The following is a 62585-nucleotide window of genomic DNA, read 5'->3' as shown; positions in this document are numbered from 1 at the left end:
TAAGGGCATATGTTAGCAAAACCTATTTTTTATTTGTAAGGCAAAGATTTACGTAGGTCATGCTTCCTTTTAGCAGCAGCATTAAAACTTTAAAAAAAAAAAAAATCATATTTTCATACATCAAAAAATTATTTTATCTATTTTAACATACCACTTAACAATACACCATATATCTCATCTTCTATTTTAACATTCAATACATTAAATAATACTAGCCTCTAAGCATGCACTCACGCACTTGCTCGGAGGCTCATCTATTTTTTGGGTAAATTTTAATAATTTGCATCTATTATAATTTGGGATTACTATATTTTCCAAACACAAAAAAAAAACTTAGGGGTGTGATGAGTCCTATAATAGTATAATGTACACATTCATAACAAAAATTTCAATGCCTAAAAAACCAAAAAAAAAATGCAATTAAATAGGAAAATCTCTCACGTTATTTTGTTTTGTTATCAAGTTTTTTTTTTAATTTTTATTTAAATGAGAGATATTAAGTTTTTTTTTAATCCTAAAAGATAGCTACTTAGTCCTATAATGTAGCCACTAAATACACACAAATAACAAAAAAAATTCAAATACCTAAAATCCAAAATAAATAAATTAAATAGGAAAGGCTCTCACAGTCTCAACTCTCACATTGTTTTTTTTTTTTTTTAATGATAGTTATGAAGTTATATTTAATCCTTAAAAGAAAAAATTATAAGAAAGACTACCAGCATTAGCAGGTACTATTAATCACCAATAATATCATTTAATTTAAAAAATGTATTTTCTTGAAAAAAAAAAAGATAAGTTGTAGTAAAAAGGCACAACAATTGTTAGGGATAATTTCATATAAAAGAGATAAGATTGAGAAAAATGGAACAATTATCACAAATAACAAAAAAATTATTACGTTAAGAGTATACGTATGACGAAATCAATAAAACCTAGGCACTAATATATGCAATCCAACAACTTTCTACAAACAACCAAGGCAAAAAAACTTGGGCACTTTGTATATTGATTAGCAATCTTTCCAATTAGGAAATATAAAATTGGAAAAAAAAATCTAAACAAAAGCCGCCCCATAAATAATCTCTGTTTTATTAAAAAAAACATAAAACATGTGTAAGTGCTAAGAAAATCATGTCCCAAGCCCACTTAGAATAGTGGTGTCATGTCCTTCAAACTAAGCCCAAACAATAGAATTTGTAATTTTGGATTAAGTTCTGATCTAAGGCCGAAGAATCAAAAGTAAAAAGAGAAGAACAGTTCAAGTTGTAATTGAGAATAATGCTATCCTCGGGCAAGTCCGAGGATTGGATCTTGTACAAATTTGTTACAAGTTTTAACTCAGGTCATGCCTTGTTCATTGTCTTCTTTTTTCTTTTCTTAAGGAATCCAAAAGTCCCCCATAAATGGGAGGTTTCCCTCCCTTATATACTCTCCTTTTTTGCATGCTAACCATCCACTTATAGGATTCAGGACTTTTCTTAGGACACTTGTCCCATCAAAGTTCTACTAAATGTGGTAGAAGGGGCTGCTTAGCTATGCAACTACTGTTCCGATGTCATTTCCTCATTAATGCAGCTGATAAGGTTGTTGCAGTGCATTCAATATGGAGGGGGAAGGTATACCTTTACAGGAAGCTCTCTCCCATCGCCCTGGCCTCTTTCCATAGTACTTTTACCACTAAGTGGGTCCTCATACAACACTATCTCTCATCTCCATCCCTTCTCGGATTGATGAAGTCCTCAAGTTGGATATGCTTTTGCGGGTGGAATCATGTGTGCTACTTCATATTCAATCCTCCTTGGTCCTCAGACACCCTATAATATGTTTCAAGTTTCAACTAGCTTGTATACCCTACACCAAACATGGTTGTTGTACCTTTGTGCTTCAAAAAATTTGTTTCCAGTTGATTACGGAGTAGAGAGAACCGGAGAAGTAGCCTCTTTTGCCTATTTTCCAGTACAAAAAAATATGTCCATACTAAAGCCCAATGATCCAATCAAAGGCCCTTTTTTTTTTTTTTTACAAATATATTAGTAATATGGTTGTATATAATGGTCAATCATGCTCCTTTACGTATATATTTTATGCTTTGAAATAGAGTTAAGTGCAATATAATTAATTAATACATTCAAAGTTTTATTGATTAATAGTAGAGTAACATAGTTTGATACTTATCCAAATTGCACAATTTGTGTTTCTTTTACACAATTCGATAATTATCCAAATTGCATAGTTTGTGTCCTACTATAATATTGTAATCAAAGAAAATCACCGTAATATTGTAATTAAAGAAAAGAAAAGCAATGAGTAAGCCTTAACCCACAGATGCATAGTAAAAATAAAATAAAAAAGAGGATAAAAATAAGGAAATAAGAACATGAAGAAGACCTAAAGCCCAAATAATTAGAAGGCCATTGATTTCTTTATAATTTAAAAAAAAAAAAAAAATAGAATAGAGCAATGTACATTGACAAACCTGTTGAACCGGAATAATTAGAACTGCACTTTTGTTTTTGTAAGTAAAGTTTTTCCTTTTTTGGATTTTGAATTTAGAAAAAAAAAAATGATGATGATGGTGTAGAGAAAAAGAAAATAGAACTGAGAGGAATCAAGGAAGAAATAATTTGAAGAAGTTGAGATTTAAAATCAACGTGACTGTTGTCCTATTTTGTAGGTAGTGTTTTACATAGGAGTTGGAGATTATTTTTAGCATGTTATCCTCAAGTTTTATCTCTACTTTTTTTTTCCCCCCAAATTCAAAACAAAGATTTTTTTTTTTGGGGGAGGGGGGGGGGGAACATGAGATAAGATTAAGGAGCAAGGGAAACTTGATATTTTAAAAAAAATTAAGTCTTTTTCTTATGAAAAAAAAGTTAAGTCTTGATAAAGAAAAAAGGAAAAAAGAAGAAGAAAAGGGTAAACATGGATTGATTGAAGGAACATATGAATTAAAATGTCTGAATGCTCATTTTGAAAACCAACTAGAGAGTGTTCCTATTTTGTGGGCAATGTTATACTTGGGAGTTAAAAATGTATTTTTACTATGTTATTCTCAAGTTGTATCTCTATTTAAACTTAGGATGTAAGGGTTTTTTCAAACCAAAGAAATGTCCATTCCAAACAGGGAAGCCCCTTAAATAGTAGTTGATAGGCTAAGATTGTATTGACCCCTTGTGATGAATTAACAAATTAATTAGCCAAGTTAATTAATTAATTCAATTAGCATGCAACACGCGTGATAGCACAAACAAATCACCAATTAACTAAATGCAGCAGAAATTAAATTGACACGGTGATTTGTTTACGAATGGGGAAAACCTACATGGCAAAAACCCCACCGAATGATTTTAAGGTCACCACTCCTGAGAATTCACTATTATCACAACAAACGGTTGCAAGTAAAGGCATCCCTGTACCTTATACCAACCTACAGTTGAACCCTTACCCCAATACCCAATTGGACTTGTTCTGTAGTAACGATCTCTCCTTTTCAATGCACGGCTCCCAATACGTGACTAACCAATTCGATGCACGAATCCCAGTACGCGGCTTACTCACCAACTTGAGAAAGATGTTGGCTAAAAAATTCTTCAATTCATCACACGATAAAGATCACGAAACTCCTTGGTTATAAAATGCTACGGTGTACAAACATAGCAGCTTCTTCAAGAGAAAGATGAACTAGGGCAAATTCTGTCTCCAGTCACAATTTGCGTGAACACAACTTTGCTTCACACTCGCACAACCTTTGATGGCCCTTAAAATAATCCATATATATATTTAGGGTTGTGAGAAAAGAAAGCCTAAACATATACACACGGATTGGATGAAAATCAAAGCTAAAAATCTATTTTTCATAAACCTCAATAGATAGTCAGTCGAGATAGCTGTCGAGCATCAGGCTTCAACAGCTTTTTAAATCTCAATAGATACTAGCTATCGAGTTTTAAAATCTAGCATTTCTTCACTTGTTTCTTAGACAGATTTGCATGGCTTTAACACTTGATTTTGAAACCTTGTTTCTTGAAGCATTAAACACATCTTAGATCTATCCAATTACAAGTAAAATGCGTTTTGACAAAGAATTAGCTAATTCTAATTTGACATATGTTCCTAACATTAAATCACATATGTCCTAATAATCTCCCCCTTTGGCAATCCGTAACAAAACCACAACAAACAAATGAACATATGAGAGGAGTCATAAATCACTCAACTCATACTCACTTGTTGAATACAATAAAATCTATCCTAACACAAACTCTTGAAAAACTTTGCAAAAAGAGAGTTTATGGCAAGAAGACTTTGACAACTTGTATTTCTAAAACACTTTAAACAAAAATCATCATGGCATCTTAGTGTGAAACAGAAATAATAGATTGCATACAGTATATAAGAATCATGTGCATAAAGAGAGAAAAGAAACAACACATGTAAAAATAGGTGAAAGAAAGTAATAACAACCTCAATATATATATATATATATATATATATATATATATATCAACATAAGTACAAGGTTTGCTATCACTAAGTGGTCACAAGACCGATGTACAAAAACAATGTATCTAAAAGAGAGAGAAAAGAAAAGATACAAAAAGTCCTCACTACATCCCTCATCAACACTCCCCCTATCACAAAAATCTCCTATGCTAACCCTCCCCCTATGTATATGACTATTCTCATATCAAAACTACTCCCCCTTTTTGTCATGAGTGACAAAGGGTAAGTACATCAAGTAGACATCTCATCATCACTGGGCGAGTTAGCACCATCATCCTCATCTGCATCATCACTGCTGGAGCCATCAGCACTCTCATCCTCCAAAACCGATGGAGATGGACAAGAAGCAACAATGAAACCACCCATGATAGCTTATCATCATGTGATACGACCAACATGGGTGTTCACTTGACACAACTCATCACTGAGTGTGTCAAGGCAAGCATCCATGTGCACAAGTTGTGCCATGATGACCTCAAGAATCACTCCATTCACAGAAGACAAAGGAGCAAAGGTGGATGGAGCGGTAGAAGCTGAAGGAGTCGTCGTCTCTGTCCGGGGCCACCTTGGTCTAAGCTGTGCCTCACTCCATCAAACGATAGCAGCATCTATGGCACTCATAATCATGAAGTGAGGAGACTCGGGAAAGGAGACAAAAAAGTTGCGTAGGATCCGCGTTATAGACATCTATAAGGGATAGAAGGAAGTGAGAAGGGAAATCGATAGAAATATCCTCTAAGAGGGATAACAAAAATCTAGCACGAGGCTCTATAATGGATGAAGAATGAATGTCATCACCATGTTAAGGAATCTCGAACCTTTTACAAAGCCCGAGCAAGGGATGTTTTGACGATCACCCCAAGATGAAGGTGTCTCACAAAAGAGAGACAAGAGTTCGTCTTTGGACATATTCCTCAAACGATCGTAGCCAGGGTAGTCAGGATGCGCTACCCTAGGAACGTGTAGTACCTCGGATACAATATCTGGAGTAACTACGATGCGCGTACCTCGAACGCGAGAGAAGAAATGAGGTACAGAAGTATCAAATTAGTGCATATTGGAGTAAAACTCATGTATGATCACGAAAGGACAAGTGACCGGGATGTCACACAATGACCCCCAACCCCTACTGTAGATGACAGTGGGTAGGTCAATATTGGAAAAATCCAATAAGATGACTTGGCATTCCGAATGAATGCCTCGTCAAGAAAAGTTCTCCGAAAAGACCTTTCGGGCTTTATCATCATGAAACCGTACATGAGAAGGTGTAGGGTCAGAAGAAGAAGTGGATGCCCCAGAACAAAGAGGGTTCTGGGATGAAGTGGATTTGCGTTTGGGTGCCATAGAGCAAACTAACACATGAAAGAGAGAGAGAGAGGGAGAGAAAGAGACAATCAGAAAAGCACCAACAAGACAATATATAAGAATATAAAAACTTGAAGGTACGTATGTATGAAAAATACATGAACATGTGACATGCAAGCTTAAATTCATCATGGGCTCAGCCCAATCCAAACCTACCAGCACACAATCATTGTAACAAAGTAAACACACATCTAAAATGCATGGAACATTGTTGTAATACAAATGAGATGCAATGCACGATGATTTAAAAACATTTTCACAAAAAACAAGCTAAAAATTTTGTGAAAAACCCAACAATTTTGAAAAACCCCAAGTTTTCAACAAAAACCCAAAAGTTAGGTCAAGAACGTGAAATGCATGATGAATGAGTGAAAAAGAGACATACCAAAAGTAGAAAATGCACACTAAGACCGAAGAACACTTAGGTTGGAGGTTTGGAGTGTGAGAGAGAGGTTTGGGAAGATGAGAAGATGAAAACTATCGTGAGAGATCGAGGAGAAATGAAGAAAAAATCCTGTAGATCCTTTAAATAGAAAAGTCATAAAGCTCAACAGATCGAGAGGTGTCGAGATCTAAAACGTGTGAAAAAGCCGTCGAAGAGCTGTCCAGGATCTATCGAGAGGTGTCCACAACTAGATGATCTTGATGGATTGAGAAGCTATTGAGAATCTATCGAGTATCCAGAAAGTTTCTCGATGGATCAAGCAGCTATCGAGAATGCGATAAAAAGCAGTTGAAGGGGCTCAATAGATAGCCTAGCTGTCGAGAGGTGTCCAGAAGCTGTCGAGATTGCTTAAAAATAGTTTTTCAAGAAGAGGAAAACACAGATCTGAATGCAATCACGCATGCTATACAACCAAAAATCCAAACAACATTTTAAGCTCTCAAAATCATCTCTCAATAAGAAAAATGTCAAGCACATAGATCCAAAACACACATACACACACACTAAACAAGTCTAACCAATTTTATATTTCAAAAACAAGTTAAGACAGTTTAGTGAGCATACATTTACACAAGTAGTGATGGTCAAATCACATTGTACCTGCACGTATATCAAAAGTAGCAAAGAATTTTGCATGTTATGTGTGAAAAACATCACAAGATTGCATAAGTGTCTACATGTAATGACAATTTGAGATATAAGAAAATCACTTTAACTCACATACAATTATAACTGTTTGATGGGGACTATCACCTTCGAGGTACATTCTATAACTCCCACATCTCTTAGAATACAAGCTTGCAATCATATGTAAAGCATTTTAATTCTTTTTGCTTTTTATTTTTCTTTTAAGTAAATCATGCATGGGCATATAAGAGATAGAAAAGAAATACCCAATGATGGGGACACAAGTAATGCAAAAACAAAAACAAGAAGGGGAGAGAGAGAAAAAGTGATAGAATCATTTGGAGCCTTTTTCCTTCCACACCTTGGAAGAACATTTTTGTTTAGCAAACCCTTGATCCGGTGGTGAAGGGGAAGAATTGAAATCGTTCAAATTCGAAAGGAACATGAGCGCTTTGAAAAGATCTTCAAGAGGAGCAAAGGAGGATGGAAACTAATTCTGGTTTCCTGACGAGATCATGTTGTTGCTCTATTAAGTGGCTAACCACTTATAGCAATTAGGTCGAGTATGTCTAACTGCTCCACAGTGATGACAAAAATGCTGCTTTTTCTGCTTGGGCTTTTGAGTATTTCCCTTCTTAGCCCTAGGGTTCTTAATATCTTTCTTATCAAGCTTAAGGGGTGCTCCTAAGATAGATTTACCATTGTCTATGTTCTCACTAGCTAATTCATTTTTAACATCATTGTTCTCAGTTTCAACAATATTAGCAGGAGGAACAAAAACAATAGTACTAGAAGTAGCAATACTAGGAGAAGAAAAATCATACCCTAAAAACCGATTTGATCGAAAGCAAATTTCTGAAGATTGAGCACCTCATCGAGCGTTGCACTTTATGTCCTTTCCAACTAGGCTCTAACTTGGAATAATTCTGCCTCAAGCTTCTTAGTCTTCTCAGCCAAGAAATTATTCTCAAATCTCAGTGCTCCAATGGTCTGACTGACTTCATTAAACTTTGTGGAAATTTCTTCTCGTTCAAGCTCCACTTCACTAAGCTTCTTGGTGGCCAACTTAAACAACTTCTCATGCTTTTTCAAGACCTTGTATAATTTTGCATAGGCTGTGTAGATGTCATCTTGCTCATCCATCTTTTCAAATTTAGACTCCACCAATTCCTCTTCTTCATCCACATCTTCAACAATCCCTTCAGTAGGATTTACAGTGGCAGTGAAGGTATTCAGGATTCCATCATCCTCATTGTCAGAAACATCTTCAGGCTCGGTGTCGCTCAAGGTAGCAGCAAGTGCCTTGCTTTTCCCAACAGTCTTGAAATATGTAGGGCACTCTTGTTTCATGTATCCAAAGCTTTGACATCCAAAGTATTTTGGTCCTGAGAGAACAGTGTACTAACTGCCATTCCTAGCGTCCTTCTTTCCTTTGTCCTAGTTCTTGAACTGAGATAAGCTGGACTGCTTGAGGTCTTTATCAAATCTTTTAGCATTGGCATTCTTCATAAACTTTTTGAATTGTTGGGTGATATAGGATTTTATCTTAGAATCATCATCGTCTGAAGACTTATCTGTGTCGCTGCTCTTGGCCTTCAATACCATACTCTTGCTCTTACTTGATTTCCCTATCCTTGTCAAACCCAACTTATAGGTTTGCAGATTACCAACCAGCTCTATCAAAGGAATTTTGTCAATATTCTTCGATTCCTCAATTGCAGTGATCTTGGCATGAAATCTCTTGGGTAGAGATCTAAGCACCTTTCTAACAATCTTGGGTTCGGGAATGGTTTCCCCAAGATTAAAAACTGAGTTCACTATGTTCTTGAGCTTGGCATAGAACTCATCGAATGACTCATCCTCCGCCATCTTAATCTCTTCAAAGGTCAAAGTAAGCCTCTAAAGCTTTGAATCCTTGACAACCTTGGTTCCTTCATAGGTTGTCTGGAGAATGGTTCATGCTTCCTTAGCAGTTTCAGTAGAGAAAATCTTTTTAAATTCCTCATTCGTGACTGCACTGAATAACACATTCAATGCCCTGCTGTTGAAGTTTGTCGCCTTGATCTTGGCATCATCCCAGTCGGCCGGCACTTCCATAGGCTTGGTCCAGCCTATCTCCACAACTTCCCACACCTTTTAATCTAATGACTGCAAGAAAGCGCTCATGAGTACTTTTCAGTATGTATAGTTAGTGCCATCAAATAAAGAAGATATAATAAGAGACTGTCCTCTATCCATGATAAACAAGAGTCAATGGATCACACAGCAAAAATTAAAACCTAATTAGAGTGTGCTTGCTCTGATACTACTTGATAGGCCAAGAATGTATTGACCCCTTGTGATGAATTAACAAATTAATTAGCCATGTTAATTAATTAATTCAATTAGCATGCAACACGTGTGGTAGCACAAACAAATCACCAATTAACTAAATGTAGTGGAAATTAAATTGACACGGTGATTTGTTTACGAATGAGGAAAACCTACACGGCAAAAACCCCACCAAGTAATTTTAAGGTCACCACTCCCGAGAATTCACTATTATCACAACAAGCGGTTACAAGTAAAGGAATCCCAGTACCTTATACCAACCTACAGTTGAACCCTTACCTTAATACCAAATTGGACTTATTCTGTAGTGACAATCTCTCCTTTTCAATGCACGGCTCTCAGCACATGACTAACCAATTCGATGCGCGGATCCCAATACGTGGCTTACTCACCAACTTAAGAAAGATGTTGGCTGCAAAGTTCTTCATTTCATCACATGATGAAGATTACGAAGCTCCTTCGTTACAAAACCCTACAGTGCACAAACACAATAACTTCTTCAAGAGAAAGATGAACTAGGGCTAATTTTATCTCCGGTCACAATTTGCATGAACTTTGTTTCACACTCGCGCAACCTTTGACGACCCTTAAAATAATCCTTATATATGTTTAGGGTTGTGAGAGAAGAAAGCTCAAACATATACACACGGATTGGATGAAAATCACAGCTGAAAATCTATTTTTCATAAACCTCAATAGATAGCTTGTTTGTCGAGATAACTGTCCAACATCGGGCTTCAGCAACTTTTTAACCTCAATAAATACTAGCTGTCGAGTTTTAAAATCCAGCACTTTTTCACTTGTTTCTTGAACAGATTTGCATGGCTTTATCACTTGATCTTGAAATCTTATTTCTTGAAGTATTAAATATATTCTAGATCTACCCAATTACAAAATAAAGTGCGTTTTGTCAAAGTGGTAGCCAATTCTAATTTGACATATGTTCCTAACATTTAATCACATATATCCTAACAGTAGTATATATAACCAACCAATCCATTAAAATAATATAAACAACAACAACAACAACAAAAACCCAATTTTTCATTCATTTCACTCTCTCTCTCTCTCTCTCTCTCTCTCTCTGTGAAGCTCTCTCTTCCTCCCTAATTCACTTTTCTCTTCTTCTCAAAACCCAAATCAACTAAACCCAATGTTTTTCTTCATCTCATTGCTCCATCTCTCCATCAATCCCATATCAACCAAACCAAATCCAACATCAAACCCAAATAGATTAAACACAAATCAACTGAAAATCAACCAAGTAAAGCCAATCCACAATTACCACACACATCCCAATAATCAAACCTAAACACACCCACAACCCAAGCCCACCACCACCAAAAATCAATTGAAAATGAAGGAATAAAAAATCAGCCTAGCACCACCACCACCATTAAATCCAACGATTTGCTTTTCATGGAAGCCTAGCCACCACGATACACCACCACCATTGGAATCCTTAGGGATCACAACCACCAAACTACCATTAGAGAGAGTAGTGAGGAGAGAAAAGAGAGAGAAGAAACATTTGATATGAGAGAAAGAAGAGAGAGAAGAGAAAAAGAGGAATAAAAAAAATTAAAAATCAACTATAGTGTCCAACTAGTAGAAGGGTGCTATAGCTCCATGATAAATTATTTTAAGTTTAGAACATCCAATGGAGCATGCTTTTTGGTGTTTGGTGTGCTAAATGCTAGTGCTCAACTTTATGTTTATCCATTTGTACAAGGATAATATTTATATGGTACCCATCTCAAAAGAGGAGAATGTCATTTCATCCATAATTTAGGTCCTTTTTTTTATAGATAAAATATTTTGTTAAGAAAATCTAGGTGTGAAAATTTCTGTAACATTTATAAATGCTTAAGGGAAAGGATCACTTGTACAAATATTTAGTGAGAGGTCATTACAATAATTCTCAGAGGTGATTGGTGTAATTTACCTTTGATTTTTGAAAAATATTTCAACCTTTGCTTGCCCTTCTACCCCATAAAATGTGATCCAAAGACCATTGATCAAAGTTATCAAAACCATATCGTACAATGTTTCGGTTTGGTTAAAAAAATAAAATGTCTCATTTATCGTTTCACAATTATTGAAGCCAAAATACATTATTAGTCCCTAAACTTTTTAGCCCATGAGCACGTTTAGTTTTAGTCACTAAAAATTAAAGTGATCACTTTTACACTTGATGTACAAGAGTAAAAGTGATCAATATAAAATGAGAGAGAGAGAGGTGCACACATATATATTTGTACATTCATGAACTTATATGTTTATTCAAAGCTTTCATAATTTATTTCGAATTTCTAAAGGTATGTTTATGTCTCGACTTAAATGTTGGCTCTATAGAAAGTCTACATTTTGTTAACCAAAAAAATTATTACTAATCTAAGTAGTTTTGGCTCAACTGGCATTACGTGAGTTCATGTATTTTTTTCTTATATTTTAATACAAAGGGTAACATGCTAATGTGTTAGCTAGTTTTCAGGGAATTGGATGGGTGGACAAAACAATAAATTAAGAAACATACTTACACAAATGATAAAAGACAATTATACAAGAAATTTTCATATGTGTCAGGCTTATACGCCCTCTTTCTCACTAACACGTGGGATCCACAAGTTAGTTGGAAAGAGAGTGCATAAGCCTAGCATAGGAGATACCTTCCCCAAATATACACCCACTCACCCACCACAAATTTTCTTATAAGCCCGTTCTATGGAGCCAACCTCTCACAAGCTTGTAGGTCTTGTAGGCATGGGACCCACATACTTGTGAAGCCTGCCCCATTGAGCTTGCATAGGAGATACTTTTTCCCCACCCGCAATCACCATTTAATTCACTCTAAAACTCATTTACTCACTAACTAACATGCAAGAAGGCAAAAAAAATAAAAATAAAAATTAGAACACAAGTACACAAAAGACATAAATTTTGGACAAAGTAAGAAAAGATGAGAAATTAAGGTGAGCAGGAAAGCAATCGAGAAAAAAGAAGAAAAGTGGAGTGTAGAAAAAAGAAGAGGAAGTGGTGACGGGTTGTGGCATAGGTGACATGGAAGAAGAAAAATTAGTGGCATGTTTACTGACACTACTATTCCTACAAGTTCTACCACCGGTGACATTTGTCATTTTTTTTTTAAGTAAAGAAAATATGTATTCTTTTTTTGTACTGGTCTGATCGAAATCTTTTTACCACCCAAAATAGCTAACACAAACCAAAACAACTAGGTACTTAAAAGTTAATACCTAAAACCGATATGTTTTAATAGGGATAAATGTATCAGAGTTGTGGTCAATATGCGTAGACACCCTATTTTGCAACATCTTTTAACCTCACACTAAAGAAAAAAAATCATCATTTATGACATATGAGCAAAATCATAATATTGACCGTTTGATTGTTAAATACTTATGACATAGGCTCTCCCACTTGGGGAGACCTTAGAAAAACACCCCTCCAAAGTGCAATGGAGATCATTTTCCTAGGCCATGGACCTTCTTGATCAACCACTGACCCTATCCAGGTAAGTATGATTGTTAAATACTTAATTGGGAAAAAAAAATCTAGAAGTTCCAACCATTAAATATCATGTGTCTAAATCAGACCACTGAATTAAAAATTATAGCTAAATCAGGATTTAATGGTTAATATGCATTCTTATGATTAGGACTAGACACATGTGATTATAATTAATTAATTGTGATTGATCCTCTAAACTAACAGTTATGATTGATGAAATGTCATAATCTCATTGGATTGAGTTTAGGACAAGGTTGCACCATTAAGCATAGAATTATTTAATACTAATAGAAAAATGGTCTTTGTATTTTATTAAATATTTAGAAATAAGTGTTTTAATTGAAATCCAAGACTTTCTAAATATCCACTAGTGTTATTTGACCCTAAAAGGACTAATTTTTAGGTCCCAAAGTTGGATTATACTCAAAAATCAATAAATAAATAAACATCGCAAAAAATCGAAGGTGGATTACATTAAGTAGACACCCCATTTTTTAATTGAGAATTTCTCAAGGACAAACTTGTAATTTTAAACCATGAAAGGGTAGGAATGTCATTTGAACCATTGGATGAAAATGAGAGTTGTCCCAAAATACAATAGAGCTCACTACAATAAAATGAAATGCAAGATTCAATGATCGAACCATCTGATCAAAAGATTAAGCCACATCAAGATTTAGCAGTTAATATGTAGTCTTGTGATTTTCTTTTTTCTTTTTTTTTTTTGACTGAGAAAGGTAGAATCATTTTATTCAAATAAATAGATTTATACAAGTGTAAGTAAAAGGGGGGTCCATGGGCTAGCTGTGCTGAATTAGCTAGTCTGAACCTATGGACAAGACATACAACAATGACAACAACATGAAAAAAATAAAAACATTAGCTACTGAGTCCTTTGGTCTGCCACTAGCTTCTGGTACTCTTCAAGAAAAGACATTGCCTGACGCAAGATAGCCTCGAGGTGTACTTGAGTGTCCTCAAAATAAAACTTATTTCTTGCATTCCATATTGCCCACGTTGTAATGGCCCATCTCTCCAACTCCTTCTTTGTCAGTCTTGCCATAAGGGTACGTACCAAGAAGAAAAAATCTGGGGTTTGTGCATGGCATTTCTAAACCTTTCCTCGAAACAATGACCACACATTTGTCGCAAATGGACATTCCCAGAGTATGGTTGATCGTTTGTTCATGATGTCGGCATATTGCGCAGTGATGAGAATGCAAAATGTCATACTTTTCTCCCTTAATGTTTAGTCTTTTATACTTATTTGGTGTCTAAATGTACTCATTATTCTTATTGTAATGTTGAATTTATTCAATCATGTGTTGGCTTTATTCTGTGCCAAATTTGCTTGTAATTTAGCAATTAGATACCCTGTATTTAGGTGGGAATTATGTACAGGCAGTGTGTGAGAGAGTGTGAAGAAATCTCAAGAAGTGTGCAATTTAAAGGAGTTTCGTGACTGGATCTCGCAACTGGCAAGTCGCCAAAATGGCACATGTGTGAAGCATGCAGGGGGAGCTGAAGGGTCACACCAACTGTAGCACTACAGGACAAAACTTTCAGTCTAGCCAGGCAATTAGCTCGCCACTCAAACTCGCAACTCGTTCCAGTTGCGAGGTCAAGTTGCCAGAATGCCATGTTTGTTGAAAACTAACCTTTCGCATTCCTCATACACCTTACTATAAATAACCTTATACCCACAAAATGTAGAGAGCTTCCAAAGAGAATTTTGAGAGAGAAACCCTAGAGAAAAACAAAATTGACTCATTCATAATCTTCATCATTTGATTCTCCAAATTCCTCTACTCTCACCCTCTCCATTGACATATCCTTGAGAGGTACATTAGCCAAATCCTTATCTCACCATACCTATATCAGTGAGGAGGTATTTTGGTGCTTGGGAAGCAATTCAGAAGGGACCAATTCATTTTGGTTGATGCAATGGGCTATTGTAGGATCCGATAAGCTAGAGAAGACAAGGTTCGGCATAACCCTGTTGGAGCAAGAAGCTTAGAGGGCTTAGGTGCACTAGATAGATTAGGCTTAGAGGGTCTTCTACTATTCATGTATCCCAACTTCATTCTCTAGTGGATTATTGACCGCTTGGAGGGCAGCAGAGAGGGTTTTCGCCGAGTACTTCGGTTTCCTCTTCAATAACACATCACCGTGTTATCTTTTTATTTGCATCTTTCTTTCCTTTCTCTTTACCTTTTAATTACTGTTGTGATTATGATTAATTATGGTTTATAGTGTGTTACAATTTGGTTATAGCTTATATTTCATATTCCGCACATATATTGTTTGATTATAAGCTTGTGTTGATATTTTTGTATTTGGGGGTCTAAACATTCATAGGTGTTTTACACACTATTTAAAATTTTACTTATATTTTGATTTAGGATGCAAATGGAGGCATTAAGTGCAAAACGTAGTTAATTGGGCGATTTTGGATAGTTTCTACATCACTTCGTAATCTAGGCATAACTCTCTCATCAGAGCTCCAATTGAGATGATTCAAGATGCTATGGAACGCCAAGAAATATCTCTACAACTTTCATATTTTGGGTTGAGAGATACTGGCTGCATCAAGGTCGAAATTGGGTTTGAAGTTGCTGCACCTGCACTGCTGACATTTTGGAATGTTCCTTTGCCTGAAATTCTAATACCTGATGCGGTTCATTTTCAGAAGCTTCCAGATCTGGTGCACGAAAATTCCAGCTGAAAAAAAACCACTTTCCTAGTTATATTAGGACTTTGTTTTATTTTTAATATTTTTCTTAATTAGTCAAATTTGGATATTATTATTTAGAATATTTTTAGGAGATTTAGTAGGCTTGTGAAAGGGGGAATTAACATGTAAAAGGGGAGGAAAAATCAGACTACACATGCCTCTCTCTCCCCTATTCTCTAACTTCTCCTTTGAGTTTTCATCATGACCTTACTTGTCTAAACTTTTATACTTGGTCGAAGGAAATTGAAGCCTCGGAATCAATAAAACTATGAGATCTAATTTGTTTTTATTGTTCAATTTATGCTTTGAATATCATATGTTCTTCTGTGCCTATTTTCATGATTGTCTCGTTTAATTACTAGGAGGCCTACTAGTTTATTATTCGTTGCAATCTACTGGTAGGTTAGATATCAAATCCATAATTGTTTAATCTCTCTAATTTGTGAAGCAACCAAAATTTAATGATTTGCTGCGTCAAAAATTATTAAAACTTAGGAAGAACACTCGGCTAAATTAAATGCAACCGCCTATGTTTGTGTTGTTTAGCTTCATCAATCTCTCTAGTTCTTAAGGCTACTACTAAATTAAACCTTTAGCGCTTGTCTTGGGTTGTTTAGTAGTTAGGGTTAATTAGATCGCTTGTTTTCTAATTAACTGCGACTAAGGAGAATAGGAAAATAGTTCCAACAATGAATATTGACTTAGACCAAGGTTTGTTCTTTTGATTGATTTTGATATTTTAATTTGAATTGTTCCTTAGTTGTTTTTCTTAAAATTGTTTTCGTTATACTCAAACCCCCCCCCTTGTTCATGTAGCATAAAACTAGACTAGACACTCTCGGTGGGAGCGATCCTTACTCACACCACTACAAGTATTTTTAGGAGTATAGGTTTTATTTTTGGTTGCCTGCGATAGCACACCACGTAGTGAGCATCCACATTCACCTTGCGTCTCTGCAGATTGGCTCGGGTAGGGAGAATATTTGCACAAGCTCTCCATAGAAAATTCTAATCCTTCTGTGGGGTATTAAGAGCCCAAATAGATCTCCACACTCTTCCATCCTGCCTCGCTAGGGAGTGGTCACCCGATGATGGGTGTTGAAGTCTCATCGCCACCTTATACGCTGTTTTAACGAAGAAAGACCTACCTCTGTTTTCATTCCATGTCAAGGTGTCCTTTTCATGCATGTTGTTTAAGGGGATACATAAAATATCCCTGCATGTGAGTGGCTCAAACCAGTGGGCAATCTTATCATGGTCCCATTGCTTTGTACCTTCATCCACCAACTCCTTCACTAAAAGTGGTCTAGCTCCCACCCTTCGAAAGTATGGGGTTCTTGGCAGCCAACAATGATTCTCAATTTCCACTGTGGTACTGTCTCCAATCTTCCATACCGACCCTTCTAGTATGACATCTCTGGCCTCTAGCAAGCTTCTCCATACGTGAGACGGGTTATTCCCCAAGTTTGACTTTAAGAAAGAGCATGTAGGGAAGTAGCGTGCTTTGTAAACCCTGTACATCAAAGAGTGATGGTGATGTATCAAGCGCCATGCCTGTTTTGCAAGCAACACCATGTTAAAGGCAGTAATATCTCGGAAGCCCACTCCACCCTTTGCCTTTGGCTTACACAGTTTGCTCCACCTTATCCAATGAATTTTTTTCTCATTACTCAATTGTCCCCACCAGTATTTGGCTAGGATAGAGTTTATATCATCACAATCTTGTGATTTAAAACTTAAACCATGCAATTTGGGTTAATTGATTTTGAGTGGACTTTAAAAAATCAATTACATGTCAAAGTTGCTTTGGTTTAAATTTAAAGTTAATAATGTAATTAAAAGAATTGGATAAATCTTAGAGATAACTATGAGTTTTGAATTTTAATTAGTTATCTTGTACAAAAGATGATTAGTTTAAATAAAGTCCTAAATTTGTGTTAAAGCCCACAATTATCCTCAAAATAATATAAAAATCAAGTAAAAATCACTCCAGATTCAAGGTTGAAGACAAGCAATCAAATGTTCAAAGTCCCTAACTGGCACTTTGTCATAGAATAGTAAGTGTCCACTGGTACTTTTTCTTAGTAACTTTAGAATTTCGAATTTTAGCGCTCATTTTCAAATCAAAATTAAATTTAAACTTACAAAGAATAAACATGAGTTCAAAAATCCCTAGATGATAGATGTGAGGAAATTCAAGTTTCCAATTCATTCTCTTCTACAAATATAAGCATCCACCATACTGTTATATATATATATATATATATATATATATATATTTAACAACTTTTCTAAGGTTGGGGACAAACTCCAATTTTGAAAATTCCAACATAAACAAATTATGTAAAAATTTTGAGGGAACCTTTTTGAGAGATACTTTAAGTTGCTTATTATGAGAAACTACGCCCCAGCCCAAACCTAAAAGAATTAGGGTTTTGGCCATATCCCACACAAATGGGGCGGAGACGTGTTATTTCCTCTTGAGTGACAATGGAGAAGTGTTGTTAACATCCTGCCTAGGTCAAAAGTTTTACAATGAGTCACCACTTATTTAATTGGAAAAATAAGAAAACTAAATTGAAAAATGCATCATTTCTATTGATGAATTGAAAATGTACATCTCTTTTACGATAACTAGAAAATTACATGGCTTTTATCCTAGATACAATCTAAAACAAAAGTACATCATTTTGATTCCTAGTTACAATCTAGAAAGAGAAACTTAAAAGGATAAGTCTAATCTACTAATGTAGACACCGCATTCTGTACTTCTTACGACTCGGGGCCCAGTTCCCAATGATGTTTGAACTTTAACGTTCAAGGTTAGTTTAGAGCCCAATCATATGAAAATTGACTTGAGGAATGTGTTTGTGGAAAATTTAACTTTTTTTTGGAGGAAATAAACTATTTTTGGAAAAGAAAGGTCACGAAAACCCTAGGGGGTGCATATGCACTCTCGAGCTCTGCCTACACATGCTTCATGCATGCATACACATATACGTGCATGCGTACACATGCTAGGATTCCAGAAACTATGAAAGACAAGTTTTCTGCATTTAAACTTAACTTGGAATGAATCCCACATCGTTTGGGAGCCGCCCCAAGCCCCCGTTTTTAGACTATATAAAGCCATAGAAGGTACTTTTTCAAAGAGGATGGATTCCAGTGGTAAAATACAAAAGATTCACTAGAAAATAGTGAATCAAAGAGGGAGTTTTTCACAAAACATCCTCAAGTCAAATTTTGCTTGATTAGGACCTTTTTTGGCCTTGATCTTTGAGTTCTAAATTTATTAACTCATCTTTGATTTGGTTATGAATAAATTGATAGAAGGGAACGGTCAAAATCAAACTCTAGAGTTTTCTAGAACTTTGGCTTTTCACTTTTCTTTGCTTTCATTTTGTTTTTATGTTTATATATGTGTTTTAAATGCTTTAATATGTTTGTTTAGTTAGGGTTTATCTTGTGTTTATGTTAGAAGCATGCTAGGTTGTTAGTTTTCTTGTTTCTTTTGTGTTTTCTTTGCTTTTTGTTCTAGTTTTCTAGGTTTAGGGTTTCAAGTGTGTATGCGTATGCGTATGCATGCAAGCATGTATGTGTATGCGTATGCATGCAGCTTGCATGCATACGCATACTCAAAATATGCGTACGCATGCCCTATGTATGCGCACGCATACTCTTGCCCAGGAACCTTAAATTCATTTTTGTTTGCCTTTCCTTTGTTTTATTCACATGCTTAGCCTCTATTTAACCTAGCCTTCATGTCTACATATATCTATTTACTCTGTTTTGTTTCGCTTTGTTTTGTTTTTATCTCTTTTATGCTTATTAGGGTTTTAATTTGTTTAAATGTCATGAACATGCATTGATGCATAGATGCTGTGATGCAATGAGGTAAGTCATGCATAATCACATGAACATGCATTTTTTCTTATTTGATGAGTTTGATAATTGATGAACATGATATGCTTGGTTTGAATCCCATGTTTTTTATGTTTAGATATCTTGACATGTTTGTTTGAATCTGTCTTGTGATGTTTATGTCCTTAATGATATATACTTAAATGCCAGGATAGATGAATGTTTGGTTTGGGGATGATTATGTCATATTTGTTTACTTTAGATGCATGCTAGAGTGTGTATGAGTTAGAATAAAATATTAAATTTACCTTTAACAGGATTAAGACTTGGAACACATTGAGTGGAAGCTGACTCATAGGTCGGGTGAGGTTAAGTGCCTAACACCTTCCCATCCCCATACCTAAACTCCGGATATGTGCTTTGGTAAAGATCAGTCATTCCACGAAGGACGCTATATTTATGGTTCCTAGACCTAAACTAGGTGGTGACTTCATTTACGCCCTTTGTCATGGTCCACCCTAGGCCAAGGAATACTCCCCCAAAAACGCGAGGATGACCCGTTGCAGGCACTTGCGTCCACAACTAACCCTTGATCTAAGTTTGAAAGTTAGTTTATAAGATTAGGAAGGTGTTAGGCACCCAACTTGCCTTATGAAACTAGCCTTCTAGACTATGGTGGAAAATTATCATATTGCATCATTCAAACAATTTATATCATCCAAGAACTGGTGATTGTAGATATTGAAACAAGCATTGATAAGCATGGTTAATATGTGTATGATGTGTGTAGACACTGCATTTTGTACCTCTTATTACTCAGGCCCCCATACCCCAATGGTGTTGGAATTCTAAAAGCCCAAGGTTAGTTCAGGGCCCGATCAAATTGAAATTGACTTAAGGAAAGTATTTTTGGAAAAAATATATCTCTTTTGTGAACTAAATAAGCTATTTTTTGGAAAAAAAATGCCACAAAAACCTTAGGGTATGCGTATGCATACATGCATATGCACACGCATGCTCATGCTCTGCGTGCGCATGCTTCATGTATGCATACGCATACACGGGCATGCGTACACATGCTAGGGTCCTAAAACTATGAAATGCAAGTTTTTAGCGTTTAAAACTTGGTTTTGGAACGAATCCCACATCGTCTGGGAGCCGTTTCAAACCCTTATTTTCTAACTATAAAAAGCCATATATGGTACCTTTTCAAAACACACAAAAATTTTTACAGGAAAACACAAGAGTCACTAGAAATAATGAATCAAAGAGGGAGTTTTTCACTAAACACCCTCAAGTCAATTCTTTTTTAATTGAGTTCTTTTCTAGTCTTGATCTTCCAGTTTCAAAATTACTAATCACTTTTTATTTGACTGTGAATAGATTGACTGAGGGGAACGATCAAAATCAAGCTAAGGAGCTTTGTGTTTTAAAGTATAATGTTCTAGTTCCTTTTCTTTTTCCTTTTCCTTGTTTTGATCTTCATTTCCTTGTTTTTCTTGTTTGTTTATTTTATCATATGCCTGCTTAGTTTAGGTTTTCTTTGTTTTCTGTTTTTAAGCATGATAAGTTGTTAGTTTTAAGATTTTGTTCCACTATGTTCTTGTTTTCTGGGTTAGGGTCTAGGGTGTGTGTGCGTACACATGCTTTCTACATGCGCACGCATGCTCAAAGTAAGCGTATGCATACAACTGGGTTGCATACACAGGCCCTATCTATGCGCACATATGCTCATGCACAGAAACCCTAATCCAACCATTTTTTCTTCTGCTACTTTATTTTACTTATATAATATGCCATTACCTTGTCTTGTTTTATGCTTATAAGTCTCTGCCTCCATGTTTGTTGCTTTGTTTGTTCTTTGTATGCTAGTTTAGGGTTTAATCTTTTAGTTTTGTCATGAACATGCATATAACATGATCACGCATTGATGCATAGGTGCTGTGATGCGGTGAGATAAGGCATGCATTCACATGAACATACATTTGTTTATGGATGTGATATTGTCTTATCTTGATGAATATGATGTGAGTTTTTATGAACATGAATATGCAAATTTATATGTCATGCCTTGGATATGATAATATGCTTATTTGATTGCTACCATGTCTACATTTCTGCCTTACATATGATATAATGCCATGTATGATAGACGTATGCTAGAGTTTGAGATATGATGAGATGCATGATAGATGTATGCTAGGGTTTGGGATGATATGATGTCATGTTGTTTGCTAGATGTATTCTAGTGTGTATGAGTCAAGAGTGCAAATGTTGAATGTGCCTTTAATGAGATTAAGACGTAAGACATAATGAGTGGAAGCTGACCCACAAGTCGAATGGGGTTGGGTGCCTAACACCTTCCCTTCCCCATACCTAAACTCTAGACACGTGCTCTGGTAATAGACTAGTCCTTCCATGAAGGATGCTATATTTATCGTTCCAAGACCTAATCTAGGTGGCAACTCCATTTCTTTCTCTGTTCCGATCCACTCGACCGAGGCGCACTCCCCCCATTGCGCCCACAATGTATAATAAACCCTAATCTAAGAGCATATGAACATGTTATTTAGAATGTCAAACCTTAATTCTAAGAGTATGTGAACATGTTATTGCAATTGACAAAATGCTAATTCTAAGAGTATGTGAACATGTTATTGAAATTGAAAAACTCTAATTCATACAAGGTTATGAACATCCTAGATCAAACATGCTAACAAACAAGGACATGTGAAAAACCTAGAAACTAAACATGTTTGAATCTAAAAACCTAGGGCATAAAAATAAAGAGAAGGTTTAGAAACCTTACCTTCATGTGCAACACTCCAAGCACTTCTAACACTCCAAGCTAGGCAACATCTCAAGAGGAAGAGAAATCTCAATTTTCCCTAAGCTCTAAGATTTTGGGGTCCTTGAATAGTTGATGAATAGAGGTATTTATGCTAGATGCAGGAGGGTTTAAAACGAGTTTCAGTCGATGTTGGACTAAGGGAAATTCATATTTTACGAAGGAAAATTGATTGGCACTTGGTTTAGAGATCTTCAGATTTCTTTTTTTTTTTTTTGGTCTGGTTCTTTCCCAATTCAATTGACATTTGATTCCTTTCAAATTTTAACTTATTTTTTAGACTTCTTTGGTCCTCAAGCTCAACAAATCAATTTCAAATATTTCAAATTAATCAATTAATTATTTAATTGATTGATTTTTGCCAATTTTTCAAGGATTCAACTAATGTATTGTCTTTGGATTAAATTTGGTGCATGCAACCTTACCATAAACCCTATCCTCAACCAATAGTGTTATGACATATCATTTAATTTAAATTGGACTAAAATTAGTCCAATTAGAATTAAAAGTTCATAATTACATGTTGTCAAGACTTAGTCCATACAGGTGCACATTACCATTAAAACTTATTTTTAGGATATCTTTTAATCCGGTTGTCCGATTGAGACCCATGAACTGTTGTTTTAATCGTTATGACCTCAAGATTTATTTCATGAAATGTATTTAAAGATCAAATGAACAAACTTTCAATTTTGCCCTTGTGAAATGCTATGGTGATGAAAATCCACCATTAAATCACTTGAAAGAGGCAGTGAATAAAAGTATATCTTTAAACCCAATTTAATTTTTATTATAGTCAATTACATGAAATCACGATATTTTTTTAAATGGGTTGATTAGAATGTCCATGCATATTATATTATGAGTGTGCACATTAAAATAGATTTTAATTTTTTGAAAAAATCACAAGATGAGCACATTTAATCCTTTGCAATGTATAGTATGATAACTTGATTGGACTAGTGCATATCATGATATGAACTTTTATTTCACAAAGACTGATCTTTAGGTCCAGTGGAGTGGGTGGCTAACACATTCTCATTTCATAACCCGACCTCCGAACTTAGACTTTGGCTTTGTAGACTAATTCCTTATTAATATAATTTTACATTGTCTCTAGATTGTAGCTACAAATCAAACTAATGTACTTTTTTTAAATTTTAGTTTGTAACTAGAAACCAAAGTAATGTGCTTTTCAATTCTTAGATTGTATCTAGGATCAAAGCGATATACTTTTTTTTTCTAGAGTGCAACTAGGATCAAAGCCATGTAATTTTTCTTTTTTGTGTTATATATAATTTCAAAGTTTTTCAATAAAGAAGTATTTCATGATTTTTTTTTCTTTTAAATAAAATAAGTGGCAATTCAATTTTGTTGGTTGGCTTATTTGAAGCTAGCCCTTAAAAGTTTAAGACTTTAGAATTTGGTTGCTACCATGTTATCTAGCCCCACCAAAAGGATTATTTGGATTTTTTCCCCTTACCATAAGTAAGATAATTTTACAATTGAGCATCATTATTGATTAGATATTTTTATACTATAATAGATTTTCAATTACAAGAATCAAATCAACGTTTTAGTGAACATATAATTGAGTCACTTATTCGGTTTAGTTAACTTATAATGGAGTAGATTATTTTTAACTCAGATTTGGATCTTTGAGAGATAAATAAATCTTTTTTAAAAACAATGGTATTTGTTTGTTCATAAATAAATTTATCTGGTAAGCATTCACAAATCATGAAAAACTCTTGTTGAAAAAGGAACTTCATCATTATTAACATAATGTAGTCCAACATCTAGATTTTACAAAATTGTTAAGTATTTTTGAACTGGGCCAGTGGCTAGTAAGGACTAGAAGATTAATAGCCTACCAATTTGTTTATAGAGTGATTTTACCTATACTTATTCTTCTAACTTTCATTACAACCATGAAACAAGTATTCTCAATTATGAATATTATAACAACCATATTTTGCGACAAAATGAAGCTTGATATTTCACAAAAATAAAAAATAGAAAATGAAAGATAATATTCTAATAAACTCTTTATCTTGCATATCAAAAGGGAAATTATAGCAAAATTTAGTACATGATTAATAATTAATAATAGATGAATTTAATGAAACAGTAGAATTTAGACTTCTATTTTGATATATCAAAGTCAAATAGTTTTTTTTATTTTTTTTCTTTAATTTTTTTTTTTATTTATTTTTTGTTCTAATACTATATGAATGCTAATTTTATTTTTCATTTATTAATTTAGTTTTAATTGGAGTATATGTTTCATGGGTTCCAGTTAGTTCAACTAATAAAATCTTTGATAATTGAACAAGAAATATGAAGTTCAATTCTCGCCTACATTAAAGACCAATTGGTGTCTTGGTCGATCTGGGGTTCAATTTCTGCCTACACCAAAAACCGATTAGTGTCTAACTTCACAAGAGTTACACATTTTTTGGACCATTAATTACTATTAGATCTAAAGGTTAAAAAACACTCATAGTAATGACATTATTGCTCTCTAGAAATTAGCCAATTAAGCATTAATTCTTCTTAATAAAAGATAAATAAAATAAAATAAAATAAAAGGCAAAAATGACCCTCTAACTTTCACTCTTTTTCATTTTAGTCCTCTAACTTTCAGTTTTATTAATTCAGTCCTCTAACTTTCAATTTTTATCAATGTGGGATTCCGTTAAATCCAAGTTATGGGCTGCCGTTGATGTCACTGAAACGACGTCGTTTTGCTCTTTTTTTTTTTTTTTTTTTTTTTTTTTTTTTTTTCGGAATTAAAAGAAAAAAGAAAAATCTGTAAAAAAAAAAAAAAAAACAATTTTTGCTCCACACCCATACCCTGAAATCAAAACCGTTTTCCCAGAAATCAAAACCGTCTCCTACCTCCTCCCCGGCGCCCCCTTCGAGTTCCAGTACAGTTATTCCGAGTGATGACGTTGAGAATTGTCACCAATAAGTCACACCGTACTCGCGAGTCAACGAACCTGCACAACAAGAACGAACGGAAGAAGAACCCTTAGAGAGCACCGGTGTGGTGCCGGCCAAAAGCCCTCCGAAGGTCAAGTCAGAATTCGTCCCTTGAGTTATTTTGAGGCGTTAGAGAGGGTCAAATCATCTTACCTTTATTTGCGTGAATATTACTCCTTTTTATAGTGGTAGAGAGTTGCTTTTCTTCTTAACCTCCAGATCTTTCCAATGTGGGACTTTGATACAATTTCCCTTATTGGATCTTAGGGCTTTTCTAGGCAAATAGAGATTTCGGATCATGGGCCCTTACCATGTCTGTCTGCGATGGGCCTTCAGAGCGCGTGGACCCATCTTTACAAAGACCAAACAGTACCCATCCGTCAGGCCCATTAAGATAGGCCCATCAGACTAAATTTTACTATCTTCAGTTGCCCCCTTCACCCCAATGGTCCGTCTGCTTTTAGGTCAAAGGACCAATGGGGTGACGATTCTAATGTATGGGCGTGACGGGTATTTTGATGACGGAGTGGGATTCGCGAAACAGAAGGTTGAAAATGTTTGACGGATCCAACCGTCAGATAGGACGACGGTTTCATATGGGTTTAACCGTCAGACATGATGACGGGTATCTTGCAATTTCAGACGGTTTAATCGAGTCAACGGTTACAAACTGTTGATGCGAGCAAACAGGTTGTCAGCATTTATTAGCATGCCACGTGTCAATCTCTGAATGGCCGTTGTATAGGATCGAAGCGTCGCTTCGTCTTCCGTGCATCTCCTATATATATGAGGCGTCTCAATCTCTCATTTTCGCATTTCCAAACAGAAAACGTCTGTCAGAGAGAACCGTCAACCTTGTCAGAGCAATCCGTCGAGTACTGGTAACCACCAATTACCACAACCGTCACCCGTTCTACGCCAGGTGTGGTAAGTATTTACTTCAATTTCACATTCAAGTTACATTTTCGTCCAAGCATTGTTGTTAGGCTTACTATACCCGTCAATGTTTTTAAACCCGTCAAGTCTTAGGTTTCATCATTAATTGTAGGAAATGTCTAGTGCGTCAAGTAACCAATCGGTGGTTCGTGACGGGACGGAATACGAGAGTGTATACCCGTCCGGTCATAAAGACCAAGATAGTCCAGGCGAAGATAGGAGTCCGTCTGCATCCTCTTCGTCCTCAACAAGTGAGGATGTGGAGATAATTGAAATAGGGGGTCCTGCTGACGACGGGAATAAAGCACTGGAGTCCGTTGTGGGTGCTGATGGACTAAGGCAGTTCATCATGTTACCAGAGTGGACAGTGCATAGGTTCACGTCCGTCATCCGGGAGAGACACTTCAGTACCTTTAGAACCAATTTTCAGATACCAGATTACATTCCAATCCGTCTCCCCTACGTGTCGGAGAAATGTTATTATGACGGGGTAGAAGGCGTTGGAGTGTACGAGCAGGTGTTGAAGGCTGGACTTCGGTTCCCGCTCTCTACACTCCATAGAGAACTCTTACATTACCTGGGACTGTCCGTCACCCAGATTTCTCCGAACGCCTGGAGGGTCTTCATAGCAATGGAGATTCTTTATGGTGCATGGTCAGACGGAGAAAGGAGATTGACGGTCCGTGAATTTCTTCACTGTTACCGTCCAGATGAGATTGACAGATCAAGGGGGTTGTACCGTTTTGCTAGTCGAAGTCCCCTGTTGAAGATTATCTTTGAGACCCCAGACTCAAATAGAGACTGGAAGAGTCGCTACTTCTTCCTGGAGGGTGACAGATGGATGAACCGTCCAGGAGAGACGGAGTACATGCCCGTCGATACAACTTGGGGAATAATAAACCAATTACGTATACATCCGTCTTACTTGTCCTTTTTTACATATCCGTACACTTTTATGTGCGTATTTTGACCGTCTGTCTTTGCAGGTAGACAGCGTCCGCAGATTAGCCTCGAGGAATTTAGTTTCCTTGAAGAGATTTGCAGAAAAACTAGGCCAGAGGAAAGGACCTGGGCTAAGTTAGTGAATCCAAAGACAATACACTGGTATTGTGACGGTCCAGAACCTACCCGTGAGGCCATTGCATACGACGAAAGAATACACAAACGTGAGTCCGTCTACTTTTACCCTTGAAATTGAAATTTTATTTTTGAAAAAATATCATCATCCGTCCTGTATTGCAGAAATGGACGACGCCAAGAGAAGGGCAATGATAAAATCTCTAGCCGTCGAGCAAAAGAAGACGGGTGAGATCGTTGTTCCCAGTGTGCCGGGGTCATCGGGTAAGAGGAAGCAGCCACCAAAGTCCGACCGTCCACTCAAGCAGCCAAAGGTGTCAATGGAGCCCGTGGTGGGCTTGATGGCTGAGGGCCCTAAGGCCGTCACCCAAGTTAAACAAGGGGCCGGTAAGGGCCTAATGCATGCTCCACCCGTCAGCGGGGAGAAGCCCCCTCCCCTTCTCCGTGAGGACTCGAAGTTCGCTTTGGAGAAGCTTACGTCCATACTTTCTGCAGAGGATTATGAGGATCTTGGGAATCATTCGACGGAGGTGATGGGGGAGACGGGGTTATTTGCCGTCGGACAGGTAACTTTCCTTATCCTTCAGTTTATGTCCGTCCACTCCCTAGTTTCATTTTTGACACTTCTAATTTTGTCTATTTCAGTCCTTGGTTATGATGAAGGGCTTGATGGACCGCTGCCTCAACCGTGAAGCGGCTCTGGAACGGGTACGGTCAAAGCTTGGGCAGACGGAAGAGGAGCTTAGCCAGCTGCACAAGTGGAAGGCCACGATGGAGCAGAAGTTCGAACTCTCTGAGAAGACGAGAGAAGAACTTGAACAGAGGACGGAGGAGGCTGGGAAGGCCTTGAAGGTTAAAGCAGACGAGGTGAAGGATCTGAAGAAAAAACTCCGTCATGCAAGGGATGACGCCGTCAGCGAATATCGCAACTCCGAGTCTTTGCTGAAGGAGCTGGCAGGATCGTTCCTTCAAGGCTTCGACGATTCGCTCCGTCAGGTGAAGAAGGCCTACCCAGATCTGGACTTGTCCATGATAACACTAACTGATCAAGGTCAGACGTCTGCTCTACCCGTCGCCTCCGAAAATACGGAGGATCTCTTTGGAGAAGAGGCAGCTCAGGGTGACGGAGAGTCCGCTATGCCGAATGAGGTCGCTGTTGTCGACCCCAATAAAGCAGAGTAACCCATATAATTGTTGATGAGGATCCGTCTCCCTTTTTATGTATTGTTAATAATTTGTAGACGGTTTGGTTGAAGTTTCATTTGTACTGAACAATGCTTTTCATTCATTGTCTTTTCGTGATCTGTATCCGTTAAGGATTTTCTCCGTCTACTTTTATTTTGAATTTTAATTTGCACAAGCTCGTCTGTTGATCCGTCCACTTATAAGCTAAACTATTGAAGCTGACTTATATCGTCATGTTGTCCGTCCACCTTGTGGGCGTTTTAGAGCCGTCTGCTTTATGTACGTACGTAATTTATTCACCGTTTTTGCTATACCATCCATTTTACAAACACGTAGTATTACTAAACGTTTTGTAGGTCCGTCCGCTTTTCGGACATGTAGAATTATTCACCGTTTTAGGTGCGTAAATATCTCTAATTTTAATTACGGTGATCCGTTCGCTTTGAGACTGATACCGTCTAAATTATGGACTTGTATAATTATCACCGTCTTGGTGATCCGTCCACTTTATGGACATGTAGAATTATTAAACGCTTTGGGTGATCCGTCCACTTTGAGGAGTACACCGTCCAATTTGTGGAAGTGTTGAATTGCGGTGATCCGTCCACTTTGTGGCGGATACACCGTCTAATTTATGGACTTGCATAATTCTCACCGTCTTTGTGATCCGTCCACTTTGTGGAGGCTACACCGTCCAATTTGTGGACTTGTATAACTACTCACCTTTTTGGTGATCCGTCCACATTATGACGCATATACCGTCCACTTTCCGGACTTGTAGAATTTACTCACCGTTTTGGGTGATCCGCCCACTTTGTGGACTTGTATTATTCTCACCGTCTATGTGATCCGTCCACTTTATGGACTTGTAGAATTTCTCACCGTTTTGGGTGATCCGTCCACTTTTGGACTTGTATTATTCTCACCGTTTTGGTGATCCGTCCACTTTATGGACATGTAGAATTCTCACCGTTTTGGTGATCCGTCCACTTTGCGGACATTTTGAATTCTCACCGTTTTGGTGATCCGTCTACTTTGTGGACATGTAGAATTCTCACCGTTTTGGTGATCCGTCCACATTATGGACTTTAAACTAGCATTCGTTAAGTTCGAGGACAATTGTAGTGACATCAAAGTAGAAGAAGATTATAATGGTATCTAATTGCGTAAAGGAAAAGTGCCTGCCCCCTTGGGCTTAAAAAAGGCACGACAGGATTGTAGCAAGAGAAACACATGTTAAAGAAAAAACTTATAAATAGTTATAATAAAAAGCCAAATGGAAAATTGGTTGCTGTTCGCCGTGTTACTATCACTGGTAGTATTTCCTCAAATGCTCCGCATTCCATGGATGCGGTAGCTTCTCCCCCTCCGTAGTCTCCAAGTGGTATGTTCCTTTCCTTTTCCATGCCGTGACTCGGTAAGGTCCTTCCCAGTTGGGGCCGAGCTTTCCCTGTGTAGGGTCTCTAGCTGCACCCATGACCCTCCTGAGTACGAGGTCTCCTACTTGGAAGTCTCTGTGTCGGACCCGGGAGTTGTAATGTCTGGCCATGCGTTCCTGGTATCTTGCGATCCTTTGCTCCGCTGCCGACCTTACCTCATCTATCAGGTCCAGCTGTAGCCTCATTGATTCGTCGTTCCTGCCTTCGTCATGGTTGTGAACCCTGTAACTTGTGAGGCCAACTTCTGCGGGGATGACCGCCTCATTCCCGTATGTCAGTCGAAATGGCGTCTCTCCTGTCGGAGTCCTCGCCGTTGTCCTGTACGCCTACAGTATGCTCGGTAATTCTTCGGGCCATATTCCCTTTACCGCTCGAGCCGAGTCTTGATAATCTTTAGCAGGGATCGGTTCGTGACTTCAACCTGGCCATTGGCCTGAGGATGGGCGGGTGATGAGTAGTGGTTTTTTATTCCTAGCTGTGTGCAAAAATCCCGGAAGTGGCTGTTGTCGAACTGCCTCCCGTTATCCGAGACAAGGACTCTAGGAATACCAAACCTGCATACGATGGACCGCCAAACAAAACTTCTAACTTTCTTTTCTGTAATGGTGGCCAAGGCTTCCGCTTCTACCCATTTTGTGAAGTAGTCAATACCCACTACCAAGAACTTGAGCTGCCTTACCGCAGTTGGGAAGGGTCCCATGATATCCAGTCCCCATTGTGCGAACGGCCATGGAGCCGTCATAGGGGTCAGTTCCTCAGCTGGCTGTCCGATAAAATTGCTGAACCTCTGGCATTTGTCGCAGCTCTTAACGTACGACTCGGCATCCTTCTGCATGGTCGGCCAGTAATACCCAGCTCGTACCAGTTTGTGCACCAACGACCGCGATCCAGAGTGATTCCCGCATATCCCTTCGTGCACTTCCCTCATTACGTAGTCTGCCTCTTCAACCCCGAGGCATCTTAGATAAGGGCGGGAGAATCCTCTCTTGTAAAGAACGTCTCTTATCAAGACGAATCTCGCCGCTTGGACTTTCAGCTTCCTCGCTGCCTCCTTCTCTTGTGGCAGTAACCCGTCCTTCAGGTATGAAGCTATCTGGGTGGTCCAGTTTCTTTCGGAGCGTATCTCCTGCATATTGTCGGGGTCTATTAGTGGATAGAGTTGAACGAAGGAAAGTACATTACCCGGTGTCATCACATGTTCTGCTGAGGCGGCTTTGGCTAGCCGGTCGGCGAGCTCATTTTCTCCCCTGGGGATTTGGACGACCGTCGCTTTTAGTCCGTTGACTCTCGTTCTCACTTGATCAAGATATCTCTTCAACCTTTCCCCCTTGCATTCGTAGTCTCCGTTTACTTGATTGGTCACGACCTGAGAGTCGCAATGGACGGCCACACTTTCAGCTCCGGCGGCTTTGGCTAGGTCGAGTCCTGCCGCCACCGCTTCGTATTCTGCTTCATTGTTGGTAATGGGGAAGTCGAGACGGACCATACATTCGATCTTGTCCCCTTCGGGCGACAGCAACACTATGCCGGCCCCTCCAATTCGCCGATTGGATGACCCGTCGGTGAAGATGCTCCACTTGGGGGGTTCTTCTGCCCCCTTGTCCTCGTCACGCGTAAACTCCGCTATGAAGTCGGCTACAGCTTGTCCTTTAATGGCCACACGCGGACGGTACTTGATATCAAACTCACTCAATTCTATTGCCCACAGTGTCAGTCGACCTGCGGCTTCAGGATTACTCAGTGCCCTTCGCAAGGGCTTGTCGGTCATTACGTTCACGGTGTGGGCTTGAAAGTAATGTTTGAGCTTGCGGGCCGCCGTTATCAATGCGAAAGCGAGTTTCTCCATTGGTTGGTATCTTTCTTCGGCGCCGCGGAGCGCCCGGCTGGCGTAGTATACAGGTTTCTGTGCATTATCCTCTTCTCTAATTAAAGCAGCGCTGACGGCGACAGAGGAGACAGCCAAGTAGAGGAAAAGTTCTTCGCCAGGTTGCGAGGGACTCAATAGGGGTGGTGAGGATAGGTATGCCTTTAGTTCCTCGAACGCTCGCTGACACTCGTCCGTCCACTCGAATGATTTCTTTAATGTGCGGAAAAAGGGCAGGCACTTGTCCGTGGCTCTCGACACGAATCTATTTAACGCCGCTATCTTGCCGTTAAGGCTTTGTATCTCCTTCACATTTCGCGGGGGTGCCATTTCTAGTATGGCTCGGATTTTGTCCGGGTTAGCCTCAATCCCTCTCTGGGATACCATGAAACCTAGGAATTTGCCTGCCGTTACGCCGAATGCGCATTTTCCCGGATTGAGTTTCATGTTGTAAGATCGTAGCGTACCGAACGTCTCCTTAAGATCTTCGAGGTGGTCTTCCTCCTTCTGGCTCTTCACCAGCATGTCGTCGACATAGACTTGAACATTCCTCCCGATCTGCTGCGCGAACATCTTGTTCATTAGCCTTTGGTATGTTGCCCCCGCATTCTTCAGGCCGAATGGCATTACTTTGTAGCAGAATAGTCCTTGGCTGGTTACGAACGAAGTCTTTTCCTGATCGGCCTCGTGCATGCGGATCTGATTATAACCCGAGAAAGCGTCCATGAAGCTTAATAATTGGTGTTGAGCCGTCGAGTCTACTAGGACGTCGACTCTTGGAAGGGGATAGCTATCTTTAGGGCACGCTTTGTTAAGATCCGTGAAATCCACGCACATACGCCACTTACCGCTCGCTTTCTTTACCATCACCACATTCGCCAGCCAATCGGGATAGTAGACTTCCCTGATAAAGCTTGCCTCTTGGAGTTTGCGGACTTCCTCCGCTATTGCTTGGTCTCGTTCCGTTGCGAACACTCTCTTCTTTTGTCGGACGGGTGGAAATGAGGGTAATACATTCAATTTGTGTACCATGACGGAGGGATCGATTCCCGGCATATCGTCATGGCTCCAGGCGAGGGATCGATTCCCGGCATATCGTCATGGCTCCAGGCGAACACATCCTTATTGCTCCTCAGAAAAGCTACGAGCTCTTGACGGATTGCGGGTTTGGCAAGCGTTCCGATCTTGGTTGTTCTGTCCGGATTGGAACTGTCAAGAGTTATCTCCTCCAGCTTCTCTGTTGGTTCCGCCACCGTTCGGTGCTCTTCTATGTTCAAGGCCTGGATTTGGTCTTGCATCTCCATCATAGCGACGTAGCATTCTCGTGCGGCAACTTGGCTTCCGCGTAGCTCTCCTACCCCATACTCCGTTGGGAACCTGATCATTAGGGCGTAAGTTGATGTTGCCGCCTTCCACGAGTTGAGCGTAGGTCGTCCAAGGATGGCATTGTAGGCGGACGAGCAATCGACCACCAAGAATGTCACGTTCCTGGTGATGTGTTGGGGGTAATCTCCTACTGTCACCCGTAACGTTACCGAACCCAGAGGGAATACCTTACTCCCTCCGAAACCAACGAGCGGGGCGTCTGTCGGTATTAGCAGGTCCCTGTTAATCCTCATCTGCTGGAATGCCGGATAGTACAATATGTCGGCCGAGCTGCCGTTGTCGATCAACACTCGGTGCACGTTGTAGTCTCCTGTCCGCACGCTGACGACGAGGGCATCGTCGTGTGGATGGTGTAAGCGCCGTGCATCCTCTTCCGTGAACCCAACAATAGGTTCTTCTCCGTTTGCTATCCTTGGCACTCTGCTCGTCAACTGGACATTCTGTACCATCTGAAGGTATGTTTTGCGAGCCTTCTTTGACGATCCGGCCGCAGCAGTCCCTCCGACTATCATTCTTATGTCTCCAATTGGGGGTCTTGGTCGCTCGTTTTCTCGGCGGATGTGTTGTTCTTGTGGGGGTTGATCCGTTCTCCCCTTGTTGACGAACTTCTGCAGCTTCCCTTGTCGGATAAGTGCTTCGATTTGCTGCTTCAAGTCGTAGCAATCGGCCGTGTCGTGGCCGTGGTCACGATGAAAGCGGCAATATTTGTCTCTGGACCTTTTGCTGGGGTCACTCTTCAGCTTTCCTGGGAACGTCAGGGACCCTTCGTCCTTAATCTGCATTAGGACTTGGTCAATTGGCGCGTTTAGCGGGGTGAAATTTGCGAACCTTCCGCTCATTGGTTTTGGACGTCTGTCCTCCCTTCGGTCTCCCATCCTTCCTTTCTTCCGCCCCTGGTCCTGTCGGGAATCCTCCGGTCTATCTCTTTTCTTGGGTCTATCTTCTCGCGATAGTAGTGCGTCTTCAGCGTTCATATATTTGGTGGCCCTGTAAAGGACCTCCGACATGGTCTTGGGGTCGTTTTTGTATAGGGAGAACAAAAACTTACCCCCCTTCAGCCCGTTTGTGAATGCTGCTACCAATATCTTGTCGTCGGCTTCGTCGATCGAGAGTGCTTCTTTGTTGAAGCGTGATATGTAGGCCCTTAACGTCTCCTCTTCCCGTTGCTTGATATTCATTAAACAAGCCGTGGATTTCTTATACCGATGTCCTCCGATGAAATGCGTAGTAAATTGAGCGCTTAGCTCCTTGAAGGTGCTGATGGAGTTGGGCGCTATCCGGCTGAACCAAATCCTGCTGCGCCCTTCAGGGTTGTAGGAAAGGCCCTGCACATAATCGCGTCTGCCACTCCCTGAAGGTGCATCAGGGTCTTGAAGGTCTCTAAGTGATCTAGAGGGTCCTTGACTCCGTCGTAACTATCCATACTTGGCATACGGAACTTACTTGGCAGGGGGAAGGAGTTGACGGCTGCCGTGAATGGCGAGTCAGTCCGGTTGACAAGGTCGTCAAGATCACTTGACACTCGCCCCTTGAGAGCGCTCATCATCACGTCCATCTGCTCCTTCATCGCCTGCATCTCCGCGATGATGGATTGTGGAGCAGTGTCCGTCGGGGAAGGGATGCTTATGTCCCGTCGTACTGGTTTGCTCGGGGCGTTACTCCCCTGTGGTCCGTCCTGATTTCTCCTTTCGGCGCTGTTCCCCTCTTGATCCGCTCCTTGGTTATTGACCGCGGCATTCTTTTGGTTCAGCTGCTCTTGTAGGTCGTGGTTTTGCTTGGTGAGGCGCTCCACGGCTGCGGCGAGCGTCCTGACCTGTCTCTCAAGGGCCGTCGTAGGGGCTTCTTCCTGAACGTCATTGGTGGTTGCCATTGAGCGAGTGAGTACCATGTAACTCTTTTGTCTGGGAATCTAGGGAGTACTATACGTCTCTGTTTCCCACAGACGGCGCCAACTGATGACGTTGAGAATTGTCACCAATAAGTCACACCGTACTCGCGAGTCAACGAACCTGCACAACAAGAACGAACGGAAGAAGAACCCTTAGAGAGCACCGGTGTGGTGTCGGCCAAAAGCCCTCCGAAGGTCAAGTCAGAATTCATCCCTTGAGTTATTTTGAGGCGTTAGAGATGGTCAAATCATCTTACCTTGATTTGCGTGAATATTACTCCTTTTTATAGTGGTAGAGAGTTGCTTTTCTTCTTACCCTCCAGATCTTTCCAATGTGGGACTTTGATACAATTTCCCTTATTGGATCTTAGGGCTTTTCTAGGCAAATAGAGATTTCGGATCATGGGCCCTTACCATGTCTGTCTGCGATGGGCCTTCAGAGCGCGTGGGCCCATCTTTACAAAGACCAAACAGTACCCATCCGTCAGGCCCATTAAGATAGGCCCATCAGACTAAATTTTACTATCTTCACCGAGACTCCCAAGGTTAAGTCGCTCGCGATTCGGGAGCTGGCCTTCTTGCCGTTCGCGCCGCCGACCATGCCGCGACCGTGGACCAAGAAGGCACCACTGAAGAAGAAGAGGGATAAGGATAGGAAGATTCGGGTGCTGGAGTCGCTGAATTTGCCTCCGGCCAGTGGCGACGGAGTGAAGCGGGTGGAGATGGCGAGGCCGTTTCCGTTGGGGAAGTTTGTGGAGGAGAAGAGGACGAGAGAGGAAATACTCAGTGAGCGTTTGAAGAAATGGGAGATCAAAATGCTTGTTGAACCTCGCTTGTCCGATAATCGCCAGGTTAATCTTGGTGAGATTTTCCTTTTCCTTTCTTTGCTCAGAAATGGTAGCTGAATTTTCATTCAAACCACAGTTTCAGGATCTTGATGCCTTCTCTTTTTTTTATTTTCTCGGGAAACAAATGGGAAGCTAGTAATATAGAGAGTTAATTAATAAATGATGAGTGAAAAAAGAAAAAGAAAAAAGAATAGTGACAGTAACGGCAGTTATGGATTGGGTTTAACGGAATTCTCTATCGACAAAAATTGAAAGTTATAGTATTGAATTAACAAAATTAAAATTTAGAGAACCGAAATGAAAAAGAGTGAAAGTTAGAGGATGAGTTTTGCATTTTTGCCAAAAAGAAACACAGCATTAACGTTCACCCTTCTCCTCGGGATCATATTCTTCCTCTCTCCCATCTTTCTTTTTGCAGTATGTATTTTCTAGCCTCCATCATTAATTTCTTTACGGTACTGTCTTGAGGTACTAGAAAATTTTAGACATACATGGCCAAAGTCACTATTGTTTTAGAGAATGATTGTTGAGGCTAAGTATTTCTAAGGATTAAAAATACGGACAAAGTCAATTATAAAAATTAGTGCTCTAACAACATTATGTTTCAGTCATGTCATCATCTCCCACCATGGTCTTTTGAAAGATCTTAAAAATATGGGCTCTCTTCCATCAATATATGCAAAGCATCATGGTTTATGGCAAAATAAGCTAGTACTTTTGTGGCATTATTTGTCTTTGGATAATCAACACTTTAACAACAACATTCCAAGGACCACCATGGTTAATGTCCTCCTTGATATGGCCCCACAGTCTTCTCCAATGCTCAACACACCCCAAAATAACAATTTAATTGCTAACCACTACAACGAAAGTCACAGCAAACCTAAGTAGCTAAATATACAACCAACATCTATCTTGCTCCCTTATGATTTTTTTGCATGAGAACAAGAAGGTAATGTGAGAGAGGAAGACAGGAAGAAGATGATGATGAGGAGAAGAGTGAAAATTAATTTTGTGTTTTTTTTTTTCCTTTATTAAGAAGAGTTAATGCTTAATTGGCTAATTTCTAGATAGTAGTATTGACATTTGACATTACCATGAGTGTTTTTTGACCCTTAGATCTAATAGTAATCAATAGTCTAAAAAATGTGTAATTCTTGTGAAGTTACATTAGGTTTATATGTATCCATGATGCCGCTCCTAAGTCTAACTTAACAGTGATTAGTGGGAAGTGAATAGGCTGATTTGAAGCTGAAGGGAGGGGGGAAGAGGGTTGAGAATAAAGTGAAAAAGCACGAGCCTATTTAGGTTATCATGCTAAAAATTGGTGAAGTTTCCAATATTTCTGATGGCCCAACAAAGAGCCTTGCAAAATAAAGGCCAACCCTTTTTGTGGCAGTTCAAGTTTACGGAATCCTGGCAACTGATTTTCACATCTGAGGCCCAACTAATTTTCTGTCCAACAAACATTTTCATTCAGTAGAAAAAGCCCAACATCCCCACAAAAAGAAAATCAACGCTATGCCCTGGCTAGTACGAAAATTTGTTGGACACGAACTGTGACAATTTGTTGGTCCTAGCATTTTTCTTTTACATTATCAACTTCAATGCCCTTCCTATTTTCTTTTCAATTTTCCCAAAATCGTTTGCTCTAAATGTTCCTCACTTTTCTTTTTTTAATTAATTAAAATGGTAATTTAATATCTATAAAAAGGAAAGGGATAGAATAATTCTAGAGATATGCCTAATTCAACATATAATTTCGTAACTTATTGATTTGTGCAATTCTGAGTATGTAGTAGATTATTTTTTGTCTATATAGACAATATGCTCATAACTTTTTGTCAATAACTCATAATCGTAAAAAATAATAAATTGTGAAATTAAGTGTGAGAATCATCGTGTCTATAATATTATTGAAAAGAAAACAAGAAAAGGAAAGAGGACACATTAAAGGGTACTGTTAATGAGCGTCCTAAAGACATTTGTTAGTGAGTTATTTTATGAAAATTTTAATATCATTTTTATGGAAAATATAAAAGATTGTCAAAAGAAAATTTCTTTTTTTTTTTAAACCAATGAAGTTAGGGTATGTATTAACTTTTTCTTTAGATAAATTGAACCAATGAATTACTAACGAGAATTGTGTCAGTGGAGTTGTTTAGGTGGAGCAGAAGTAATAGATATATAGGCAGTTGAGAAACATGCACTGCCAGCCATTAGCTCGCTAGCTAGAAAGTTGAAAAGGAAGGTTAGGTTCATTAAATGTTCGGTGTTTCTCTTGTAGAACGTTTGGTCCATTTGGCCGATCACTTGGCTAAGCAATTATAAGCACGTGCAAGAAACTAACTCTTTTTTACATACATATAGATATATACTTGAGCTACCCTTCCATCTTATATTGTCCACACCCTTCAATTTATGTAGTGATGATTCAATGATCAATCATTTCAATTTTCAAGTATGGACGTTGCCAATTTTGAGCTTCAATTTTTCAGCCCAGGTTAGCTGCTGCTTTTAAACCTTATTCGTTCTTATTCTACCTTGTTTTTTTGAGAAGGTATTCTTATTCTACCTCATTCCTTCAATCTTATGTCTAGGCATTAGAATTAGAAGCTGTGTGTGTATATAATATATATGGTTAACAATACTTTAATTGATTTTCAAAAAAAGTCATGGTCTATATATATGTTTATATAGCCAGCTGGGTTAATTTCCAAACATAGTCGTCGTTCTTTACAATTGTTTCTGTGGAATTGTTTTGCTATTTATGGAACTGGCTTCATTAAAACAAGCTTTGTGAAGACGAACAGTCTAATTTTACATTCAAGATGTAAGTAAGAGCAATAAAGAGATGTTTATTTGGATACTGCCTATACTAATTAATTTTACTTCATTTTTACTATGAATTTTTTTGAGTAGTAGAACTGAATGAATTTGCATGCAGGTATATATATATATATATATATATATATATATATTAAAAAAAAAAGAATATTTTCCTTTTCTTTTTCCCCCTAATGATGAGAAAAGACAAAGACAATAAAAGATGCTTTAAAAAAAAAAAAAGACTTTCTTATTTATATCTTCTCGTTTCTCCTCCCTTTACTAAAATAAATATATACTTTTTAGCAACCAATTGCCTCCAATATTTGACACCCATTGGCTTGAAATAAACCTACATGCATCCTAGCTACTACTCTATTTAATTTATTTTCAAAAAAAAAAAAATAGCTAATTTTTAGAACAAGTATGGCTAGCTCCTCCATTTCAAATTTCCAATTAATACCCCCCCTTCCCCTTCTTCTCATGGGTGATGGGTGACGAGTATATATCCACCATGCATGTTGATCATTTTTGAAGTTGAAGCTCACTAACTTTTGCCTTAATTTGTGTCCATAAAGGTGGACCAAAAAGAATAAAATTGAAGTAAACCTGTATCTACGATCCCAACATCATATAGCGGCCGGGGAGAGACATTCCAGTATCTTACTAATATATTTTACTTGCTCAATACTGAAGCTTGCATTTGCATGACCCTATATTCTTGTAAATGGGGGCAACAATAGGATGATTACCATTCAGCTTTTACAGTAGTCAATGCTTAAATCAATAAACAAATGAAGTCATCAAATTCCGTGGATAGACAGACATGCAATATTAATTGTCTTTTCCATTTCCTTTAATTAATTAATTTTTAACTCAAATATTTGATATTTATTTGGTTTTGTGTGGTTTATATGAGTTCCTGAAGCTTACAGGTAAACTTTATAGTGTGTTGAAAGATTTAAATAGGAATAATAAACTAGACAACACATAGATTAAATTAAGATCTCTACTAGCTAGATCAATAATTGAGAGGTACACAATTCTCAAGGCTGTAAGTTGTTATTGGTTGATAAATAAATGATGTCAATAATGAACCCATATAAAAGTCAGTAAAAACTTGTAAACTCAGTTGTTAAATTTTTTGTGTAGTTAGCATTTGTAAAGTTGTGATTTCCAACTAGCCTTTGTTGGCTTTAATTCTGTGCCAAAATTAATTGTATTTTCTTCAATTATTTTCCTGTATTTATGTGGGTTTATTTTTAAGGGATGAACGTGAGAGATTGGTAAAGAATCAAAAGTCAAAGAAGAATTAGTACAATTTGCAACTAGCTCACAAGAAGCTCGTGAGAAGAGTAACCGCAAAAGGTCACGTGCGAAGCACATGACTAGAAGCTGAAGAGTCATGCCAGGTTGTCAAATTCGCGAGTACTTTGTGAGAAATACCATCTTGCGAGGTACTCGCAAAACTCTCTGTTTGGCAAAAAAAAAAAGATGTTTTACCAAATTCTTTACTCACACTATATATACCCTCATTACCCATGAAATGTAAGGAGTGTTTTTTAGAGAGAAAATCCTAGCAAAAACACTTGAGAGTTAGAGATTGTCATACCCACAATTATCTACACATTTTCTCTTGGTTTTCTTCTACTCCTACCTTTCCATCTCTACATTCTTGAGAGGTTCTTAGCTCAAACACTTACCTTACCCAATCTGAGTGTTGAGTCAAGTTTTGGTGCCTTTGGGAAGCATTAGAATGAGCCATTAAGTAGCAGATGCAATCAGGCTGAATTGCAGAATCCGGAAAGCTAGTGAAAACAAGACTCCAAGAGATCCGTTGGAAGCAAGAGCTTGGAGGGTTCAAGTACATGAGAATAGACTAGGCTTGGAGGGTCTTTTGTTATTCGTGTACTCCAACTTATTCACTAGTGGATCGATTTCGATTTGAAGAGTCGCGGAGAGGTTTTTCGCTGAATTCTACGGTTTCCTCTTCGATAACACATCTTGATGTTGTTTTGTGTTTGCATCTCTCTTCCCTACTCTTTAAATTTTTCTTTTATTGTTCATTGTGGTTGAGTATGATTTAGAGTAGTGTTACCGGTTTATTATGCTTATTTACTCTTATTTCACACTTTGATAAGTTAGAGTAAAACTAATATAGCCGTAATTTTAAAATTAGGGTCTGAACAAGCATTAGTATTTTCACACTAATTGAGCTTTCGGCATTACTTATCTAATTTAAGTTAAACTATTAAACTCCATACTAACTATGTCAAAGAATATTCATATCAAAGGTGCTAAAATAACTAAAATGCTTTTTTAGCATTCAAAACATTAAAAAACTTACTATATCAAAGGAGCTAAAAGTCAAAAATTTAAACCCCTATCTTGGCTATTTACTGTAGCTAGATGGTAAATACAAAAAACATTATCTAAATGAAAGTTAAAGAGAGAATCTTGAGTGGTAAAGCTTTTTTTTTTCATAAAAAAAAAATAAATAAATAAAAACTTAAATGAAGTTGTAAAAGAATAAAGTATTTGATATTGGATGTATTATATTATAAAATAGTGTTAAAAATTTAAAATAAATAAAGTAATTTTTTGAGTTGATAAAAACTAAGGACGCTTTTGGTAGAAGAATTTAAGTAATGTTATTTGTATTTTTTTGAAATACATGTGAGTGAAAAAATATGTAAAAAAATATATAATATTATTTAAAAATTGAAAATGTATTGTTTAACTACTCTACTAAACGTACCTAAATATTTTTAGTACCTTTACCAATGCTCTTAAAAATGGTTTGTCAAAAAAAAAAAAAGACGTGATTTTTTTCCAATTTTATTTATTTTCTTGACTGAGGCGACAGACAAACAAATATAGTGCAAAGCTTTTAGGCTTAAAAGTTAAAACAGGAATCTAGTAGTCGACAGAGATACCTTGAGCTCTCAAATGGAGCTGGAACGGCTGCAACCTGAAGCCAACTACTTTGGGAATTGGGACCCAAAAGTATACCATGAAAACAACCACGAAAAAAACAATTGAAAAAGCTTTTCAAAAAAACCAGTACACGTAAAACAAATTAAGCTCCACAACCCGAGGGCATAGCATATATAGGCTGTCTCAAACTTTAAAATTAAAAAAGAAAAAAAGAAAAAAAAAAGAAAAGCACATACATGCTAAACAAATTAAAGGCCTACTTAGCTGCCATTGAGTAAGAAAGGGCCCTTCAAGACCATAATTGTTGGTCCCTTTCCCTTTTTCATGTGAGCCTGATTTCTTGACTGTCTTCCAAGGAATCGTCAAGACTCAAGTGATAGTTGACAGCTCTCTCTCACGAGTCAACTTAAGTGAGTGACTTAAATTCCTCTTGCAATTAAGAGGCCATAGTTGTTGGTCCCTTTAAGATTTGATCTCGTGAACTCCCATGTATGACCAAGAGGGTTTTTATTTTACGTAAGACTTTTGTTTAATTAGGACAAAGAGAGAAAAGAAACGGTAGAATGAGAAATCCTCTTCCTATATAGGCATCTTATCTATATATAGTTGCACTAATACCATTGCCCATGTATATATAGTAAACATGACATATGACCCTACAAAGAAAGGATGTTTTATCTCACGAGCCTTATATATTATGAGAGAAGTCTAGTAAAACTGTATCATATATGGGATACTATTTGCTATTTAACAGACTAGCCTATATGAGCCATTATAGATCAAGTGGTATTTATTTGAGTTCTCTATGCGAGAGATTTAATACCAAAACCAAGTGAATGAGAGGGTACACCCGCGGAACAACAGTACGTAAGGAGATTGATAGAATGGTGAGAGAGGTAGGTTTTTGTTAGACATGTATGCTGTTTCAATTAGGCCTTTGTTTTTTCAATTCTTCTAAACAAAAAGGCGGCATTTTAATGCACATACATATTAAAACGTCGTTGTTTAACAATAATTGATTTTTCTTTCTTTTTTTAATCATATATATAGACACACATTATTGACAAGTTTGGTTATCGACCAAGCCCACGATCAAGTAATTGAATTGTCAACGTCGGCTCTATGATCGAGTTTGAACTGATCAGTAACAGCCAAAGTTGATCGGTTTCGGCCGCTTCTATACTTCTCACACTGGTGGGCACCTCTCCATCAATTTCAAGCGGTTTCCAATTCCGAGGTTGAGCTTCAAAAATTTGGGAATATCCTATCATCAACTTCTACTTCAATGGATAATCTACCAGCCCTGCTTATTTTCAGGTTAGCCTTACTCTATATATTAATATATATATATGCTACCACATGGCTTAACCTTCCTTAGTCCGCATCTCAATGGGAAAATTATGTACTTCAATCCACAAAGGCATAATCTTAATAAGATAAGAGAATGCTTCGACTATATATCCAGTACAGCTCACTTCTTCTTAAGGTGGTAAGGTATATCAAGAAAAGTCCCCCAAACATTATATGCTGTGAAAGATATTTCAAATGGAATGTCGTCTAGATCTGCACCCTCTATCATAGTTCTCACATACACCTGTGTTATAGTAGTCATAAAACGCTCACCAATTTCAGGTTTTTGAGTGAGCGCCCAAGATGGGTTAGCTGTTGTTTGAGTGAGCCTAAACTTAAAACCCACTAAGTCTTGCATGTTAGAATCGATGTTCGGATTATGCATGAGAAAGAGAGAGAAGCGAAAAGAAATAGAAAGTGGAAGAAAAATGAACATGGTTTGGCCTGACTGCTATGACTACATCCACAATAAAAAGCTGCATGAGAGGCTACATCTTTTAAGTTCTTAGGGTAACAATGAACTCCAATGTAGATTATATATAGTAGCTAACCTTAGATTAACCTTAAGGTTTTAGTACTTACATTACAAATACGATAACTTACTTTGTTTGTTCTACGAGTACGAGCTTACAACGTGCTTGGGTCTCTTAGATCTTAATATTTCTAATATTCTTAAACTGAAGGGGTAAGCTTGAGTTTGGAATGGAAAACCATTACAAAGTTGGATCGAATTGGATGTACAGAAGATTGAGCTTGATATGGAATGGAATGGAATTTACAAAATGGATGTGATCAGTGGTAGCAGAAAACAACATTTGGCCTTGGATGATGGATTCAGGACAACTGCCAACACTGATGACATTGATAAATGTAACCGTTGTGAGTGCAGCGACGACAACAACAAGAATGATGATATCAATTGTGAACAACGTTGTGTTGGTAGCAAGTAATTGAAAATTGGTTCGACGGGGCACATCTAAATCTAACCCTTAGGCCTTAGAGATGCATAAGTTAGCAACCTTTGATGAAACTTGCATGGGTAATATTCTTGAGTATGGTTAGAGCACATGGTGAAGTATTACGCTAGTGCATATATATATATGGTATGTGGGCCTAAGTCTTGATGCATGGCATGTGTGAGTGCGGATGGTTGGCATACTCTTCTGATGATGCGTGAGGGTGCATGAGGGGTTTTCTGGAGGAGCTTTTGATGGAATTATGAAAAGTTGCGTGAGATCTTTATTTGATTTATGTGGTTGATGGCTCGAAAAGAAACACAAAGGGTGTGGATACTATGTTAGAAAAACTGAGACATGGCTGTGATATACCATGTTAAAACTGTTCTTGGGATTATTCAACAGTTTTGCGCCCATTTCATGCATTATACAGGAAACGAAGACTATTTCTTACATGCATGCATGGCTGCAACCAATAAAATTTGAATGGCCTGTGGACATTGTCTAATTTGAAGTGGACCATAGCAAATATATTCTCTTGCATTAGTAATCGGATTAAAGTAATTGCATTACTATGTTTCTGGCATAATTAGTAGTACAATTCTTGCTCAGCTGTTTAATTTTCTCACTATTCTTCTATGAACTTGTTACTACATTGCATCTTAGATAAGCTAAAGCTCATGAATTCTATTAGTCTTAACTAGGATTATGTAACATATTCAGTAAAGAAAGCTGCGCCAAATTATATTTATCCTATGGCTTGGAGCATCAATGACGCCCACATATGATGAATTCGTTTATGTGTGTGCAAACTCTATATTTTCCAGGTGATGTATATGTGTGTATATATCATGTCATCGTTTTTATCACAATTAAAGAATATAAATTAAATTATTGACTGCTTCATGTCTTCTTCCAAGCCTTTTGTTTTGCTTTTTTTTTTTTTTTTGGAAGGTGGGGAGGGGGCATCGACTTTTCATTCAGCATGCAACAAAAAAACTATATTTGGTGAGTATTTGTTTTGAGGTAGTTAATGAAACTTTACAGGTAAGAGAAGAAATAATTCCTATTGGAGACCAAGATAGAATTTATATATGAGCTCATACGCTAGAAATCTATTCTTGATCTTTGATTTATATTGATGAAGTAAATTCATTTAGATAAATCTAATTGCATGCAGCTGAAAAACTATAGCGAGTGTACATTTGTGTTTACAAATGCAATAATGCTACATACAAAAAAAGTTCATAACTCATTTAAATGTCATATTGTGATTAGTACTACTTTGAAAAATACTAAAATTACAAAAAATTACATAATTTTTACCACAACTATCACCACGTGGCAAGTTATGGTAAAAGTTGTATAATTTTTTGAAGCCCTAGCATTGTTCGTGCTACATCACTTTCACATGAGACCAATTAGTGACATCACTTATACTATAAACTAATCACAATTTACCTAGGCCTGTTCAGGTACCGACCGGCACAAAACCAATCCGACCACTTCACAAGCCCACCGTAGGTGTTCGGCGCAGTGATCGGCGACGATCTGAACAAACCGAGGGCGTCCGGTGCGGCAAGCGGTGGCTGTTTGGCACTCCGTCGAGAAACCGCACCTCACCGGCATATATATATATATATATATATATATATATATATAAATACACACACTATAATTTAACATGTATGTATCAATGTTTACAGTTTTTTATTTTCATGTTTCAGTAGATTGAAGACAAACCAAAGAAGCCATGAAAGCAAATGCAAGGAATAGGAAGAAGAAGAAAGCGGCGCTGGACTTCACTTAAGGATAGGTTTTCTTTTTTCTTTTTATTATTTTATATATATAAAATCTGGCACTAAAACCACGTCGTTTTAGGACCTGATATTAAATTTTAATACCAGCTCCAAAACGACGTAGTTTTTATAATCAGATTTAAATAAATAAAAAAACCTAAGTTTATTTACCCAGCCTCTCCATATCTCTCGCTCATCATCTCATCCGCCTGCCTCTTCCAGTCCCAGCCACAAAAGTCTTCATTTCACCTCTCTCTCTCCCCTCAACGTCCGCCACTTGCTGTCGCCGCTTGCTGCCGCCACAACTAGTGCTTGATGCCGCGTTTTTTGGAGTTTCACCCTCTCCTCTCTCCTCTTTGTCACAACACAAAACCCACAACACAAAATCCACCACCATTTCAGCTTTTTATCTTCAAGCACCTCTGTTTTTGCTGCCACCCAGGTCAGATCTTCAAGGTGTTGTCTCTGCCTTCATTTCCCGGTGGTCGATTACTCTATTAGACTTCGCAGGTGAGTCAATCGATGGTTAGATTCAAGAATCTTGAGCTTGTTTGGGTTTTAATATTTGGGTTTGTAATTGGTTTTGAATCTTTTGATATTTAGATTTGATCTAAGTTTTGATTTGTGGTTTGAATCCTTGAGTTTTCTGGGTTTGATTTGGGTTTTAGATCTCTCTTCCTATCTGTGTGTGTGATAGACAGGTGGACACCGACCACCACACCGACTGGAACCGCCACCGATGTTGCCGGAGAACCGTTCCTCAGGCGCGGAGGCGGCTTGGGGTTTTAGGAAACCGAAGATTCCGGTGCGGTGCAGAAACGGCCACAAAAACCGGCCGCACCGCACCGTGTACAGCCCTAAATTTACCATCTCAACAGTTATGAAATTTGTTGTATATCTTAAAGTTATAATTATAACAATGCATGCTTCTAATAGAAAACTATCATTTATTAACAAAAGAGTGGACATCCACAGCAAATTGATTCGTTTAACTGTTTGTTAAGGGGGAAAAGAGGACAAAAACAAACAAGAATGAACATTTCATTTGCAAACCAATACTTTTTTTGTTCTTTTTATAATCATTTGCAAACTAATACATAATACATTGACACTAAAGATCTATAATTTCTAACAATCATGTAGCCTAAGTTTTTCTTAAAACACAATTATGAAAAACACAAGAAAAAAATTTAAAAAAAAAAAAAAAAGATATCACAAGAACGTCACACACATAAAATGATAATCAAATTGATATAGTTTTGGAGCCCCTCATGATCATGCTAGGTGATTATGTTTAACTCACTTTGTTCATCACACGAAGTATGTCTTGTAGATCTGATCACACTACAAAACACGCGGGTCAGCTTCCCAGATGGCAGCATGGTTGAAGGTCGGTGCGGAAGAAGAAGAAGAAATGAGAGGATTAAAAGTAGGCTGTTGTTGTTGTTGATTCACAAACATATTGTCATCAATCAAAGAATCCAGAAATGAAGAGAAGGTATCCTCATTGCAGTTTTCAATATAATCTTCTTCATTTCCTTGTACATAGCCACCTCGCAATCCCATGGTCATTGCACCATCAGAATTATGCCAATTCTGAGTGTTACTAATATCATTCACCACCAGATTTTGATATTGACCCAGTTGGTCATTTGCATCACTTAATTGAATACCACTGACTAGAGAGCTTCCACCAGTTTCTTGTAATAACCCGGGAGACAAATTAGATTTAGGGTTTGGGTTTGAAATTGATGCAGCATGATCATGAGCTATTATTACTTCTGGGGAATTATTAGGGTTAGGGTTGAGTACTAGTGGCTTGTGGGTTCTTGGATCTATTCCTTGGCTGATTAGCTTCTTGCTAAGATGGGTGTTCCAATAGTTTTTTATCTCATTGTCAGTTCGTCCTGGAATTCTTCCAGCTATCAAAGACCACCTGAGAGAGAGAGAAAGAATGACAAATTGGCACAAAAACCTCAAGCTCAAGCTCAAAACTCAAAAACCCAAATGGATAAAGTGATAATAAGTAAAAAGTACTAGGTGATTTGGTTGGAGAAGAAAACCCTGAAAGTTAAATGATTGAAGGAGTAAATATGATGTATGATTAATTAGTGGCATTAATTACCTGTTACCAAGTAAGCGGTGAAGGCGAAGAATGAGATCTTCCTCATCAGGAGCAATACGTCCTCTCTTAACAGAAGGACGGAGATAATTCATCCACCGAAGCCGACAGCTCTTGCCACAGCGGAGCAATCCGGCACGTTTTGGTAGAGTGCGCCACCGTCCTTCACCTTCTCTTTTGATGTAATTTGATAAAATCTCATCTTCCTCAGGAGTCCATGGCCCTCTTTTTATCCCCACTTTGCTACAACATGGTGTCTTGCTCGTCGACCCTCCTCCCGATGATGGGTTCCTCATGATGTTAATATCTCTCTCTCTCTCAGCTAGCTTATTGGATTGGTTACTACTGTAGCTGCCTAGAGTAGATCTTTCTTTGCTGGGTAATGGATAATGAGAATTTTAGTTTAGGGTTTGATTCAAATATGGTGTTTTATAGGCACACGTATCGATGAAGAAAGCAGACTCAAAATGGAAAGAGAGCAAAGAAACAAACAAAGTAAAAGCAAAAAAAGTTAAACACCCAATCAAATTGCAACACCTGGATATAAGCGGCTTTCCAGTTTCCTCCTTTAATTGCATGGGCGGCCCATTCCTACTTCCTCATTCTCTTTTAGTCAGCTATCCTTTTCTTTTAACATTTAGTCAGCTATCCTATTCTTATATCAGAGGCCTTTCTTATACCTTATCCGTATGTATTCAACGTGTCATTATTATTAGTATATTATTATTTTCTTGGAAAATTTGAAGTTGAAAAGAAATAAGGAATGAATAATTCTAGAGATAACCGTGTTTAATTCCATAATTTGTTGATTCGTACAATTATAAGTAGTTGATATTTTATGTTTAATATAACCTAGTTATCATTTTAGATGTACAAGTCAATAAATTATAAAATTAGATGTGACAATAATTGTGTTCGTAAACCAACCGATAAGAAATAAATGAAAACGGGAGGCATTGGAATATCTTGGCAAATCCGCCACCTTCACTGGGAGGAATGTGCAAGACTTCAACGTTAACCCAGTTTGACCAGTAGTGGTCTCTAACTCTCTAAAGCGTTGGAGAACAATTTTGGTGCACATCTTTGTGCCAAGCGGGCGGCTAGGGTTGCTTGCTTACTTCTTTTCATTTATTTATATATATTTTTCCCTTGTTTCGAACGATCACGATCACAAATTACTTATATCTTTCTTATGCTTTGAGAAAGGAAATAAACCTCATGCATGAATAACGTATTGTACATGCTCGGTTTTTGTTCTAACCTTATCATATGAGCCAGTCCTACATTATTACAGTGGAACTGCTTATGTTCAATAGGAGTGGTGCAATTTTTTCACTATCAGAAAAGAATAAGCTATACAAGTTACAACTTATATACTTTCTCAGTTAAAACTTAAAACTCTAACATGGTACATTGAAGTTCCAATACACCTTTATTGAACTGCAAGCTGGGGCTAACCTACTATTCATCCTTGCATATTAAGCTTCATTGAGTCTTATGAGCTCCACTTTGCCAATAAGGCCTCTAGACTAGATATCAGCATTAAATTCTCATTCAGAATATGAACCACCATTTTTAACATTTTCTAGTATTCCTATTTATTATTTATCATTGTTTTTGCAAATAAGATTATCCTCTCATTTGTTTTTAAAATGGATCGATGATCCATTAATTATATGTTGAAGATTTTTTTAAAAAAAAATTATAATCTATATATATATATATATTAATTGGTAAAATTTAAAAAAATGTTCAATTAAAATTTGAAATTAGAATTCAATTTTGCGTCATGTGTCTAAATTTATGTGGGAACCACACCATAATCATCCACTTAAGTTTGTGCCACGAGTTTATTTAAGTTTTTTAATTTTTGTGCCAAGTGAGTTAATGAGTGCAAAATACTAAGAATCTAATATTAAGAATTATAAAATTAAAAGAAAAAATCACATATACTCAATAAAAATCACTACATAACAAAAATCACCACACGTTTTATCTTATTAAAAATTAGAAAAAAAAATGATCATAAGTAGTATTAAATGTATGTAAGAATTTTAATATGTGACTAATTACGTTTACTTTTAAAAAAAATAATAATTTGACAAATTTTTTATATTTTTATGATAAAAATTGTGTTTAATTTTAAATGTATTTATACATATGCATGTGTTACATGCTATTTTTTTTAATAATTTGACTAATTATTAATATTTTATAATAAAAATTATGTTTAATTTTAAATGCATCTATGGGTTTGCATGGGTTACATACTAGTAAATATATACATAGTTGCATGTCAATTCAGCTTAATTATCATCTATATATATATGGCAAAGCTTAGAGAAAGTTCAATTAGAATCCAACTTTGTGCTGTATATCTAAATTTATGTGGAGACCATACCATAATTATTCACTTACGTTTGTATCATATGTGAGTTAATGAGTGCAAAATACTATATAAAAATCTAATATTTGTTAGGACATATGTGATTTGATGTTAGGAACATATGTCAATTTAGAATTGGTTAATCCTTTGACAAAACACACTTTACTTGTAATTGAGTAGATCTAAGATGTGTTTAATACTTCAAGAAACAAGGTTTCAAGTTCAAGTGTTAAAGTCATGCAAGTCTGTCCAAGAAACAAGTGAACAAGTGCTGGATTTTAAAACTCGATAGCTAGCATCTATCGAGATTTAAAAAGCTGCTGAAGCCCAAAACTCGATAGCTAGCTCGATAGATACCCTATCTGTCGAGATTTATGAAAAACAAAATTTTAGTTCTGTTTTGCATCCAATCCGTGTGTATATGTTTGGGCTTTCTTTTCTCACAACCCTAAACATATATAAAGATTATTTTAAGGGCCGTAAAAGGTTACGCAAGTGTGAAGCAAAGTTGTGTTCATGTAAATTCTGACCGGAGACAAAATTTGCCCTAGTTCATCTTTCTATTGAAGAAGTTGCTGTGTTTGTACACCTTAGGGTTTTGTGATCAAAGAATTTCATGATTTTCATCGTGTGATGAATTGTAAAACTTTGCAGCCAACATCTTTCTCAAGTTGGTGATTAAGTCGCGTACTGAGATCCGTGCATCTATTGGTTAGTCACGTATTGGGAGCCGTGCATTGAAAATGAGAAATTGTCACTACAGAACAAGTCCAATTGGGTATTGGGATAAGGGTTCAACTGTAGGTTAATATAAGGTACTGAGATTCTTTTACTTGTAACCGATTGTTTTGATAATAGTGGATTTTCGGGAGTGATGACTTTAAAATCACTCGGTGGGGTTTTTGACGTGTAGATTTTCTCCATTCGTAAACAAATTACCGTGTCAATTTAATTTCCGCTGCAATTTAGTTAATTGATGATTTGTTTGTACTACCACACATTTTGCATATTAATTGAATTAATTAATTAACTTGGCTAAATCAATTGGTTAATTTATCACAAGGAGTCAATACATTCTTGGCCTATCAATATTAACGAATTATAAAATTTTTAAAAAATACAGCCAATCACATATACTCAATAAAAATTACCACAAAACAAAAATCACCACACGTTTTATCTTATTAAAAATTAGAAAAAAAAATTATCATAAGTAGTATTAAATTTAGGTAAGAATTTTAATACGTGACTAATTACGTTTACTTTTTAAAAAAAATTTGACTAATTATTTATATTTTTATGATAAAAATTGTGTTTAATTTTAAATGTATTTATACGTATGCATGTGTTACATGCTTTTTTTTTTTTAATAATTTGACTAATTATTAATATTTTATAATAAAAATTGTGTTTAATTTTAAATACATCCATGAGTTTGCATGGGTTACATACTAGTGAATATAGAGGTACATACATAGTTGCATGTCAATTCAACTTAATTATCATCTATATATACATGGCAAAGCTTAGATAAAGTTCAATTAAAATTTGAAATTAGAATCTAACTTTGCGCCATGTGTCTAAATTTATGTAGAGACCGCATCATAATTATCCACTTAAAGTTGTGCCATATTTGAGTTAATGAGTGCAAAATACTAAAAATCTAATATTAATTAATTATAAAATATTAAAAAAAAAAAACCAATCACATTTACTCAATAAAAATCATCACACAATAAAGATCACAACATATTTTATCTTATTAAAAATTAGAAGAAAAAAAATGATCATAAGTAGTAATAAATTTAGGTAAGAATTTAACATGTGACTAATTATATTTACTTTTAAAAAAAAAAATTTTGACTAATTATTTATATTTTTATGATAAAAATTGTGTTTAATTTTAAATGTATTTATACGTATACATGTATTACATGCTTTCTTTTCTTAAAAATAATTTGACTAATTATTAATATTTTATAATAAAAATTGTGTTTAATTTTAAATGCAACCATTAGTTTGCATGGGTTACATACTAGTGAATATATATAGAGGTTCATACATAGTTGCACATCAATTCAACTTAATAATCATCTATATATATATATATGGCAAAGCTTAGAGAAAGTTTAATTAGAATCCAACTTTGCGCCATATGTCTAAATTTATATGGAGACCACACCATAATTATCCACCTAAGTTTGTACCATATGTGAGTTAATGAATGCAAAATACTAAAAATATAATATTAATGAATTATAAAAATTAGAAAAAAAATAATCATAAGTAGTATTAAATTTAGGTAAGAATTTTAATATGTGACTAATTACGTTTACTTTTAAAAAATAAATAATAATTTGATTAATTATTTATATTTTTATGATAAAAATTGTGTTTAATTTTAAATATATTTATACGTATGCACGTGTTACATGCTATTTTTTTAATAATTTGACTAATTATTAATGTTTTATAATAAAAATTGTGTTTAATTTTAAATGCATCCATGAGTTTACATAGGTTACATACTAGTGAATATAGAGGTATATACATAGTTGCACGTCAATTCAACTTAATTATCATCTATATATATATGGAAAATCTTAGAAAAAGTTCAATTAGAATTTGAAATTAGAATCCAATTTTGCGTCATGTGTCTAAATTTATGTGAAAACCACACCATAATTATCCACTTAAGTTTATGTCATATGTCCACTTAAGTTTTTTAATCTTTGTGTCAAGTGAGTTAATAAGTACAAAGTACTAAGAATATAATATTAATGAATCATAAAATTTAAAAAAAAATTAAAAATAAAAAATAAAAACCAATCACATATACTCAATAAAAATCGCCACACAACAAAGATCATCACACGTTTTATTTTATTGAAAATTAGGAAAAAAAAATGATCATAAGTAGTATTAAATTCAAGTAAGAATTTTAATATGTAACTAATTAAGTTTACTTTTTTTTATAAATAATTTCACTACTTATTTATATTTTTATGATAAAAATTGTGTTTAATTTTAAATGTATTTATACATATGCACTTGTTACTTGCTATTTTTTAATAATTTGAATAATTATTTATATTTTTATAATAAAAATTGTGTTTAATTATAAATGTATCCATGCATTTGCATAGGTAACATGCTAGTTTTATTAGTAAGTGTGATTTTAAATCATGTGATTGCTAGAAAATATGCCTCCCCAGCTAAAACAAGGGATAAGCGTAGTAAGTACATGCTTGTCAAAGATACGTGCATCTCAAGAATTTTTAAAGAACAAGTCCCTCAATTTGACATAAAAATTTTTTTTTTCTATTATTAAAATTTCACTAGTGTTATTCCCCGTGTGATGCACGGCTTAATAGAAAAGTATATATAAATTAAACAATTTATTTCAATAATATAATTAAATTACTTATCTAAAAAAATTAAAATTAAAATGTTGAACTTATAAAGGAGATTTTAAATCTTTGTTAGTAAGATTACACACAACTAAGAAAAAATTTAATACACTAAGATGATGATTATATGAGAATAAAAATGATTATTTTAAGAAAGACATAACTAATCATATAATGAATATATGGCAATTTTGGTTAAAGAAAAAGTTATTTAAAAATTAGAAGTAGAGTTAATAGAGAAAAAAAATTATTTACATGGGAATTGAACGGTTGTCCTTAAGAGTGAGAACTATATCTAACCAAGTAAAGAGTTTAAAAAAATAATTGTCTATCAATCTTGACCTTTCTTTTATGGTAAAAGGTCTGGAAAAGCACCCTCATTTATTTGCCATATCAAATTAATAAATATATATATAAAGAAAAAAATAAATATGTAATCAAAGATTTTATAAACAATTCAATTTTGTTCAAGGGAAAAAAAAAAAACATGAATCATATAAAACAAAAAAATTAATTTGATTTCTGCTATTTTCTCAACCATTAAAGAAAATTTTCAAATGAACTCTGTTAGGACATAGAATGCAAAACCCCAAAAAAAAAAAAAAAAAAATCAAATTCTTACTTTTTCCTTATCACTCCATTTTCTACTAAAAATTTAGGATTTTAAGTGTGGTTAAATAATAATAATTTACCTTATTTTTCCAAGAGGGTTAGAACAAAAGCTTTGCTTCTTGCATCTTGTTTAGGTTGCATGTGGAAACTTGGATTTAAATTTGGATTTGGATTTGGATTTTAAATTAATAGATTTGAAATGCCTTGATTCCAAATCCATTGAGTTTAGGAGTTATTTCAAATCCAAACATTTTAAAAGTTTAAAATTCTTTGTGGATTTGTCAAATTCAAATCCTTAACATTTTTTAAGCTTCCCAAACAAGATATTTGGATATTAGTCACCCAAATCCAAATCCAAATCCAAATAACCAAATCATGCCATCCAAACACACTATTAAAGTTTTAAAGTGAGTATTGGTTCTTTTTTTTTCCTGGCTATGACTTTATTCATTTTCTTCTTGTCCCCTTTTAAATGAAACGTGTGTATATATATATATGTGTGTGTCAACTTCTTATTTCTTCAATTTTAAAGGAGGCAATAGTTAGGTTTATTGAATGTTGTGATCTTCGGGTTTGTAGGTCCTAAGTGTGCTAGACCCAAATTTTATCAAGTACTACCTTAATTTTTGACATCTAAAATAACCAACCAAAAAAAAAGAGGCTGACAGCAACATACATAACATTTAGAAAATGAAAAGAAAAATAAGCATGATAGAAACTAACTCGGGATTCATGCTAGAAGTTAGAATAGGCTTTGGCCTAAGATTTATTCCCTTTACACTAAATGTCCTCCTAGCTTATGTGTTATGATCCTAATGTTTCACATTACTTAAAGGTAAATTTAAACATGTGTGTCGATGCCTCGCGGTTGCTCGAACACTCATCATAGTGACACTCGTGCGCCTTCTTGTCTGTCTTGATGCGAGAGTATGGTATGGAGGTGTGTCATACCTTGGTTGTGTGACTGGAATTTGAGTCAATTTTAAGGAAATTACCAAGGGTAAGTGAAGTTGCCACCAATCATTGGATTTTTCTAAGGTATGATTGGTCACCTGACTCTATTTGATTTTATTATCAATCTTAGGCTAAAAAAAAGATAATTTTTCCTAATCTTATGTGGATGGGTATAAAATCTTGATTTTTGAGTTCGAAAGTCTGGTTACATGTGGGGAAGGTGTTAGGCACCCTACAATGCATGTAGATAGTCATTTGTTTGGATAAAATCATAATTTAAGGACATCGGCAGTTGAAAACGAGCTATTGGCATTAACTTTCGAGGCTTTAAATGTATTGAGCTTTGAGGTTTGGTTTCAAAATGGGTGTGGTCTCGATCAATGTTTTCCTAGTGCATTTGGAATCGATGCCAAATTTTCATAGCAAAAATTCGGCAACATTTCACCTTATTTTCGCGATGGAAATCCGGCAATGCTTCACCTCAAATGCATCACAATGCACAAAATGCTACTCTCACCAAGCGTTCGACGTGAAAATATTGCAATGGGGATGCCTCATTTTCACGGAAAAAATCCGGCAAAGTTTCGCGTTAGGTGTGCTATGGTGCACGGGCAGGGTTTTGCGTTTGTGTATATGGTGCATATCGACATGCTCATACTGTGACGAGCCAAAGCCCTCCAAAGCATCAAGCATTTTGATGCGTGTTACATACACGAGAAAACCAATGTCACTCAGGTGACTTGGATCAAGACAATCACACTATGATGATCGTGCACACAATATAGCATGAATATGCACCTACAGCAATCCCCTTGAGTGCATACCCACACTACAAGGTCATGAGCACTCATGATCAACGAGGGTCACCTGCATAACCACAAGAGTCCAACATATAGAGTGCACGATCACCCACACACACACAAGCATATATATATATACACATACATACATCATGCACAATGCTATCACACTAAGCAGGAAAGTAAAACCGACATTGCCAACATTCCAAGGGTATGGCCAAGCAAGGTATAGGAAATGTAAAATAGACATTGTTATGCCTAGAGAACGCGGCCCAAGCAAAGAGCAAGAAAAAGTAAAGGGTACAATGAGAGGGGAAACCCTAATACATGCTCTAGAGAAGAGGCTTAAAGAGAGAGAGAGAAGGAGAAAACCACTCTAGAGGGGCTACGCCCTCTAATCTATTGAACATTGCCCCTTGGTGGGCTTATATCCTCTTGCTTGCATCCTTGCTCTTTTTGCTTGCGCCTAGGAGGTCGTACCCTTGTTCCAAATGTTCATGCTCCATGCATGTACATGCAAAGACAAAAGAAAGACTTCAGCATACTAACAAAGAGAGTCAAACTGGGGCAAATAAAGCATGCTAAGCATATGAAAGGGCAAACAAGCATGTTATCCAACAAAGGAGGGTGTCCTAGGAGGACAAATGTCAATTTGGATCGAGTGTCCATAGTTCCATTGGATTGGAGTATGGATGACACATAGACTCATGCATAAACATGTAGGCAAGCGTGCAAAGATACAAAAGAAGTAAAGAAAGCCAAACGGGTGGCACCAAGCAAGCAAGACAAGCATATAAACATCATACGGAGTGGAGAAAGGTATGTATCAAGCACACTAACACCATGGAGGTGTATCTTGATAACGTCTTAAAATATATACTTGTTATATATTTATGTGGGTGTTATCTCCTTATTACTATACTTAATTTGTATAATTAAGTCATGATTTGCATTAATCCCTATTATTTATCTTTACATAATTTCTTAAATAAGATATCATTCATTGCATGTAATTTCTTACTTTTAGGAAATCATGTGAAAAAGATGAGTTTATGAGAGAATGGAGGCCAAACTATAATTAAAGAGGAGCTAAAGGACCATGCTTAAATGTCTAAGGAGATGCAGCTGGAGTACTTAGGTCATCTACCATGTTTGGAAGCTTCAAATAAGGAAATAAATCAAAGAGGTAGAATCTGAAAAGGAAAAATCAGATTTGGGCACTGATCAGTATTTTGGGCATATCCCTCTCCTCAAAAATCCAATTAATATAAGGCCAGATGGGTTGGAACCATGACTTAAATATCTACAATGTTAGGAACCTAGTGGTTTCTAATGGGGATGGATAAGAATTGTAGGGGAGTGTATGAAAATGGTAGGAAAATGGACTTGATTCGAGGTACTCACCCTCCATGGAGAAGAAAGAGATTACGCGAGAGAGAGAGAGAGAGAGAGAGAGAGAGAGAGAGATGCACTAATACACTAACAAATTGGTTTATTCTTCAATTGATATCTAATATTGAATTACAATCATGTATTTATAGGAGACTAGTTTTAATGTCATTGGCCCACATGGCTCAAGATAATTGGCTAGTTAATTCAACATGTGCTCTATGAATTAAGCCATGTGTTAAATGAGCTACATGTGCTCAAATCCTAACTCACTCATCCTAATCTCAACTACCTAACTAACTAACTACCTAACTAAAGGGCTTACAACAGTTATTTCATATTCCTAACATTTCCCTCCCCTTGAAAACACCTTGTCCACAAGATGTTGTTATTAAGTGACACCTTCATTAGGGGGAACTGGCCTCTAATCCACCACGCCAAAGCATCTTGACCATCGAAAACATCAAATATTTCCTAGCATTTTACCACAACCCAAAATAGAGTAGCATAATCTGAAAAACTAGCAGACTTAATACCAGCACTCATTGAAAATCCACATCGTGCTTCAATGTTGTCTTCCGCATCAAACAATGAGTTATAGCAATAGCCAATGTGAAAAGTAGCGTTAACTTCTTTGCATTCTAATTGCAAAGCACATGTAGATTCATAGTAATAATATTGCCATGTTGACCCTATAGAAGTTGCATTGCGTTGCCACCTTTGCTTTCCTTATGTTGATAATATTGTGAATGATGTTGTTTCTAAAGACAATTCTTGATGCCCTTTCACGTGCTCCAGCCTAAGGAAACCAAGACTTCCATCATTAGCAAGATACATCTCATTATATGGAAAAACAATGCTAACATTGGAACCTTGGCACTTCCCACTGTTGCCACCAAGAACATGAATGTGACCAGGATGATCCTACAAAACTACTTCTCCGACGGAAACCATTTGCATTAAGAAATGTTCATCCATGTGCTCAACTTCAAGACCAATAAACCGTGAACCAAGTGACATATCTTCATTGTCAAGGACAGTTTTTGTTGATTCAACAACCTAAAACTTGCCACTTGTTCCTTCAAGAAGCTGTAACTCTTCTTCGGATATATTCTTAAGATCCTCCTGCACTCTTGAAAGCTCTTCCTTCATGGCCATGTTAGATTCAGCCAAGTCCTTCATCATCTTTGAAGTATCCTTGACTTCTTCTAAGGCTTTGTTCAACATTTGCTGTATTTCTTTCAAAAATTTTCTTTGATCACAATTGCTCATCTCAGGATCAACGGCTCTGATACCACTTGTTAGGAACTTAGTGGTTCCTAATGGGGATGGATAAGAATTGTAGGGGAGTGTATGAAAATGGTAGGAAAATGGACTTGATTCGAGGTAGTCACCCTCCATGAAGAAGAAAGAGATTATGCGAGAGAAAGAGAGAGAGAGAGTGAGAGAGAGATGCACTAATGCATTAACAAATTGGTTTATTCTTCAATTGATATCTAATGTTGAATTACAATCATGTATTTATAGGAGACTAGCTGTAATGTCATTGACCCATATGACTCAAGATAATTGGCTAGTTAATTCAACATGTGCTCTATGAATTAAGTCATGTATTAAAAGAGCTACATGTGCTTGTTACCACCCTATTTTGCAACCCGTATTTAACCTCACATGGAGGGTAAAAGGGTAATTTCACCTTAGAAATATGCATCTTGATTCTAGTCATTAGATCCTTAATCTCATTTCACCAAAATGATCTTGATGTTGTAACGACTAAATCGACTAGTCATGAGCCCTAATTGGATCATTAGATTGAAAGTTATCATCAAATCAAGTTTTAATGGCTGAGATATACTATCACAAATTGAGTCCGACTATATGTGATTTTGAACAATTGATTTCAATTGGTTATAAGTATAATCAATTTGAGATCAATGATGTGTCATAATTTGATTGGTTAGGACTACATTTTATGGTAGGGTTGCACACACCTAATTAACTAGATAGTTAGATATTAATTATTCAATGAGTAATTTGTGCAATTATATTTTAATTAGAGTAAATTTGGAACCAATTAAGTCTGAAATGGGAGTGATTGGAGCCATTTAATGTTAATTGGGAGCTAATTTGAGACCTATTAATGTTAATTGTGCTGAAACCATTTTCAAACAAATGACCTCTGCTCACCATTTCATCAATATCTCTCAGAATATTTTGAATCTGTAAATGAAGTTAATTTTCCCAGAAACTAGACATCCGGGGCTTCAATTTGAGCACAAGAATGAGACAATTCCGATCAGAATTGAGGCAAATATGATTTTTCGAAGTTGACTCTACAGGCTGTTACAGCAGTTACGGGAAAACCGAATTTTGCTTACTCCTCACTCTCATCAATCTCCACATTTAATGCACCAGATTTCCCCAAAAGCTAAAATAAAGTCTTGGTTCATGATTCTTTATCAACCCTCATTAAAATGGTCTTCCATTCATATTTCCTCCACCACTACTATATAAACCCCCCCTCTCCTTCATTCCAAAATACACAAAAAACCCCTTCTCTTCCCTCTCTTGAGTTATAGTGAAGTTGAGTAGTCTTGTCATATCTAGGTCTTCCTGAGACTTAAGGTATTGAGTGAGACTCACTCTTCCTCTCTTAACTCTTCTTTTCCTCCACTCTTAGGACCTCTATCAAGAGTCTCTTCCTCCACCATATGGATCTTGCATGAAAGTATAATCCATTTCCCTAACTTGTTTTTTTTTTTTGTGTTGCCATGATGAGAATTTAAGATTAAAGCATGATAGTAACTATTTAAATTCTCTTAAATATGTTTGAATGTTCTTAAATGTTCTTATGTGTTCTTCATATGTTCTTGGTTGTTCATCCCATGTTCATGCATAACACCAGCTTCAATCTTAAATCCATATAAAAAAAACATGAAAAAGATGTTTGTTTAATAATTCTTTTAAATTCTTGAATCTAGGATATCATCATCCACACACATTCACTAGAGTTTATTTTTCAATCCAAATGTCATGTTTAATAAATTGAATTAGGGTTTATCACATGCACACACATTAAATTCAACATGCAAATTGATTGATAACATATTGGATGATGTGATATGAATGTTGGCTACCATAGTTTAGAAGACCGGTTTCACCGGGTAAGGTGGGTGCCTAACACCTTCCCCACCTTATAACATAGCCTCCGAGCCTAGATCAAGGGTTAGTAGATTAAATGTTTATCCTTGTAATTTTTGATTTTTAGATTGTTACTAGGAAACAAAGTCATGTACTTTATCTTAGATTGTATTTAGGACCAAAGCCATATAATTTTCCTGTGATCAATGTAAATTCAATTACAAATTAATAAAATGAGGAATTTTTCAATTTTGGTTTTCTTATTTATTCCAATAATTAAATAAGTGGCGACTCCATTGTAAAACCCTTAATCTAAAGGGGAAAATATAACTAGTTGGACCTCCATTTTGAGAGGCAATAACACGACTCCACCCATTCACGTGAGTTTGGTCCAACATCCTATAAAATGGGGTCGGGGGCACGGTCTTTCACAGTGCTCAAATCCTAACTAACTCATCCTAATCTCAACTACCTAACTAACTAACTACCTATCTAAAGGGATTACAACAATTATTTCATATTCCTAACATACAACTTTCCAAGTTTGAGTTTTTCGAAATTTATAATTTTTGAAGGTCGAAATTAACTCACAAATTACTACTGTAAATCTAGACGAAAATTAAAATAGTAAAAGTATTATTTCTTTTGGACACTTGGACGTGAGGGTTTTGAAGGGAAGCTGTGTAGAACGAATTTGGCAGTTTACCTTGTATTTTCCTTTCTCTAATGGCGACCTAAACTCCTTGCTAGGGTTAGGGATTTTTCGTGGGTAACTTGCGAGAAGACTTCCCGCGAAGTGAAATCATGTGCTCAACACATGACTGGAATGCGTAGAGTCATTACAGATGGTGACAGTTGGTTTTTGCGAGTATTTCGTAGGTAAGGCATTCCCGTGAGATACCCGCAAAACATTTGTTTTGCTATTTTGTCATATTTGATACACCATGTTTTTACCCACACTATATATACCCACATTACCCACATATTGAGATGAGTGCTTTCAAAGAGAAAAAAACCCTAGCCATAATCCTTGAGAGTTAGAGATTGTCATACCCACAATCCTTTACACAATCCATTGTATTTTTCCGCAACTCCTACCTCTTCATATCCAAATCCTTGAAAGGTTGATAGCCAAAATATTTACCACACCCATCCTGAATGTGAAGTGAGGTTTTGGTACTGTTGGGAAGCATTGGAAAAAGCCATTCGTTTGGTGGATGCAATTGGCTGAATTGCGTGATCTGAAGAGCTAGAGAAGACAAGACTTTGTCAAGTCAGTTGGTAGCAGGAGCTTGGAGGGCTCAAGTATATGGGGTAGACTAGACTTGAAGGGTCTTTTGTTATTCGTGTATTCCAACTCATTCTCTAATGGATCGATTTACTGCTTGGAGGGTGGTGGAGAGGTTTTTCACTAAGTTCTTCGATTTTCTCTTCGATAACACATCAGGGTGTTATCTTGTGTTTGCATTCTTCTTCCCTACTCTTTTAACTTTCATTTTATTGTTGACATTTGATAAATATGTCTTAGAGTAGTTACATTGTTTGTTTGCTCACATTTACTCCATTGTGCACTTAGTTTAAGCTAGAGTAAAATCAACTGAGCTGTAATTATTAATTTGGGGGTCTAAACAGTTTTTGTGTTTTCACACGAATTTGAGCTTTCATCGATGAAGTCCACGCACATTCTCCACTTGCCATTTGCTTTTTTGACCATCACCACATTGGCCAACCAGTTGAGATAGTAGACTTCCCTGAGAAACCTTGTCTATAGTAGCTTATGAACCTCTTCTGCTATGGCTTTGTCCCTTTCATGGGTGAAGACTCCCTTCTTCTGTTGGATGGGAGGGAAGGATGAAGAGACGTTGAGCTAATGAACCATAACACTTGGATCAATTCCCAGTATGTCTTTATGACTCTAAGCGAAAACATCCAAATTATTTTTCATGAAGAGGGCGAGCTCCTTATGGATCAAAGGGTTGGCCTAGGTGCCAATATGGCTATTCCAGTCCAAATGATCGTCGTCTAAAGATGTCTTCCAAGGCTTCCATCG

General features: G+C 36.7%; 2 protein-coding genes, 1 long non-coding RNA gene and 1 pseudogene across 3 annotated transcripts; 2 read left to right on the top strand and 2 right to left on the bottom strand.

The window, feature by feature from the left end:
• Positions 1 to 12682: 12682 nt before the first annotated feature.
• On the bottom strand, positions 12683 to 12814 carry LOC115954335 (annotated as a pseudogene).
• Positions 12815 to 25968: 13154 nt separating this feature from the next.
• LOC115952478 lies at positions 25969 to 28701 on the top strand. The gene is made up of 4 exons (XM_031069660.1): positions 25969 to 26157; positions 27153 to 27332; positions 27409 to 27809; positions 27889 to 28701. Exons 3-4 carry the CDS (start codon positions 27411 to 27413, stop codon positions 28423 to 28425), a joined length of 936 nt encoding a protein of 311 aa, XP_030925520.1. The 5' UTR covers positions 25969 to 26157; positions 27153 to 27332; positions 27409 to 27410; the 3' UTR covers positions 28426 to 28701.
• Positions 28702 to 38158: 9457 nt separating this feature from the next.
• On the top strand, positions 38159 to 47142 carry LOC115953063. Its single transcript, XR_004083643.1, has 4 exons — positions 38159 to 38356; positions 42667 to 44930; positions 45650 to 46598; positions 47055 to 47142. It is a non-coding gene; the product is annotated as an uncharacterized LOC115953063 (long non-coding RNA).
• LOC115953062 (transcription repressor MYB5-like) lies at positions 46631 to 48561 on the bottom strand. The gene is made up of 2 exons (XM_031070542.1): positions 47847 to 48561; positions 46631 to 47657 (listed from the first exon to the last, which is right to left on the bottom strand). Exons 1-2 carry the CDS (start codon positions 48137 to 48139, stop codon positions 47066 to 47068), a joined length of 885 nt encoding a protein of 294 aa, XP_030926402.1. The 5' UTR covers positions 48140 to 48561; the 3' UTR covers positions 46631 to 47065.
• Between the last annotated feature and the right edge of the window lie 14024 nt (positions 48562 to 62585).

The sequence above is a fragment of the Quercus lobata genome, chromosome 7, assembly GCF_001633185.2.
Source record: "Quercus lobata isolate SW786 chromosome 7, ValleyOak3.0 Primary Assembly, whole genome shotgun sequence".
NCBI lineage: Eukaryota > Viridiplantae > Streptophyta > Magnoliopsida > Fagales > Fagaceae > Quercus > Quercus lobata.
This window is presented reverse-complemented; position numbering and strand designations above follow the sequence as displayed.

What these genes read in the sequence shown, in the direction of transcription:
- LOC115952478 (XM_031069660.1), top strand. Translation starts at nt 27,411, where the DNA reads ATGGACGACGCCAAGAGAAGGGCAATGATAAAATCTCTAGCCGTCGAG. An exon ending in GGTTATTTGCCGTCGGACAG is followed by an intron (nt 27,810 to 27,888) that starts GTAACTTTCCTT and finishes TGTCTATTTCAG; the next exon opens with TCCTTGGTTATGATGAAGGG.
- LOC115953062 (XM_031070542.1), bottom strand. Translation starts at nt 48,139, where the DNA reads ATGAGGAACCCATCATCGGGAGGAGGGTCGACGAGCAAGACACCATGT. An exon ending in CACCGCTTACTTGGTAACAG is followed by an intron (nt 47,658 to 47,846) that starts GTAATTAATGCC and finishes TCTCTCTCTCAG; the next exon opens with GTGGTCTTTGATAGCTGGAA.